Source organism: Cebus imitator, unplaced genomic scaffold, assembly GCF_001604975.1.
Source record: "Cebus imitator isolate Cc_AM_T3 unplaced genomic scaffold, Cebus_imitator-1.0 Scaffold92, whole genome shotgun sequence".
Lineage (NCBI taxonomy): Eukaryota > Metazoa > Chordata > Mammalia > Primates > Cebidae > Cebus > Cebus imitator.
This window is the reverse complement of record NW_016107407.1, coordinates 5,004,587-5,056,495: the sequence shown is the minus strand read 5'-3', so window position 1 is coordinate 5,056,495 and position 51,909 is coordinate 5,004,587. Positions and strand designations below refer to the sequence as shown.

Genomic DNA, 51,909 nt, shown 5'->3' with positions numbered 1-51,909 from the left:
AAAAAAAAAGTTCTTGGTGTGCCAAGAAGGAAAGCCCCTGGTGAGCACTCAAACTGTCAGTCGAGGCTTTGGAAAAGCTACCCCTAGGAGTAAGAAAAAAAACAACTGCAAGAAGTAACCAGCTTTTTATCAGATGAAGGTGATCAGCCAACACCCTACCAACCTGTTAAATCCTCTCTGAAAGAAGATAACATCATTCAAAGGCTCTATGATTTTTTTATGCACGATGTCCAGCATTCAATTTGCAAATTACCAGACATGGCAGGGGATGGCAAAAAATGGGGAAAAGGAGGAGGTAGAAAGAGATAAAATAGAAAGCAACTGAGGTGCTGTAGATATTAGAGTTAATTGACACGAAATTTTAAATAACTATGATCAGCAGTTCAAGAAAATAAGAAGAAAAGATAAACAATTTCACCAGAGAATTGGAATCTATAAGAAATAATCAAATGGAACTCCTTGAACTAAAAAATACAATGACAGAAATTAAGAATTCAACAGGTTTCTTTAAACACTGATAATATGCTGCAGAAGGCAGATACAGTGGCTTAAAAGAGATAAAAAATATCCAGACTAAAGCAGCACAGGAGAGAAGAAAGGCTCAGCAAACACACAGCAAACAGTAAAATTATCTGAAATAGGTGAAATTGAAGTTCTAGATGGACAGACAAGACAAAGCTGAGAAAAAGCAGTATTCCAAGAAATAGGTGCTGAGAATTTTTCAAAACCGACAGATTGAAGAAGCTTGGGTAACCACATTAGCAGAGGCCTGCAGACTTGCTTGCAGAGTCCTTCATCACCTTATAATAGCAGTCACTCAGCTTTTAAGACACCCCTTGGGGAAGCATTTAGGTCCACACAAGTTATCTCATTACTCACCTCATCCTTACAAGGTAAGAATACCATCACTGGATGAGGACACTGAGGCCAGTCAGGTGCCAGGCCCTGAGCCATACACTGAGAAGACAGAGGAGAGTAAGAGGCAGCTGTGCCTCAGAGCCTCAGGGAAGAGAAGAGTTCTACCAGGTGGGCTTTGAGGCCAGGGCACCCAGGTGAGGAGTCTGGGGAGGAAAGGAGGCTGACACTGTAAGAGGGAAGCCAGATTTTCAAGGCTCAAGAACTGATGAATCAGTTTTCTTATGGCTCAGGGCCCCATTCCTTCTCCACTTTATCTTTCTGCCTACATACTGAGAAGGAATACAGGGCAGTATTTCAGAGCTGGGGTAAGGGGAAGCAGGGCTGAGCTGATTCTAGTTTCTCAACCAGGAATTTGAGCTTTGATCTCACACTTACCAGCTTGGGCCAGCCTTTTCTAAGTCTCAGTTTCCTCATCTATAAAATGAAGACAATTTTATAGTCAGTTTTGCTACAGTGTGACATATGTATTCCTAAATGGGGTTAGGGTATGAAATCCAAAACCTTGGTTAATGACACATAAAATAACAAGACACCTAATAAAAATGGTAGTATTTTGTCTTAGTCAGTTTGAGCTGGTATAACAAAAATACCACAGACTTGGGGGCTTAAACAACAGACATTTATTTCTCATAGTTCTGGAGACTGGGAAGTCCAAGATTCAGGTGCAGCCAATTTGGTTCCTGGTTTGCAGAAAGCCATCTTCTTCTTGTGTCCTCATATGGCAGGGAGCAGGGGCAGTGTGGGTAACCCCCCATATAGGCACCGAGGAATGAGAGCTAAGCAGAACCCTGGCACAGTTAGGGCTTGAGGAACATCTCACTTTATAGTGTTACTACTCAGCTATTTCCTTTTATATAATCCTTTACATAATCATATATGAGTTTATAGAATTAGGGCTTGAAGAATCCCTTTATATAATCCTCTATATATAATCATATAATAGTTGATAGTATGAGTGCCTAAAGAATATTTCCCTACATATATACCTATAATTATATCTTAGTTCATAATCGGAGGAATGCCTAGAGTGGACACAGTACAGAGCATGATTTAAGGGAAAACAGTTATACCAGGACAAGAATCCATGGCCCAGGTGGCAGTGTTCAGTATTGTAGATACCCGCTGTATGGCAGGCTTGGGGCAAGAGCCACTCCTCCTGATAAAGGAGTTGTAGGACCTTGCTCCAGTTCTTGTGAAAGTCTGCCCTCAGACTGGCAATCCACTTTGGTGACTGTGAACTTTATCAGCTCTTGCTACTGTGCTGCTTGAAAAGCATCTTCCCATAGAACTCATTGGAAGCTGCCAGAAGGTGGTGGTAACCTTGACAGCTCTGTCACTGCTATGTGACTTAAAGCATCCTCCTATAAATTTTCTTAGTAGTTTCCCATAGATAGAAGTATTGCACACTGCATCCTCTTCACTGTGCACGGCCCACCTTCAAGCCTCGGTGACCTAACGGGGGTGGACCCTTTACTGCATACGGCCCTTGCCTTCGTGGGAATGGGTCCCTTGCTGTGCACTGTCCACCTCCTGGCCTAGGTGACCTAATGGGGGTGGACTCCATGTTTTATTGCTCACGACCCTATCACTATCCTTAAAGATGATTTCACTCACTGCCCTGCCCCCTAACCTATACACAATAAATACTCATGCTTCTGGACATTCGGGGCCTCACCTAACTCTGCTTACAGGTGGCGTGGCCCCCCGAGCCCAGCTGTGTTTTCATTGTACGTCAATGTCCTGTCTCTTTATGTCTCAGATCCTGTGCCTCAGCACAGCATAAGGCTCACCCCACGACCCTGTGGGGCCATCAGCCCTGCAGGACAGGAAGCAAGCTCTCTTGTGTCTCTTCTTATAAGAATGCTCATCTCCTCATAAGGGTTCTACCCTCATGACCTAAACCTCCATTTACTCCCAAAGGCCCCATCTCCAAATATATCACATTTGGGATTAAAGTTTCAACATACGAATTTATGGGGCAACAGTGGGGACACAGACATTCAGTCCATAGCATACTGTTTTAGACATGTTAACTGGTTTAAATACATAACTACCACAAATGAGTATGGTGCTTTACCTTGAACAAGACCTAAAGTTTGCTTGTAGAAGTGGTGTCAGGTAAGTTGAAGCTTGTGAGTTATTCAGAAGCATTGGAAAAAGGATTATCTGAAACTGTATGGAAAGAGGTAACACTGGATGTGAATGGGTGCAGCTCTGGGTACATGGTAACTGAGGTAGCTGATAGATGTTTAAGGCATGTATCTATGTTCATTTTGTATATCCCTATGCAGTTCCGTTCAGCTGAATGCAGTCTTCTGTATTCAATTAGTTGTGTGTAGACAAAATTATACATAAGCAAATGCAACATTTGCATATGATTACATTGTTTCCTATGTCAATTGTATTGAACAAATCTTCATTTTTAAAATGAGTGCCATAGCAGAACTAGCTGTACTAACTGCCTCTTGGGATGTCATGAGGATTAAGTGAGATAATTCATATAAGTGTTGAATCCAGGGCCTGATATATATCCATTTGAGATATATCCATTACACTAGCAACATTATTCACCACTGATAAGTGGTGAATAATGGATATATATCAAATTATTATATTTTAAACTAATCAAAGAATGAATCAATGAACACAAGAATGCCTAATTGTGAGTGAGAAGCAGTCATGTAGAAAGTGTGTGTGGTGGGAGGAGGAAGGCTGATGATTTATCTTGCTAAAAAGAACTTTCTTGAGGAGTAAATGATTTCAGAGACCAGCAGCAGGCTATGCTATGCTGTATAACCAGGAGGACAAACTACATACCCTCCTTGCACCTATTAGCATGAATATGATCACAGAGATATATCTGTCCCACTACTATGCAGGTCTCACTGTCTGAGACTTACTATATTTTATAGATCAGAAATTTTGGCAGGGTTCAGCTGGGTGATTCTTCTGTTCTTCATGGTATAATCAGAGGTCACTTAGTGTTATTCAGCTAGCAGGTAGGCTGGTGTGGAGGGTCCAAAATAAATTCTTTCACATATCTGTTGCCTTGGGATGACTAGAAGGCCAAGCCCAGCCAGGACTGCCAACTGGAGCACCTATATGTCACCTCTCCAGGATAGTCCTGGTTCCAAGAGCCAGGAAGAAGATGCTGCAAGTCTTCTTACCTTGCCTTGGTAGTTCTAGAAAAATAGTTCTGGAACTCTCTACCAATTAAGAAGGTTACTAACCAATTCAATGGCAGAAGAGTTAGTCTAGGTTTCCATAAGTGGGGAAAGCAAAGACTCTGGGGCCATCTTTAATCTACCACAGTGCTCTTGAAAACTCAGCTCCAACAACATCTCCAGAAAATAGAAGTGAAGCTCTCTGCTGTAGATGACCCTCCTTGGATATTCTACTATAAACTGTGCATATTTCAGGTATGATATGTGGCCTATCCTGTGCTGTATGCGTTGGTTTATCAAATGCTGCCCATGGGCTGCAAGCTCCAATGGGGTAGCGACTACGTGTCATTTAATTTAGGATTTGTAGTGCCTTTGTATAGTCTCTGGCACTTGGAAGGCCCTTAATAAATCTTGAATAAGTGGGTAAATGAATAAACCAATAAATTAGAAAGAATGACCTTCACCTCTTCTGTTGAAGGATGATGCCTCAAGAGCAGGAGCCATGCCTGTGCCCCTTGTTCCCCAACACAGAATAACACAGCGATTAAGTGTCACTGCCTGACACTTAGTCAATACTTAATCAATGTATTAAGTGACTTAGTCAATACTTAATCAATGTTTTTGAAAACCCAAATACATATGCTCGCATACTCAGACTCTGCTAACCAGCTGTGGCTGAGGGTCCTCACACAGCTAAGTTTTCAGCTGTAGGCTGAAACTGAGGCAGATTGAGTTGAAATCAAGACCTGAGTGTGGGGACTTCTGGTTCTAGTGATGGGGCCAGGAATTAGAGCAAGTTGCCACTGTGAACACCAAGAGAAAGGGACAAATGGAAACTGGACTGACAGGTGGAGGCAAAGAGGAACTAGAAGTCAGCTTTCCCGTTACTGTATCTTTTCAGTAGAGAGCACTTTCATTCACACGTGCATCAGGTGGGCAGGGTGACTCATTGCCAATATTTATCAAAGTTCTCCACAAAGACCTGCCTGTTAATATATACCAATACACACATGCACACACACACAAAGCAGCTTTAGGTTCAGGTCAAGTGGGAGAACTTTGGAAAGAAGGAAAATGAGTATTTGCCACAGAAAATGAGTATTTACTGATGTAGGTGCTGTTAGTTACCATTTGCAGTGAACCAGGTGTCAACTATGTCACTATTTTCAGTCTAATTTAATTTAGCATTGGACTAGATGTGGGCTATTTATAAGGAATGATACTGACTGTGGCTTTGGTTTTGGAGCAGGTGGGAGCCAGTTTAGCCTATGGGGGCCGTGGCCTGCACAGTTCCCAGTTTGGGCACTGTAAGCAGATGCCCAGTCCAGGCACTGCCTCAATTAGACAGGCCAAGTGCTCAGGAGCCATCAGCCCACAGATAATGGCTCTGCAGGAGCTCACTGAAGAGAGTCAGTCCCTGTCTTTGCTGAGGCCTCTGTGGTTAGGATGCTCAGGACAAGGAATCTGCTAGAAACCCAGGACTTTGTCCTGCCTGGTCTAACCCTTCAGGAAAGATGCAATGAAATGGTTTGTTCCCGGGTAGGTTACCCCTTTCCTCATATGGGGCCTTTGGTATCTTCCACTGGACACAAAGAAAGGGCCTTCACAAGTCTCCCTGAATGGGAGCAGTAGCTGAGTTGAACTCTGAGACATATCCTGGCATTCTTGGACTTCCCACACAGGCCCAGGGTGCCTGTGGGGACTTTTCCCAGAACAAATTGAAGGTATACACTCTGACCTGAGAGGTGGCCACTGTGACCAAAGCCGAGCATAGCAAAGTCACATGCCTGACTGGAGGAGGGGCAAGGACTGCGAAATCCCAGCAGGCAGCCAGCGGTGAGCAGGCCAGCAGCAGCCTCAACTGAGGACGATTTCTTCAAACACAACTGCATGACTAACAAATCAGGGTGGGGCATGCAAACCACACAGCTCTGCTGGAGGCCGAGGTAGAAGCTGGGTGGAGATGAAGATTCCCTCCAAGCCCTCCTCAGTGACGCAGCAAATCTAGGGGTTGGTTGAGAGTGCTTATCCTTACCCCCATTCTGCAGTTCCAGACCTCGAATACTGATCTGATGGACACAGGCACCTTCAAAGGGAGCTCAGCACCACACCCAATATTCAGGCTGTAAATAAAGCCAGCACAAGCGTCTGGAATACACTGTGCCCAGTCTCCTACCTGGCAGGCAGCATATCATTTCCCGAGCCTCCCTGGCCCAGTGCCCACCCTTCAGTTCCCTGTGCCTCCCAGCCCGGGCACAGGGGCGGTAACACATTTTAAATTAGACCTGTTCCTTTTCCATTCATGAGCTGTCAGACTGCTCACAAGGGGTCCAACCTGGCATTCCATCTGGGGTACAGTGACGAGGGTGGCCAGACTCCAGGCCCAGGTGGGCACATATTCATGAGTTGGGTCTGAGAAGGTTCTGATCCACTTTAGAGTTGTCCTAGGGAAGGCGTGATAGGGAAGAGGAATTTGAAGCTTTTCTGATGCTCAGGAAGAAGGCACGCCACTGAAGTCTGTTTTTCCCTTGTCATCTTTAATTCATTACCTGGCACAAAGGAAAGCAGAGACATATTTCTGACGGGTTTTTTTATTAGTCATTACAGCGTGGTGAGTGTGTCATCTTTCTGTGTGCTCACATGCAATGCCATGTCACTGTGCAGCCTGGTTCCCAACGTGGCCCCTTGGTGTCCCAGTTTTCGCTCCCTGAGGGCCAGGGACATGCCCTTTCTGTTTGGAAATGTCAGCCTGGTCTCGTTGGCTTCCCTTCTTTCCCCATTCTTCCAGAAAAGTAGACCTGGGAGGAAAGACTGGGTTTTCCAGCGCCTGCTGACTTTCTTGGAAATGATGGGCATAGTGCCCAATTTGCTATTGCCCTAGTTTCCAATGGCTACTTCTAAAGAGGAAAGCGATCCTCTCCTTTCTTGCAGGCTGAAACAAGGAGGAGGTGAGGAGGTGGGGAGGGCTGGGGGACGCACATCTAAACCTGCTATTTCCTTTCCTCAGAGGTGGGGAATAGTCATCCTCCCAGCTAACATTTACCTCCAGGGAGAATGTCACTTCCATTTGGCTTGCATCTTTTCTCTTTTTATCGTGTGTGGCAATATTTTTCTATCGCGTGTGATGCACACACCTTACTCTCAGGGAGATTTATGGAGATCAATGGCTTGTCCTTTCTTTCCCTCAGTGGAAATTGCAGGCCCCAAAGCTGTCTGGGTTGTTTCTATAAAACTGTCCAGGCATATTCTGAACAATGATCCTGGATATTTGCAGGCCCTACTCCCCCCTTAGCTCCCATCTTTCTTCCCCCAAAGAAAGGCTCTTTTCTTCCTTTCTCTCATCTTTTGAGACTATACCTCAGGGGGGCTGTAACTGGGACCCCAGGCCTGAGACAGATCAATGGCAATTGATTAATTCAGAGTGAGAGAGTGGAGTGTATGTGTGTGAGAGAAGGAGAAATAGAGACAGACACAGAGACAGAGGCAGAGATAGACTGAAAGAGAGACAGAGAGACACAGAGACTGTTTGCATGCATCCTGCAATCGTGTCCTGCTATTTTAGACTAAGCTTCACTCTTGATCATCTATTAAAAAAAAAAAAGCTAGAATAATAGATCATGATAATATTGTTATAATAGCAATCTAATGATAATGAATGCAACATGGGCCATTAAGAAATGTCTTCAGGCCAAAAATTGCTAACACAATAAAGCTCACTATGTGCCAGTAACTGTTCTGAGCACTTCACATACATGAACTCATACCAACTAAATAACCTCGCCACAGTCCTATGATATGCCACCTATGAGGTTAGTACTGTTACCAGTTACCCTATTTTATATTAAGGAAACCCCACTACATTGAGGCAAAAATAGCAGAGGAAGCCTTCCAAGTTTCTAAGAAGCTGTAGCCATTCAGGATCTTTTGGGGCAATTCAGCACGGCAGGGTTATGACATCTGGGTTGTCTGGGGTGACTCGCCATGTGCTTAATTGATGTCTTCATTTTTCCAAAGATCTGGCACTTACTGAAGCTCTTGGAACATTGATGCATATTGTGTATGACCAGAGGGAAGACAGTAAATGAATGATTAAGTGACGCTTACCAAAGGCCTCACTTCAAAGTGGGGTGGCCATAGGAAAAAGGGTTCTGTGGTCAGTGAAACTAGGAAATAATAAGTTAAATAGACTAGAAGTTTCCTTATTCACCGGACTTCTCAGAGCTTTTAATGTGGTAACATGCACTGTGACCCTTCCCAAAGAAAACAGAGAATGAAGCCTTTCATCGCAGATTAGACTTCTTTGTGAGAGACGCTCATGGGGCTGGAGTTCCGTGGACTATATAGTAGCCTCGGTTATCCACACTTTTGCTGTCCTTGGTTTGTTACCCATTGTCAACCATGGTCTGAAAATACTAACTAGAAAAGTCCAAAAGAAAACAATCCATATGTTTTAAATTGCACGCTTCTGAGTAGTGCAACGACATCCCACTTACACTGTCCCACTCCTGGCCTCCCTGGGATGTGAATTCTCCATTTGTCTGGCATCTCCACACTGTCTACGCCACTGAGTGCTTGTGTCCAAGTAACCCTAATTTACTTAATAATGGCCCCAAAGCGCAGGAGTAGTGATGCTGGCACTATGGATATGCCAAAGAGAAGCTGTACTGTGCTTCTTTTAAGTGAAAAGGTAAAAGTTCTCTTTCCTCTTAAGGAGAAAAGAAAAAAATTACACCCTGAAGTTGCTATGATCTCTAGTAAAAATAATCTATCTGTAAAATCGTAAAGAAGGAAAAGGTAATTTGGACTAGTTTTGCTGTCTCACCTCCCTCTGCCAAAGTTACAGCCATAGTTCATGATAAATGCTTAATTAAGGTGAAAAGGGCATTAAATTTGTGGGTGGAACAAGTGAATAGAGACATATTGCAATGAACAACTATTTGTGGTTTCAGGCATCCACTAGGGGTCTTCAAATGTACCACCACAGTTGGAAGGCAGTGGGTGGGAGACTACTGTACTTTGGGAAACAGTGTCTGACATAACCAACCTTTTCACTGTCAAGGTGAGTATTGACCTGATATGACCTAGAACTTGAGACATGTCTCTGGTTGTCTGAAAAGACCTGAACATTTGGAGACACAGAAAGAAGAATTTGGATATGCCATTTGGGAGTCATAAAGCACAGTGGAACCCCAACACCTGCTGTCTCTGATGCACTCTCCTCCCCACATCTTTACCTTTGGGCCAGTATACCTAGAGGGGACATTCTGGATATCAATGACATCCCAGAAGGAAAGCGTCCAGCTCTTCTCTTTCTCTGTGCAGGGTTCTCTCACCACCATCAGCAAATGGATGGCAAACTTATTGATGTCCTTAAAATAGGGGCTCCCATGAGTCAAGAACTTCATATGTGATTCCATGAAGCTTTGTGAACACCAGCTATGCTTTACCACCACTAAGCAGTACTACTGAGGAGATCGAGGGCCAAGAACTTCAAAGTAATTTGCTAGAGGACTTTTTATAGATGCAGATGTACAAAAGTATGAGGCCAAAAGCACCCCATTGAAAGACACATAACTTCTGAGCTGGAAGGAAGAAAACTTGGCAGAAAAGAGTTCCTACTGTCAGCAACTAAAGAAAACAGTCATATATGCAACAACCATATTTTGAAGCCCTCCCCAGTAACCAGTAATTGACTATCCTACAGAAGCTTCCTTTGGAATGCTTTCATACCCTACCTATTCTTATTGCTTCTTCCAGGTATACAATCTTCAGTGTTCCCTTCTGACTAAAGTAACTGTTCTCCTTGCTTCTACTCTCACCCGCCTCCTGGACACACTGCTAGATTAATCTTCCTGAAAGGCCAGCAATCTGAAAACACCAATGGGGTTAGTTTAAAAAAAAAAAAAAAAAAAAAGACTTTTAAAAAATCCTGCTTTCCCTAGCCAAAGACAAATGGTAGCCTAGCAAGATGGAAAATTTTTAGACAATAACAATCTCACCCCCAGCCAAACATCAAGAAAAAAAATATGCAGTTGCACTGACATCCCCAACAGCAAACACAGAATGAGGAGATAGGTTTCCACTTTGCTAGGCTGTAATGAGGCACCCTTCCCTCTACTGCCCACCAGAGTGATGTCAAAGAAGACTGACAGGATACTTGCATAGCTATCCAGAAGTTATAATCTCACCTCACCAGTACCAGTGGAGACTATATGAGGATCCTGGACTTCTGCCTTCACCCAAGGCTAACAAGGTACCTCTTTCTCCTCTACACTAGTTACAGAGAAAGGTGAATGGGAAACCACAATTACCACTACCATCCAGTGGTAAGAGGCCTGCCCTACCCTGGCTCATGTGGAGTCAGTGGAATCTTGCTAGAAGAGAACATCTAAATAAAATCCATAGTCCATAGCAATACACAGGCCCAGGATGCAAACAAAAAGTCATTCACCACACCAAGAACCAGAGAAACTGCAAAATAAGTAAGAAAAGACATTCAATAAACACCAACACCAAGATGATGCAGACATGAGAATTATCTGACAAGGAATTTAAAGCAGCCATTATAAAAATGTTTCAATGAACAATGGCAAACAGATTTGTAAAAAAATCTCAACCAATAAATAGAGAATGTAAAGGAGCACTAAATGAAAATTTTAGACCCGAAAAATATATGATAACTAAAATTTTAAAAATCTAGAGAATGGGCTCAGGAACAGAATAAGGAGAACAAAGGAAAGGATAAATAAACTTGAAGATAAAACAATAGAAATTATTCAATCTGAACACGAGATAGAAAATAGACTTAAAAAAAAGAGCAGAGCCTTAGGAAGCTATAGAACTGTAGCAAATGACCTAACATTCATGCTTTCAGAGTCCTGAAAAGAGAAGAGAAGGGAAAAAAAAATTAGAAGAAATGTGGCTAAAAATTTTCAAAATTTAACAAAATATATAAATTTACAGGTTCAAGAAGCTGAACAAACTCCAGTCAGGATAGGCTCAAAGAAATTTACGCCAACACATATCAGAGTCAAACTTCTAAAACCTAAAGACAAATAAAAAATCTGAAAACAGGGAGAGATAAACAATACCTTACCTATGGGTTGGGGGAGGGGAGTGGTAAACCAATTCAAATGACAGCAGATTTCTCATCACAAACCATGGATGCCAGAAGGAAATGGCATGACATTTTCCAGATGCGGAAAGCAAATAACTGTCAACTCAGTTATTTTTGCTGGTGCAGGGTTTTAACTACATGTTGATGGCTACTGTCTGATTAGGATGGTGGTTGCTGAAGGTTGGGGTGGCCGTGGCAATTTCTGAAAATAATAAAGGCAACACTGAAGTTGGTTACATCAACTGACTTCCTTTCATAAAAGATTTCTTTGTAGCATGTGATGCTGTTTGATAGCATTTTACCCATAGTAAAACTTCTTTAAAACTTGGAGTCAATTCTCTTGAGCTCTGCCACTGCTTTATCAACTAAGTTTATGGAATGTTCAAAACTCTTTGTTTTCATTTCAATGATGTCCATATCATCTTTACCAGGAGTAGACTCCATCTCAAGAAACCACTTTCTTTGCTCAATGATAGGAAATCATTTCTCATCTATGCAAGTTTTGCCATCAGATTGCAGCAATTCAGTCACATCTTCAGTCTCCACTTTTTATTCTAGTGCCATGGTTATTTCCACCACATCTGCAGTCTCTTCCTCCACTGAAGTCTTGAACCCTTCAAAGCCATCCATGAGAGTTGGAATCAACTTCTTCCAATCTCCTGTTGTGTTGATATTTTGACCTCCTCCCATAAATCACACGTTTATAATATCATCTAGAATTGTGAGTCCTTTCCAGAAGGTTTTCAATTCACTTCGCTCAGATCTATCAGAAAAATCACTATCTATGGCAGCCATAGCCTTACAAAATGTAGTTCTCAAATAATAAGACTTGAAAGTTGAAATTACTCCTTGATCCATGGGCTGCAGAATGAACATTTTGTTATAGTCATGAAAACAACATTAATCTCCTTTTACATCTCTATCAGAGCTCTTCGGTGACCAAGTGTATTGTCAATGAGCAGCAATACTTTGAGAAAAGTGTTTTTTTCCCTGAGAAATAGGTCCAAACAGTGGGCTTAACAGATTCAGTAAACCAGGCTGTAAACAGATGTTCTGTCATCTAGGCTCTTTTGTCCCATTTTTAGAGCACAGAAAGAGTAGATTTAGCATAATCCTTAAGGGCCCTAGAATTTTTTAATAGCCAATGGGCATTGACTTCAACTTAAAGTCACCAGTTGCACTAGCCCCTAACAAGAGTCAGCCCGTCCTTTGAAGTTTTGAAGCCAGGCATTGGTTCCTCTGTAGCTTTGAAAGTCCAAAATGGCATCTTCTTCCAATAGAATGCTGTTTTCATCTCCATTCAGACATCTGGGCCGCACACTGGCTCATGCCTATAATGCCAGCACTATGCCTATAATGCCAGCACTTTAGGAAGCCAAGGCAGGCAAATTGCTTGAGCTCAGAAGTTTAAGACCAGCCTGGGAAACACAGCAAAACCCTGTCTCCACTAAAAATACAAAAACTAGCCAGGCATGGTGGCAGGCACCTGTAGTCGCAGCTGCTTGGGAGGCCAAGGTAGAAGAATAACTTGAACCCAGGAGGTAGAGATTGCAGTGAGACTTAATCGCACCACAGCACTCCAGCCCAGGTGACAAAGTGAGACTGTCTCAAAAAAAAAAAATCTGATGCTTGTTATATCTATTTTCAAATTGTCTCAGCTTCTAGATAACTTGCTGAAGCTTCTCCATCAGGACTTGCTACTTCATCTTGCACTTTTATGTTACAGACATGGTTCTTTTCCTTAAACCTCATGAACCAACGTCTTCTAGCTTCAGACTTTTTTTTCTTCCTCACCCTTCTCAGCCTTCACAGAATTGGAGAGAGTAAGACCTTTCTCTGGATTAAGCTTTGGCTTAAGGGAATGTTATAGCTCCTTTGATCTTCTATTCAAACCACTCAAGCTTTCTCTATATCAGCAATAGGGCTGTTTCTGTTACTTATCGCTTGTGTGTTCACTGAAGTAACAAATTTCCTTCAAAAAGTTTTCCTTTGCCATCATAACTTGGCTGTTTGGTGCAAGAAGCCTAGCTTACAGACTATCTCAGCTTTTGACACTACTTCCTCACTAAGCTTAATCATTTCTAGCTTCTGATTTAAAGCAAAAGATGTGCCAAGGCCCTTTAAGAGCCCGCCTCTGGCATCAGTATGGGCTGGATGTGAGACAGGGCCTCAATGGAGATTATTCTGGAGCTTTAAGATTTAATGACTGCCTTGCTGGGTTTCGGCTTGCATGGAGCCTGTAGCCCCTTTGTTTTGGCCAATTTCTCCCTTTTGGAATGGGAGTATTTACCCAATGTCTACACCCCCATTGTATCTTGGAAATAACTAACTTGTTTTGATTTTATAGGCTTAGGGGCAGAAGGGACTAGCCTTGTCTCAGATGAGACTTTGGGCTGTAGACTTTTGAGTTAACACTAGCTAAGACTTTGCGGGACTGTTGGGAAGGCATGATTGTATTTTGAAATGTGAGAAGGACATGACATTTGGGAGGGGCCAGGGCAGAATAAGATGTTTTGGGTCTATGTCCCCACCCAAATCTCACATCAAATTATAATTCCCATGTTGACAGTGAGGCCTGGCGGGAGGTGACTGGATCATTGGGGTAGTTTCTAATAGTTTAGCACCCTCTCCCTAGTGCTGTCTGTGATAGAGTTCTCCCAAGAACTGCTAGTTTGAGTGTGTATCACGCCTGTAATCCCAGCACTGTGGGAGGCCGAGGCGGGTGGATCATGAGGTCAAGAGATCGAGACCATCCTGGTCAACATGGTGAAACCCCGTCTCTACTAAAAATACAAAAAATTAGCTGGGCACGGTGGTACATGCCTGTAATCCCAGCTACTCAGAAGGCTGAGGCAGGAGAATTGCCTGAACCCAGGAGGTGGAGGTTGTAGTGAGCCAAGACAGCGCCATTGCACTCCAGCCTGGGTAACAAGAGCGAAATTCTGTCTAAAAAAAAAAAAAAAAAAAAAAAAGAGTGTGTATCATCTCCCTGCTGATCCTGGTCCACCATGTGAAGGTGTGTGTGCTTCCCTTTCACCTTCTGCAGTAATTGTAAGTTTCCTAAGGCCTCCCTAGCCATGCTTCTTGAACAGCCTATAGAACTGTGAGTCAATTAAACCTTCTTTCTTTATAAATTACCCAGTCTCAGGTAGTTCTTTATAGCAATGTGAGAATGGACTGATACAATGTGTAGCTCTCCTTTTCACTTGAACACTTACAGGCCATTGCAGGGTTATTAACTGGCCTAATTTCCATATTGTTGTGTCTCAGGGAACAGAGAGGCCTTAGAAGAAAGAGGGAGATGGGGAACAGCTGGTAAGTAGAGTAGTCGAACAGGTCATCAGTTAAGTTCACCACCTTATATGGGTGCCGTTCATGAGACCACAAAACAATTACAGTAGTAACACTATATATTGCTGATCGCAGATCACCATCACAAATATAATAGTAATAAAAAAGTTTAAAGTATTCCCAAATTAGCCAAATGTGGCACAGAGAGGCAAAGTGAGCACATGCTGTTGGAAAAATAGTACAGATACACTTGCTCTATGCAGGGTTGCCACAAATCTTCAATTTGCAAAAATAATAATAATAACATGAGAAACATAAGAAAGCAAAGTACAGTAAAATGAAATACACCTATATTTAAGAGAAAAGAAAGCTAATTCTGTGCAAAGATGTGTACATATATGTTTATTGCAGCTTTATTTGTAGCAGCCAAACAAAAAACAAGAAAAAATCTTTTTGGGGAAAGCATTGGCTTCCCCAAAATACAACTGTTGAAGCACTAATTTTGGTACTTATTTTGGCAAGATTTTATTGCCAGGAAGAAAAAAAGTCTAATTTTTTGAATGCATTCTTCATTGAGCATGCTCATGAAGGATCTGAGTAATCCTCTCACTGAAGATGAGCAGCTTTCTCCTCCACCAAGTTTCCCTTTGCTCCTCAGGAGAAATAAAGGAGCAAAAGTTAGAATAAGGAGGGGAAATGGAGCTGGCCTTTCACTTCAAGTGTGATTACTTTTCTCCTGAGGTATGTGAAACCAAACACAATTCACCACCGGAAGCAGTACTTCCCTTCCAAAAATCAACCCACTTAATCTGTATGAGAAAGCTGTGCTCTTCAGATTAACATGAAGGAGCCGTTTTTCTGCAAAATAACCACACTGTTCTTACCATGCCCATGCTAAGGTTTCCTAAGCCCCTTTCTGCTCCAGGTGACTTCCACAGCTTCCTCATTTTGCACAACAGTGAACAGTGGCAGTCAATCTGGCTTCTCTCCATTGCACGGGGTTTCTCCCATGACAGACTGAGGATTAGGTGGAGGCAGATGGTGAGACTGGGGCAGGAGTGTGCAGAGAGAAGTTTCAGTTCACTCTGCCACAAATACACTATTTCCTCATTTAGACTGAATCCCAGCTCACCACATATTGGCTGTGTGACCTCGGGCAAATTCCTTAACTACTCTGAGCCTCAGTTTCTCCATCAGTAAAATGAGTTTAATAACGTTGGCCCCGGTAAAGCCAACATTATTTATAATCCTTGGAACAGGATTGTTGGAAGGGTTGTAAGTAATCTGTGGATCAGTCCTTCCCTGGGATCTGGAGCTCATTTACTATCATTATTGTTATTACCCTTACATTGATGTATGCCCATACAAATGCATATATTTACATGACAAATCAACCTGTTAAATGAATAAAAGCAGCAATCCTACTTTGTTTTTAATTAATTTGCTGTGCCAGAGAGGCAATAAAAGGAATGAAATCAGCATTTTTTTCTCAATGTGCCTATCATCAATTAAGCATCTCAGTAAGGGCCTCTTTCCAAGGCTACAAATATTCCTGTCCCAACGCTTGTGGTTGAGCAGGGCCAGATGGAGAGGGTAGCGTGTTACTTCTCTGCTGTTCGGCCCTTACGCCCTTTGCAGAGAGGAGCCTGCTCAGGGCATTTTCCTGTGAATTGTGTGATTATGACTCCAACCTTGCAGAACCTTGACAGGGAGCAAAGCGTCCTGGGTTTTCATCAGGTGCTGCCAGTGGGTCTTTTCCATCTGACATATTAATTCCTGCCTCTTCCTGTAAAGATAATTCATGCTTCTTGGTGGCATTGTGCAGCGCACAATGCGGGTGCCAGGAATCTCCTGCAAACTTCAGCAGGGCTGCATTGTAATGTGCCACTAGATTAACCCAGCCATCTAAAATGCATTTTTAAAAAGCCAAAGGTCCTTCCCATGAATAACATGGTAAGTATTTGAGCTTCATTATAATTTCCCTCTAATGGAGTTTGGGGAAATGAAATGGGAGTTATTAGCCAGATTTATAAGGCTGTTGCCTGAGAAAAAAGGGATGAAGAGGGGCTGACTTAGCAGACAAGGTGCATTGGCTATTTGGCCACATTGGCCCACAGTTTGCAAAGATGGAAAATATCTTTACCTAGCAAGCACTATTCCTGTGCTTTCAACTGAAGGCTAGCTGTGCTTTCCTAATCTGAGGAAGCAGTGCACATACATCTGCCAGCGGCCCCCTCTCTGTGTCTGAGTCTTGGATTCAACACCCCACTCTCAGAGCGAGTGCCTCATATCAGTGATTCAAATGACTATGCATGAAAACTCTACCGCTGGTCTTTGGAGGGTGGAAAACCACTTCATTCAAGTGCAGACACACAAAACTCACCCATGGGTCTTTGGAGGGCAGAAAACACCTTCATTCAAGTGCAGACACACATGTTGTATTGGAAATGGCTGGCCAAGGTTCCCGAAGGAGGAGGAAGCATATGCCCTCCAAATGAAGTCAAGAAAGGATCTGTTGCCTGGAAGAGACAGGCCTGGTGAGGTGAGAGCCTGGGTGCTCTAAGCAGCCAGAGGACATCCCGCAGCCACCGGGTAACCCGTGAAGGCGAAGAGAGCTTCTAGTGGTGGGCAGGAACTGCCAGGCCTGCAGTGCGGCTGTGTTCCACATGTCCAGGGTATACCAGCTGCCTCTGCGCTGCCTTTAGATGAGCAACCGTGATGCTGATGTTCTTGTTAAGGAACTGCATTGTTTTGCTAGGGCTTCCACAGCAAAGCGCCACAGGCTGGGGGGGTGGCTTACCCAACGGAAGTCTGCTTTCCCACCATTCGGGAAGCTGGAAGTCCAAGATCAAGGTGTGGGCAGGGTTGGTTTCTCCTGGGGCCTCTCTCCTTGGCTGGGAGGTGGCCGCCTTCTTGATGTGTCCTCACGCGGCCTTTCCCCGTGCAAGCTCATCCCTGGTGTCTCTTCTTCCTGTTACAACGCAGTGGTATTGGATGACGACCCACCCCAATAACCTCATTTTAACTCAATGACCATTTTAAAGATGCTGTCTCCAAAACAGTCACATTCTGAGGTCCTGAGGGTTGGGACTTCAACAGATGTATTTGTAGGAACCAGATTCAGCCCATAGCAGGGACTTTTAGACTTTTTATTTATTTATTTATTCATTTATTTTTATTTATTTTTTTAATTTTTATTTTTTGAGACAGAATTTTGCTCTTGTTGCCCAGGCTAGAGTGCAGTGGCACGACCTCAGCTCACTGCAACTTCCGCCTCCCGGGTTTAAGTGATTCTCCTGCCTCAACCTCCTGAGTAGCTGGGATTATAGATGTCAGCCACCATGCCTGGCTAATTTTTTGTATTTTTAGTAGAGATAGGGTTTCATCATGTTGGCCAGGCTAGTCTCGAACTCCTGACCTCAGGTGATCCACCCACCTTGGCCTCCCAAAGTACAGGGATTACAGGCATGAGCCACCATGCCTGGCCAGACTTTTATGATAACAATGTTCATTTAAAGCCATAATTGTCACTGAGTGCCGGGTATTTATTGGACGTCACCTGCATCCTCAAAACTGACATGCGAGGCAGATAGCATTATTGTTCACACTTCAGATATTAAGAAACTGAGGCACACTGCCATGAAGCACCTCATCTGGTTGGTGGCAGGACTGTACCCATCCCGTAGGCTACCCGAGCCTGTACTTTCGATCATTCTGTCTCATCATTCTGCCTCTTCTCCTGTGTTTGTGGCAGAAAAATGTGCACACTCTAGAAGAGAAGAAGGAAAAGAAAACCCATCCACAACTCCACTCATCTGGTCTTTGTACATAGATGTGGATTGTGTGACATACTCCGTTTTCCTGTCCTCATTCCTCCTTCACACCAGCTAACATCTTTGACACAGCATTATTGGTGGCAAGACTGAAAGAGAGCTGTGGGGATTTAAAAACTGTGTCTGCAGCCAGGCGCAATGGTGGCTCACACCTGTAATCCCAGCACTTCGGGAGGCCGAGGCGGGCCGATTACTTGAGGCCAGGAGTTTGAGACTAGCCTGGCCAACATGGTGAAATACCATCTCTACCAAAAATACAAAAATTTGCCAGACGTAATGGTGCAAGCCTGTAATCCCAGTTACTCAGGAGGCAGAGGCAGGAGAATTACTTGAACCTGAGAGGCAGAGGTTGTAGTGAGCGGAGATCAGGCCACTGCACTCCACCCTAGGTAACAGGGAGACTTCATAAAAAATGAAAAAAAAAACTGAGTCTGCAAAAAATAAAAGCATGGGACAGTGTTTAAGGATACAGGGTTGGGTGTAAGAAGCAGGTTCCTTCGCAATGTGTGCAGTACGAGCCCAATTTAAAACAAAACAAAACAAAAATTATCACCAGAATTCTAGGTAGATCTCTGGCTACTGGGCCTACGGGCAGTATTCATTTTCCTTCTATATCACCTATATGTGTTTCCCATATTTTTCAAAAATGCTATAATGAGCATGTAGACACAATGACCTCTGAGAGCAGAAATGAAAACAATAAACGTCATAAGAGAAAAATTAAACCGTGCTGGCTTACAGCACCACAGGTCCGATTCACTGATGCAGTCTCCATTCTGGAAGATTTCTCTGTTTGTGCCCAGAAGGGAAAACAAAGGCAGCAGACGGAGTCGGTGAGGAAATCTATTGGAAACAACATCCTGAGTGAGGAAAGCGACAAAAGAGCCACCTCCCTAAAAGCAGCCCAAAGTGGCCATTCAAATAGTAAAAATGACGCAGGCATTTGGAAACAAAGTCCCAGCTTGCAGTCGGAGCTTCCTGAGCCAGTGAAAACAGCGAGTGCGGAAGAGGAAGCTCAGGCTGCCCCGTGTCCCCAGGGCCCACGGCTGCCACCTTTGCCAGGACCCCTGGGGGCTCAGAGAAAGCTCCATTCTTCTCCTCCCAGTGGAGGGTTAGCCCCATGCCCCAGGTGCCCAGCAGCCTGGTGGGCATGCCGAGATTCGCCTGTGGGGAGCAAGGCCGCCCTTGGAGGGGAACCCAGAAGTGGCCCTGGCCGGGCTGGGCATGTATTTTACCTCAGGCCACCTGCTTCCTGCTGGGCGGCATGGTCAGGAGCCAGCGAGGCAGACACAATGGGCAAGACCCACGTCACTTTCTTAGGGGAAGAAAATTACTCTTTGTGGACCAAGAGATCAGGACAGGATATCTATAAGTGTTTAAAGAAAAGCCCAGTCTGCAGTCCCCTCCCTCCCCAAGCACTTCCGAAATGTCCCGCAACACGCCTGGCTCTTTAAATATCCAAACCCAGAATAAATGTGCACGCAGCATTTCCCCCAGCAACAGGTCCACGCGGCTGCCAGCTGAGTCACAGATGTCAGAGCTGGGCTGGGCCTCTGAGATCACCAAGTTCAGGCTAAGAGCAGAATGACCAGCTCTCGGTGCCTCTTCCCTGTGAAGACACCTACTGGCTGTGTCACTGCTAGACACCTGTCCTCTCCCAGCGTCTTCTTGGCCTGTGCCCTTAGTAACCATTCAACCACCCAGCCTAGGCTGCTAGGGCCACTGGATGCTTTTCAATGAGATTCTGAGTCTAGAGAGGCAAAAGGACTCGCCGCATTGCACAGCTTGTTCCTGATGGAGCTGGAGCCGAAACCTGGTGTGACTCGCCTCCTCCAGCTCTTTCCTGGACTCTAATGGATCTCTTGGGTCTGATGATTGTTTTGTAGGGCCATCCTGTGATGGTGTGGGTGATTGCTATAGATTAGAAGCTGTTGAATGTACTTTCTGTAAGATCCCTCCAGATAGGTTTAGACAGGCATTTCTCTTAAGTTTTGGATTTTTATCAACTTGGACTATATCTGTGGTTTGGTTTAGTTTTTCATAAAAATTCTTTTTGGCCTCTGGCAAAGATAACTCCTACCAGACCTCAAGACGTGAAACAGATACAAGTAGAGCTGATCTGGCTGGAGCGGGAGCAAAAGCCCAAAGCTCCCTCTTCCACAGCCTCCTTCTGCTGGACACCCCCATGTGTCCTGGGACTCGGAGCTCTGAGCAATTGTTTGCAAAGCACTGGGCCAGTCAGTATCTGATGGAGTTGCTCATATCTGAGAATCTCTGACTTGTGATTATGTGATGTGGATAATGAAGGAAATGTCCCCAGGTTCCTACCCTATACTCTACCAAACTTGGCAGCATAGAGTAGCAAATAAGGATGACCTGACAGGTGTGCTGAATTTAAATGGACCGAGGGGTCATCAGTGAAATGTACGCCCAGGGGTCATCAGTGAAATGTACGCCCAGGGGTCATCAGTGAAATGTCCAAGCCCAAAATAAATCATTTATTCTTTCATTCTGCCAACAAAAATGGACTGCTAAGCACACCAGATTATATGCAGGAAAGTAATCACAGCCTTTATTCTTAAGGAGGTTTGGGTTTTATGTAAGAAAATCTGACATATAAATACAAAGAAAATTTAAATACTTCCAATACAATGTTTTTCAGATTTTCATGATCAAGAGCCACCCTTTCCAGCAAGAATCACCACCAATGGCTTCATGGAAGAAGTGGCATTTGAAGAATAGTATGATTTTGACAAGTGGAGCTGGGAGAGGAGGACACTTCTGAATAAGGAAGCAGCATGTTCAAAGGCCAGGGGGCCACTTGGTTGCACAGGCTGAACCATATTCACCTCTAGGAAGCCATTCAGGTAACCGTGTGGAATTGGCCACATGGCAGCCCTGCTGGAAAGCACAGGTGTGTTCAAGAAAGTCTGAGCTTGGGGAGACCGTGGGAGGGATCTGAAAGGGGAATGAGAGAGATCAGGTAGGGATCAGGGGACGGAGGGCCTGGAACACTAGGCAAAGGCACCATGGCTCTACTCTGCACACAGTGGGAGGTTGCTAAGCATTTCTGAGCGGGTAAATTACAACAGTGTCAAGCTTTACGAAGCTGGACCTAGCCATGGTATGAGGGTGAAATGGGAGGAGGGATGGAAGGCCAGGACATGGTTGAAAATACTGCTGCAGTAAAGGGGACAGGGAAGGGACCAACGGTTGTGAGGAGGTGGTTGGTACACCTGGAAAAGAAGGGATCAGTGCAAAAAAAAATTTTTTTAAGTCCCAGGAAAATCAACCAGACTTCACAAATAACTGACTTGGAGATCAGAGGAGTGGAACAGTCAGAGGGACTAGTCAGCCTGTTCTGGGAACCTGGGGAAAGAGTGGGGATCTTTTGCACTTTTAGGGGAGAGCACAGGGGTTTGTGGCTGGTGAGGCAAATGAGAAGTTCGATTTTAGGCCTGGGATGCCTGAGATGTTGGAGAGAGAGCCAGTTCATTGTGCCAGTCTTTATGTCACCCCACACACCCATGTGCACAAACTCCTCTTAGTGTTGACAGTGAAACAGTCTGACTTGGAAGGAGGGTTATCAATTCCAACAGGTCCCATACTACATTTCCTTCATCTGATTTTCTCCCCTTCTTCTCTCCTCCCTAGGGAACACAGAGCTCAACGTGAGAGAAAGCCAAAAATGCAACTTCCCTGTGGCAAATATGGGCAACAATTAGAAGTGCAAGGAAGGGGAATTCCCCCGGTCCCATATTTTCCAGCTGAGCTGTGATAGTCAGGGTAAACAGTGACAAAAATAATCACAGTTGCTTGCTACTTGGAATATTATTATCTGAACAGTTGGTGGATAGGAACTGTTTTTAAAACAGTTATCAAAACAAACCCAGGGAGAACATCTGTGGGGCCACGGGCCTGTGAGCCAGCTGAGGAAGGAGGCCATAACCCAGCAGCCTCTCTATCAAGTGTCCTTGCAGGGCAGGCAAGGGGACATCCCAAAGATGGTCAGGGTGGGGTGGGATGGCCCAGGGCGAGAGGAGGCAAAAACAGGAAAGCAAGGGTCTGGCATGCAAACCAACTCTGAGCAACATACAGAAATGCAACTTCTAGAAACAAGGAGGCATAGGTAACGCGGGACCTCGAGCAGTGATGGGAGGGCGGGGTGGCTGCGGGCTCCCCTGCAATCGCTTTAGGGCTGGTGAAATCTGCAGTGAAAACATCACATGCTATTTACAGCCATAAGTTGACAGCCGTGTTATTTAGTATGACGTTTATAAAAAATAAATGGTAGGCAGTCTTTTCCTTCCTTGCTTCTCCGGCCATGGAAGAAAGGTTTTTAGGTGCATACTTCTCTGCTTTGTTTCGCTTATTTTCCTTTTTAAAAAATGTAACGAATGAGGGCAAGGATAACAACTGTTTATTATCTAAAAGCTCGAATGAGGCCCAGGCTGAGGGACCTGAACTTCCTGGAGAGAAAAGACAGGGAACTAGAGGGTGGGCGCCACCGTGGGAGAGCGTGTCCCGAAGCCCGGATCCCTCCTTTCCTTCTCGTTGACCTGGGGCAGGGAACAGCTTTCAAAACAAAATTCTTACAGGGGTTTTGTTTGAGGTCTTTGTGTGTGGTGAGTTCTTTTTTAAGTAGAGAAAGGATTTCCACTGGCAGAATTGCTTCCCCCCCTCTATTCTGGTCCCCTAATCCCTTCAATAAACCTTATAAATGCTCCCCGACTTTCTCTCTTCGGTCTCCCCATTGTGTAGGGCGCTTGCGTAACAACTAATTGCACGCTATGGTTGAAGAATAAGGGGCGGGTTTGACGTTTGGGAGGACAAGTTCAATTAAAGAAGGGAATGGAGATTATTTGAATGCCCTCTGGGCTGCAGATCTAAGGCCAATTTTATTAGTAATTCTCCACTCAGTTTTATTAGTCACAAATACGATATTTTTATCTTAAAAACAAAAGCAACTGATGGCCGATGGGCTCGTGTGCCAACTGCAGCCTGGAGGTATAACGAGGGGGAGAGTGATTGGAGATCTGGCAAGAAGCCTGTCATCTTCGATGCAGAGGCTCCGGAACCGTCTTCCTCCTCTGTCCTGTCTGTGTGGGGTCCAGCACAGAGAGCCCTGCAAGCCTCCCTGAGCCACGTTCTCTCTCTCACCTCCCAGCCATGAGAAACCATGGCTTTGGGGATCCCATGGCCCCGACAAGAATGAGGAGCTCTCTAGCCAGAGCTGAAGGGATGTCTTGGAGAGGTGCGAGGCCAGGCAGCATCTCGGGAGGGCTGGGAGGCAGGAGGGCCAGGAGGGTTTCCTAAGAACCTATCATTGTTGAGGGCCTTCCTTGCCCAGCATAAGGAAAGCCTCATCTTTCAGCAATCTAAGGCTCTCCAGCTGAGTCCTTGAAAAGACCAGAGTGGAAGCAGCTTTGGAACTGGGTAATGGGTAGATGCTGAAACTGTTTTGAAGCGAATGCTGAGAAAAGCCTGTATTGCTTTGAACAGAGCATTAAGGATGATTCTGGTGAGGGCTCAAAACAAGAGAATAGATGTAGAGAAAGACTAAAACATCTTAGAGATTACCTGTGTGGTTGTGAGCAAAATGCTGGTGGGAATATGGGCAGGAAAGGCCATTCTGATGAGGTCTCAGATGGAAATGAGAGGCAAGGTATTAGAAATTGGAGGAAAGGCCATGCTTTTTATGAAGTGGCAAAGAACTCAGCTGAATTGTGTTCATGCCTGAGAGCTTTATGGAAGGCTGATATGGTTTGGCTCTGTGTCCCCACCCAAATCTCATGTCAAGTTGTAATTCCCAGTGTTGGAGGAGGGACCTGGTGGGAGGTGATTGGATCATGGGGGCGGATTTCCCCCTTGCTGTTCTCATAATGGTGAGTGAGTTCTCCTGAGATCTGGTTGTTTAAAAGTATGTAGCACTTCCCTTTCACTCCTTCTCTCCTTCTCCACCATGCGAAGAAAGTGCTTGTTTCCCCTTCACCCTCTGCCATGACCATTAAGTTTCCCCAGACCTCCCCAGCCATGCCTCCTGCACAGCCTGTGCAACTGAGTTGATTAAACCTCTTTTCTTTATAAATTACCCAGTCTCAGGTAGGTTTTTTTTTTGAGATGAAGTCTCACTCTGTCACCCAGGCTAAAGTGCAGTGGCATGATCTTGGTTCACAGCAACCTCTGCCTCCCGGGTTCAAGTGATTCTTCTGCCTCAACCTCCTGAGTAGCTGAGATTACGGGCATGTGCCACCAGCCTGGCTAATTTTTGTATTTGTAGTAGAGATGGGGTTTTACCATGTTGGTCAGGCTGGTCTCGAACTCCTGACCTTTGTGATCCACTCGCCTCAGCCTCCCAAAGTGTTGGGATTACAGTCGTGAGCTACCACGCCTGGCCTCAGGTAGTTCTTTACAGCAGTGTGAGAATGGACTCATACAGAAAATTGGTACCAGAGGAGTGGGGCATTGCTATTAAGATACCTGAAAATGTGGATGTGACTTTGGAACTGGGAAATGGGCAGAGGTTGGAACAGTTTGGAGGGCTCAAAAGAAGACAGAAAGATGAGGGAAAGTTTGGAACTTCCTAAAGACTTATTGAATGGTTGTGACCAAGATGCTGAAAGTGGTATGGACAGTAAAATCCAGGCTGAGGTGGTCTCAGATAGAGATGAGAAACTTATTAGGAACTGGAGTGAAGGTCACTCTTGCCATGCTTTAGCAAAGAGACTGGCAGGCATTGTGCCCCTGCGCCGAAGATTTGTGGAATGTTGAGAGAGATGATTTAGGGTATCTGGCAGAAGAAAACTCTAAGCAGCAACGTATTCAAGATGTGGCCTGGCAGCTCTAACAGCCTATGTTTATTTGCATAAACAAAGAAGTGACCTGAAACTAGAACTTATATGTAAAAGAGAAGCAGAGCATAAACGTTTAGAAAATTTTCAGCCTGAACATGCAGTAATAAAGAAAAACCCATTTTCTGGGGAGGAATTCAAGGCTGCAGAAATTTGCATAAGTGAAGAAAAGCCGAATGATAGTAGCCAAGACAAAGGGAAAAATCCCTCCAGGGGATTTCAGAGACCTTAGCAGCAGCCCCTCCCATCACAAGCCTGGAGGGCCAGGAGAGAAAAATGGTTTCATGGGCCAGGCCCAGGGCCCTACTGCTCTGTGCAGCCTTGAGACATGGCGTCCTGCATCCCAGCCACTCCAACTCCACCCATGGCTAAAAGGAGCCAAGGTACAGCTCGGACCACTGCTTCAGAAGGTACAAGTCCCAAGTCTTGGCAGCTTTCATGTCGTGTTGGGCCTGTGGGTACACAGAAGGCAAGAGATGGGGTTTGGGAGCCTCTGCCTAGATTTCAGAGGATGTATAGAAATGCCAGGATGTGCAGGCAGAAGTCTGCTGCAGGGGCAGGGCTCTCATGGAGAACTTTTACTAGGGCAGTGCAGAGGGGAAATGTGGGGTTGAATCCCTCACACAGTGTCCCTACTGGGGCACTGCCTGTTGGAGCTGTAAGAGGGCCACTGTCCTCCAGACCCCAGAAGAGTAGATCCACCAACAACTTGCATCATGTGCCTGGAAAAGCCACAGACATTCAATGTCAGCCATGAAAGCAGCTATGGAGACTGTACCCTGCAGAGCCACAGAGGTAAAGCTAAGACCTTGGGATCCCACCGCTTTCATCAGTGTGACCTGGATGTGAGACATGGAGTTAAAGGAGATTATTTTGGAGCTTTAAGATGTAATGACTGCCCTGTTGGGTTTTGGACTTGCAAGGGACCTGTAGTCCCTTTGTTTTGACCAACTTCTTCCTTTTGGGTTGGGGGCATTTACCCAATGCCTGTTCTCCCATTGTATCTTGGAAGTAAATAACTTGATTTTACAAGCCCATAGGCAGAAAGAACTTGCCTTGTCTCAGATGAGACTTTGAACATCAACTTTTGAGTTAATGCTGGAATGAGTAAAGACTTTGGGGGTCTATTGGAAAGGTATTAATGTGTTTTGAAATGTAAAAAGAACATGAGATTTGGGAGGGGCCAGGGGTGGAATGATATTGTTTGGCTCTGTGTCCCTACAGAAATCTCTTGTCAAATTATAATTCCCAGTGTTGGAGGAGGGACCTAGTGGGAGGTGACTGGATTACAGAGGCAGATTTCCCCTTGCTGTTCTTGTGAGAATAGTGAGGGAGTTCTCACGAGAGCTGGCTGTTTAAAAGTATGTGGCACTTCCCTTTTGCTCTCTGTCTTCCGCTCTGCCATGTGAAGAAGGTGCTTGCTTCCACTTCACCTTCCCCCATGATCCTAAGTTTCCTGAGGCCTCCTCAGCCATGCTTCCTATACACTCTGCAGAACTGTGAGCCATTTAAACCTATTTTCTTTGCAAATTACCCAGTCTCAGGTATTTTTTTATAGCAGTCTGAGAACAGACTAATACAAAGGCAGAACTTAAAGGCAATGAACTATGATATCTGGTGGAAGACATATCTAAGCAGCAAAGCATTCATGGTGCTGTGTGGCTTCTTTGAGCTGCATATAGTAAAATTCAAGGGAAGATAAATGATGTAAAGATGAAATTTATCATTTAAAGGGAAGCAGAATAGAAATATTGGGAAAACTCTGAGACTGGTCATTAAAGAATAAAAAGTGTGTTTGGGAGAGAATACTAAGAGTGTGACCAAGCTGCTATTTGTTCCTCTTTTTATAAAAGCGAGAGTGAAAGACGATGAGAGGGGAGTGGTGAAGGGTGAGGAGGAATGCGGTAAAAATGAGGCCAAGATAACAGAAAGGTATGGGGTAAAGGGAAGGAAATGGGGCTGAAAAAAAATGAGGAAGAAAGGCAACGCACATTTATACCACCTTTCCTGGGGGCCAGAAGAATGCTAGGCATCTCCCAGGACAGAGGGCCCCATACAAAGGTAATTTCATTCATGAAAGGAGGCTCCATTTATTCATTAGTTCATCAGATGTATTTCGAAGCACTTCCTGTGCACCAGATACTGTGGTGACCATTGGTCACATGACAGAATGAAACCAAGGACAACGCCTGCTCTCACGGGGTCATGTGCACTGGGGCAGTGTGGAGTGCCATGGATGTTAGCTCACTCAATTCTCACAGCAACTCCAACAGACTAACAGAAGGTTATCGAGTTGCTCAAGGTCCCATGGCCCATCAGTGATCAAGAGGGCCTTTCGATGAGGATTTCCTTGGCTTTAAGTCAAAACCCACTGAGCAAAGGAAAGCCTTATGCTTTGAGAGGTCCCAGCATGAAGTACCCAACATTTTATGGGAATGGTACCAAAAAAATGCAGGCATCTGTGACAAAGCTGCCCTAGAATGGCCTCCGCTGGTACCTGGGGGCACCTTATATGGGCATTGAGAACATTAATTCCTCCTAAATTCAGGAGCTGAAGCTCAGGCAAGGGCTGGGGAGCTGGCGTTGGGGTTTGAGTGTGGGGGAAGATGTCAAGGAACCCATGTCCCTCTCCTTACCCCAATCTGGTCCCCAAGCCTCTGCCTTCCACGCTGCCAACCCCCACCAGCTCCTGAGTCTTGTCTCTCCAAACCCAAGCCAAGAGGCAGAAGGGATATGTGGCGATAGTCATGAGGTCTGTCCTGCCTCTCTAGTGTCCTGTGCTTGCTTCCCCTTCACCTTCCCCCCATGATTGTAAGTTTCCTGAGGCCTCCCCTGCCCCTCTGCTCCCCATTCCAGCTCTCTGGTTGGCCACCTGTTTTCCTGCTGAGCCCTAGGCACTCATCTCTTCCATCTCTGCTTCCTTCCTGGGCTTCCTCTTGTTTGTGGAGGACATTTCCCTGTCTCCGGGGTTCTACTTGCCCATCCGTGGGTTTGCAAAGCCTGACAGCCCCGCAGGATGGGCTTGGTCTTGCGGTCCCTCTGGAAGCTCAAATTCACAACAAAGAACTCACTTTCTTTCCCTGGATGAGCTGCTCCCAAGTTCAACACCTCAGTAAGTGCTCCAACATCCTTCCTGCCACTCCAGCAGGGGCCTCCTCCCCTTCCCCACACCACCCCCAAGCACAAAGAGGGTGTCCCCATCTCTGCCACTCCTACTTAGTCCTAGATTCTCATGCCTTCTGCCCACCTCGCACTCCCAAGCCCTTCCCCAGATGGTATCCAGGATGAGCACTTGAAGATACAGACCTGATTATCTCATTCTAACCAACCCACTCTTGCAGAGCTTGAGATTTTTAAAGCTTCTTTTTAGGCTTCCCTTTGCTAGCAGACTTTTCTCATTCGGATTCCAGCCTGTCTTTTCAAGCTTCAGGTCCTATACCTCTCCACAGGCCTCCGCTACACACATACACACACATGCACACACGCACATACATACACACCATACCCTGGCCATGCCCATCTAGTTACTCACACGTGCAGCCCCTGACAGAGTGCCGATATTTGCACTTAGGACATGACACTGATGCTTGTTACGTTTCTTAAACATACCGCAAGTATATGTTTTCTGTGCTTTTCCTCCTATTATTCCCTCTGTTGGGAACGTTGTCCTCCCTTTCAGCCTAACATAGTCCTATCCCTTCTCTTCAGGACCTGGCCCAACAGCGCCTCCTCCATGAAACCTGCTTCCCTGATGCGGCTCTTACATTTCCACCATGCAAAAACTGACAGTTCGTGCAGGAGGGAGCCATGCCGCTCTCATCCCCTGCCTCTGCCCCTGGTGCAGGGGACAGGTCCATTTGCTGCATGAGTGAATGAACCAACGTCTCAGCAGTTCCTGGTCACTCTTAAGGCTGGTCTCTCCCCGAGGAAGCCCAGGCCCCCAGCGTCACCGAGCTGTGCACACAGAGAGATACTCATCTTGGTGTCTGTCTGGCCCCAGCAGTTGGATGGTGTCACTAAGAAAGCCAGAGCTGCTTTGCCTGCTATCATTGCTGCTGAAATTCGCAACTCAAGCGTTAACATAACCAAGGAAACCTGGCTTCCCCCAAACACCCCCCACACTTAGTTTGAGAAATGGAGATGGAGCCAAAGTTAAGTCAAGACTCACCTGAGGAAGCCCCTGGCCCACCATCGAGGTCATGCCTGCCACTCCCAGGCCGCCCCTCCCAGGGAACGGGCTCATGCAGGGTTAAGGGGTAGCTGACTCCCAGTGGGTAACTGGACTTCTCTGGGGAGGGGGACAAAATCCAAGCATGGGCCGTTCTCACTTCAGACCAGGGGGACTGCACACTCTCCCTCCTTCCTTCTTGGAGGGAACATCTGCAGTTCAGGGACTTTGCAAAAATTTCACACTCAGGGCTAAGAGAAATTCTATTTCTTGGAGGATTCTAGTTTGGCTTAGAGGAGGTTTTTAACCCCCCTCCAGTTAAATGGACCAAGTATCTTGGAAATTACCTCACAGAGTCATGCCACCAACACCAAATGAGAGCCATCTGTACAGATGAAACAGTTAGGAGCTTTTGTGTCACCGCGGACGCAAATGTGTAGCCCATTCATTGTGAGAGGAGGCACTTTATTCCTGAGTTTCTCTTTTTTTTTCCTAACACAGAAGACGCTTCAGTCAGTGGGTAGGAAACAGGAAGGAACCCGTTGTTTTAAATAGCAGACAGCAGAGAATTGACTCATTATGGTCTGCTTGCTCAGAGAGTGTCAGCCAGAAGGCAGCCAGCCCAGCCCCCACAGCCCCCGAGACATGGGTCAGGGGGCATGGCTGGGATTTTCTCACAAGGAGTCTGAGAGAATCCTGTTCAAACCTCTTTCAGAGGGAACTGGTGAAGCCCTAGGTTTCTATCTTACTAAAGACTTCACCACACATGGCTGTCAAAAAAAAAAAAAAGAAGAAAAGACAAAAACAAAAGCCCCCGTAAAAACCTACAAGAATACCTGGAAGTCAGACAACATCCTGTGTTTCCCTTTCCTTCCCGAATGACTTGAGTAGGACAAACACAGTTGCAAGCCTCCTTTCTTATCCTGCCAGTTGCCTCTTTGCACTCTTCTGGGGTTTACAACAGTTGGCCCAGGGGTGTGAGGGAACAGACGGGAGCGGCATCTGCCGGGACAGAGGGCCCTACACAAACGTAATTTCATGCAGGGAAAATGCACCGCGCCTCCGCCTCCCCCGGGCTGCAGGGCCCAGGAGCCCAAGGGTTAATCTGTGTCAAATCCATCACTGTGACAGCCAAGCACACAAATTAGTCCTGCCCAAGCTGTCCCGACCTCTGAATTTAATTTTTTAAAAGTGCTTTGTATTGTTTCTGATGTTCAGATCGGAGGCCAGGTGTCGTGATGGCACCCGGGGGAGATGACAGGGTCAGGCCCTCGTGTACCGCGTCTCACATCGCCCTCCAACGTCCTGAGCCTTCTTTGTCAAAGCAGACTAAGAGCGACCTCATTTCCAACACGCAGGCCCAGGAACCTCGAAACTGACCTGCTGGAGTCTCCTGGCAAGCCTCACCAGCGGTGCTCCTGTGTCCTCCACACCATGCTTCTCCTGCACTTTGCAGACAACTGCTGATCCCCAAGGGCGGCAGGCGTGGCTGTAACCCCATCCATGGACGGACTACACACAGCCATGGGGGCTCATAGTTTTGAGGGAACGTGTTCCCTTTCCGGGTCCATGAGGGGGACATACCTTTAAGGGCAAGAATTTCCCGGGCGCCATGCCCCCCTCCCATCTCTCTCCATCCGGGAGATTCAGCGGTTTATGTTTGAATTTCGCCGGAACCGGAAGAAACTAAAAGTCACTCCAGCGGAAGTTCTAAGGAGCGCCTTTCATTGGCTCCCGCCCTTGGAGAAGGTGGGAGTTTCTCCCAGGATAAAAGTGCGTGCTCCCTCACCTGCGCCAGATTTTCCAGGTCTCTGGAGTCCCCTTCCACACTGTGGGAGCTCCCTCTGGGATTTTCCCCTCTGGAATCCCATTCCACACTCTTCGTGGAAGCCTTTCTCTTCTCCTTTCCTTCTCTTTTCTCTACCTAAATAAAATCACCTTTCTGCAACACTCTTTTGGGTCTGATACTCACTTTGCGAGCATAGGTGCAGCGAAAGCGGCCCCACCGCTTATTCTTTTAGTGGTTGGAGGCCAAGAACCCACAACGATCACCAGCATCCAAGAAAAACCCGGTTACAGTTTGACCTGAAACTGATGGTGACTCCCGTCCACCAACAGGAGTGGTCAAAACATCCTCTTTGGAGTATTAAGTGTTTGTAGAACCCTGGACATTTATGGCAGCAGAGTGGGTAGCAGCCTCAAGGAGAAATCTTGCCCTGCCATTGCCCATTTCTAAAATCACACCAAACAATTACGCTTCCCAGTAGAGTCCCCAGGCAATCCCAGAGACTGAGGAAGGCGAGTGCCTTCCACATTTCCATTTCTCCCAAGCCATTTTATATGCCTACAGGTGTCAGTATAAACCAAAGAATGTGCCTTGTCTCAGATGAAAAGTTAGAGTAACTGTATAATTTACTGTCTAAATCTGGACACTGTTGAGAGTGAAAAGGAGAGATATTAATAACGATGCCAGAATGACAGGTGTAGACGGTGACTGTCCCAGGCAAACTAGGACATATGGTCATGCTATGACTGTGAGCTCTAAATTGGTGCAGATTCCAGTGCTGGCCGTCCATTAGGTTTATTTATAATATAATACACAAGTGACCCTAGGTCCACAGGGTAGAGGGGGTTGAGGAGGGTAAGGAAGGTCAGCAACCATGCCTGTCTGAAGGCCATGTGAAAGTAGGGAATGGGGAGAAAGGGGATCAATTTAATCCAGAAAAAGCTGACTCTGCTATAGACGAGGAAATCCAGTTTCTTTTTCTTGTCTGAGTTCCTACTTGCTCTCAGCAAAAAAAATGAGTTCTGCCAACTCCCACTCCAGCTGCAAAACAGCAGAGTTCTGGGTCCTGAGGTTGGAATTCCAGGCCTACTATCCCCATTAGCTTCTCTGAGTCCATCAGAAAATAAGACCTCAGGTCTGCAACATTTACGTATCCTTGGTTTTCAGTCAAAAGGTCCAAGCAGATGATATTATCCTTCATTCCTTCTTACAGACAGTGACAGATCCACTGCTCAAAATCTTTTCACCACCCTGAGCAAGGCTATAGCAGGAGCCATCTTCTTCAAGGCCCTACCTGTTTAACCCAGCCAGCCAGAGATTTATAAAAGACAACTTCCTCTATTTCCACAGGTGAAAAAAAATCTAAAGTGGTCTATTTTAAATATTCTCCCCTCAGACCTCAAAGAATAAAAAACGTTTTTAACTTTTGGATGGAAATTTTTTTTATTCACTTAAAAAAGATTATCCCCTTCTAGAACAGAAACACTCAACTGGCCTACAAAATGGTATTCTATAACATGTCTTATCTTTATACTCAATCTGTAAGCAAAAATTATATTGAAATCAAATTGAAATGATCCAAAGTGGCTACAAAGATAAAATTATTCTTCCAGAAACACAGTACTATGAATAGAGAATTCAAGAAAACTCCTTTAGATATCATCTATATCACAACATATCACTTGAAAAAGAAAAAAATCCTTTAACCATAAAAATAAGAAACATATATTTTGCATTCTCATATAAATTCAATTGAATAATAGATTAGAGCTTAAAATCAGTTTTTGTCAGAGTCAGTTCTCTCATTATCACTCTTTCCTTTTTCCTGAATGAGGCTATTGTTAGTAGACTCATAATTTACTAGACTGCGATCTCCCAAAAGACAAAAGACTTTTCCTTTGTTCATATTTTTGCTTTTAGAAAGTATGTAATAAATATTTGGTAAGTATGTAAATAAAAAGTCATACTAAGCATCAAATTATAGCAATAAATATAAATGGCTTATATTTCTCCAAAGTCTCAGATTGAACTGAAAAAGTAAACTTCAATAATTTTCTGCATACAAGAGTTATATCTAAAACAGGCCCAGTGCAGTGGCTCACATCTGTAATCCCAGCACTTTGGGAGGCTGAGGCAGGCAGATCACTTGAGGTCAGGAGTTCAAGACCAGCCTGTCCAACATGGTGAAACCCCGCCTCTATTAAAAATACAAAAATAGCTGGGCATGGTGGCACATGCTTATAATTCCAGCTACTTGGGAGGCTGAGGCAGGATAATCAGAATTGCTTGAACCTGGGGGGTGGAGGTTGCAGTGAGCCAAGATCATGCCACTGCACTCCAGCCTGGGCAATAGAGCAAGACTCCGTTTTTTAAAAAAAAGTTATATTTAAAACAAAATGGCCCAAACATGCTAAATATAAAAGGATTGTGGTAGCCAAAAATAAGAAGAAACATGAACAAAGAGAAAAGAAAATTGGCAATATTAATGTGGCAGAAGTAGAATTTAAAGCAAATCATTAAATCAAAAAATCAAAAGAACATTTTTATATTTTCAAAGGTCAAATCAACTGGATTTGCCATGTAATTATTTATTTTGTAGGCTTTTGTTTGTTTGTTTAGGGGTGTGCAAAAAAGCCATTTGGGGATTTATGTATTCAATCTATTGTTTTGTGAGCAAAATAATCTGAAATATTCACCAAATATGATAGCAATACATAAAGTATGAAATCTAGAAAGACATAAATTATTGACCAAAAAAAAACAAAAACAAAAACAAAAAAAAACAATTGCCATGAGATGCTTTAATGGATCTGTGATGTATCCACAGCAGATAAAGTACATTCAAAGATAAAAGATTTGGGTGGTATTGATAATGAATTATATTATGTTGAGCTTTCCTTCTGGTTAGGATATACAAAATTCCAAGAAATCCTCGCTCTCACCTTAGCAACCAAAACAACCTGGATAAGCTAAACAATAGTTTTTCTGAACCCTAAAGAGAACTGAGCATGCAAAGTAACCTAAATGAATTCAAATCCCAAAAATAACAAGCTATTTGTAGGAGACAAGATTTCTAACCCTGTACTGCTAAAGTGTCAGGAGGAGGAAGACTCTCTGATAATGAGGATAAGGAGAAATCAACTGAATCTCTAAAAAACTTTTAACAACTGTGTATGGACTGGCATTCTATAGATTAGAGTTCCAGACAGAGAATTGGGCTGTTCCCCTCCAGTAATGCTTTCCACAAATTTCAACAGCTTATTGGGAGCAGTGTGCCAAAAGCTGAAAGGCAAGGCAGGAGAAATGAGAGAGATACTGCCTGAGATGTGTGAGTTCTCCATCAAGACAGCCAACCTATGAAGGTAGGGGAGTGGAGTAGGAAAGTCAAGAAAAATCAACATGAGGCACTCTGGACTTTTGGCTACCAAGAAAAGAAGGCAGAGAAGGACAGCTGAGAGAAATTGCTCCAAAAATTTCAGGCAGACAGAGATCTTCCCAGGTACAAAAAGCCTGGGACAAGACCAGAAAGCAAAGAGAATGCCTACAATTTCAAAATGCTGGTAAGTAAGGTGGTCAAGCTGTAAAGCTCAAAACGCTGGAAGCTCAGCTATAAAATTCTCCAGAAACTTACCAGTACTCAGACTGCCAAGGCCCAGAGAAAGTCCTGATTATCCTCTTAAAATATTGGCATCTATTGGTGAACCAAATCAAAATCAAGCTGTAATAAAATCCAGACCCAACCACACAAATTTTAACTCAGTTCCCCACTCTAGTAACCCTTCCTGGAGGTAATTATTATTTACTTCACTCTTTATTGTTCTTTTATACAAAATAGCTGGCATTAATCAAAAATAACAAGAAACATAAAGAGTGATGAAAATGTAATTTAGGATCAAGAGTAGAAACTGTCAATAAATGTAGACAGATTGTCTCTGATCCATATTTTGGAATTGTCAAAGATTTTTAAATAGCTATAGTAGGAATGCTAAGGAATCAAGTAGGAATGTGGAAAACATACGTGAAGAGACAGGGAATTTATAGAGACATGGCAACTATAAAATAATAAAATGCTAGAAATGAATTCAACTGATAGACTTAATAAGAGACTGGTCTTGCAAAGGAAGAAATCAGTAAACTTACAGACAGGTCAATAGAATTTTGTTAGTTTGAAACAAAGAGAAAAAACAAGGGAAAACAACAGAACAAAGAACTCGGGATCTGTGAGACAATCTCAAATATTATGCAGTTCCATGTATGTGTGACGGGAGTCTCAGAAGAGGGCAGAAAGAAGAGGGAAGAAACATATTTGAAGAGATAATGGTCAATGTTTTCTCCAAATCAATTCAAGGAACTCAGAAAATCCTAAGCAAGATGAATGAGAAGAAAACCACACCAAGGTACGTCATGGCCAACTACAGAAAATCAACATAGAGAGCAAATCTTCAGAGCAACTACCTGGAATTGCAGCCCTCTGGGAGGCCAAGGTAAGTGAATCACTTGAGCCCAGGAGTTGGAGATCAGCCTGGGCAACATGGCAAAAACCCATCTCTACAAAAAATACAAAAATTAGCCAGGCATGGTGGCACACATTTGTAGTCCCAGCTACTAGCAGGGGTAAGGTGGGAGGATCACCTGAGCCCTGGAGGTTGAGGCTGTAGTGAGCCATGATAGCACCACTGCACTCCAGTCTGGGCGATGAAATGAGATCCTGTCTCAAAAAAAAAAAGAGCAACCAGAGAAAAGGTACGTATTGTTTCATACTGGAAATAGCAGGGGCAAAAGACAATGGAATGATACCTTTTTTAAAGTGCTAAAAGAAGAAAATGTTAATCTGGAATTCTATATCCAACACAAATTTGCTTCAAAAATGAAGGTAAAACGAAGATCTTTCAAACACACAAAAACTTTAATAATGTATTTCTAGAATACTTGAATTGTAAGAAATACGAAAAGAAGATTTTTCACGGTGAAAGCGTTGTATCATTCTTAGAGGAGATAGCACACCAGACAGGATAGACAGACCCCCAGATTTGCAGGAAGGAATGAAGAACAGAGAAGTCAAACATAAGGGCAATAGTTTTTGCAAAAGCTGTCATCTTTGCAGTAGTAGTAGTGGCAGTAGTAGCAGTAGTAGTGTGTGTTCCTACGTACAATTTTATAAAAGACTATTGACAGTTTAAAGTAATATTTTAGGCTGGTCACAGTGGCTCACACCAGAATCCCAGCACTTTGAGAGGGTGGATCACTTGAGGTTGGGAGTTCAAGACCAGCCTGGCCAACATGGTGAAACCCCATCTCTACTAAAAATACAAAAATTAGCCAGGTGCAGTGGCACGTGCCTGTAATCCTAGGTTCTTCAGAAGCTGAGGCATGAGAATCACCTAAACCCAGGAGGCAGAGGTTGCAGTACGCCAAGATTGCACCACTGCACTCCAGCCTGGGTGACAGAGTAAGACTCCATCTCAAAATAAATAAATAAACAAATAAAGTGATACTCTTAAAATAGTTTTTAAAAATATTATTGACCATTTAAACCAAAAATAATGACTATATGTTGTGGGCTCTATAGCATAAAACAAGATTACAAAACATGGGAAGGAATAAATGGAATGCTTCTACAGTGTGCAATTTCCAGATGTCATTTTAAAAAGAGGCTATCCCCTTTTTCCCCTTTTGTCCTTCCTGCTGGCTGGAATGCAGACATGATGGCTGAAGCTGAAGCAGCCATCTTGTACCATGAGGTAAACTTGGGAAATAGAGCCCAACACAGTAGAGCAATAAGATCAAGGGGCCCAAGGAGAGGTGATTAAACTTAAATCAAGCACAGCTCCTCCAAAGACTGCAAATCTGAGGCACCCAAGAGGAGAAGAGACTGGAAAGTGAAGGCCTAGCACTAGCACTGGCATCAGTGGGAGGGAGACCTTAGCAGCCCAGAGGTATTCAGGCTTCTCTTTGCTAAGGTTTCTCCCAGCAAAGGCTGGGATGAGACACTGACTCCTCTAAGGTAGCAACGTCCGCTGTCATCTGCTCTGCATAACCAAATGCCATTCTGCTTTGTGTCATGGGAAGCTCCCACCCGCTTTCAACTATGTAGAGGGATGCCAGGGAAATGAGGTTGGTGTTAAGCCAGGTAGAATTAACACTTGTTCTTACCTTTATCCTAGATTAGTTTAATAACTGTCTCCGTAGGTCTTATTCAGAGCTTCTCATAGTTGCTAGCGAATGATTCATTTGGCCCTACATGCAAGAAAATAAATACAGCAGACCCCAGGGTTCCCTGTGGGAATTGCCAGTATAGTCCAGATGTGCCCTAAAATTCCATTCAGACAAGGAGCCCTGTACATAAGAAACATGCCAGTGTAGGGACCCCCATCTGACACGCTCAGGAGTACATCCGCCCAGCCCTAACTGCTGGCCTCCACCCTCTCTCTCCAAGATCCCTCTAGGCAGAACCTCCTGCTGTTCATTCCAGGGCTGGGAAAGGAGAACAGCACTGCAGCCTTGTTCCCATGCTGTGGCTGGCTGGTTTGAGGAGGACCCTGCAGCCACACAGACCTTGGTGGGCTCCGGGGAGCAGAGGCAAGAAGAATCCAGGGAAGGTGAAGAGAGATGGGGAGAAGACAGGCCAATTTTACCATATACCCTGGAGACCCTCAGAGTCTTCTCTGGGAATTCTCCTGACCCAGTATTAATGTTCAGTAGGCAGCACAGTATAGTTATAACCACTATGTCAGCTAAATCTTCTGGCCACTCAAAATCTAGGTAAGATCGGCCCAGACTTCTTTTCCATGACCTTTGTGGATCCAAAGCATTCCTGGAGATTGTCCATTTTCATTTGAAGTGTTAAGGTGTTGTGGGCATCCCTGCCTCCACCCATGATAGCTTGGATTCCTATTATGCTGATTGAGATATGAAAGTCACACCATCCTTGATCTGCACATACCCAGGGTGATATTAGAAATGCTCACCTATCTTTGGCCAGGCATGGTGGCTCACACCTGTAATCCCAACACTTTGGGAGACTGAGGCTGATCACTTGAGGTCAGGAGTTCAAGACCAGCCTGTCCAACATGGCAAAACCCATCTCCACCAAAAATACAAAACAAAAAACAAACAAACAAAAAAAATTAGCTGGGTGTGGTGGCATGTGCCTGTAATCCCAGCTATTAGGGGTGCTGAGGTGAAAGGATTGTTTGGACCCAGCAGGCACAGGTTACAGTGAACCAAGATCGAGCCACTGCACTCCAGCTTGAGCAGCAGAATGAGGCTCTGTCTCAACAACAACAACAAAAAAAAAAGAGAAAGAGAGAAACATTTTGTGCTCACCTATCCTGGTACAGACACTGAAGATCGAACAGACACACAGTGGGGGTGAGCCCGCCCAGGGCACCAGCTTGATAGGAGCTCTGCACACGAACCCACACAGACACATGTACACATTGTGTCAGTGAGGAGGGTCCACTCGACAAATTGCTGAGGAGAGGTCCTTTGTGTGCCATACATATTATTATACTATCATTGGACATTCTTACTCTGAAAGTATTTTGGCTGTGCTGCCATCAAAGGCTCCTCTTCACTTGGTCTTCACTCACGCCAGACACCATGAGAACCTAACAGCCACCTCCTGCTTTTCTTTGCTATTGAAATCTCATTTTTATCCAAGCATAGGGTTCTGCTCTACAGAGATGAGCCTTCCCACAGATACCAGGGGATGAACCATGATGGACCCAAGCGACGCTGACAATTCTGTTGCCCTTTTGCCAGGGAGGAGATAAGAGATAGGCACAGACATCAGAGAAATCAGATCCAGCCAGCAGTCTGAAGGAAAATCTCCTAGAAGCTTCTGGAAAAGATTTTCCTTCTTGGTAAAAATAAAAAGATACAAAGGAAAAGCCTCTCTCTGCTGGGCATGGTGGCTCATCCCTATAATCCCAATACTTTGTGAGGTCAAGGTGGGAGGACCACTTGAGGCCAGGATTTCAAGAGGATTGCTCGAGCCCAGGAGTTCAAGGCTGCAGTGAGTCACATTTTTGCCACTGAACTCCAGCCTGAGCAACAGAGTGAGATCTTGTCTCCAAAAAAAGAAAGAAAACCTCTCTCCTCTCCTGCTTTCAGCCCTAGCTTTGGTGCAGCTGCATGAGGATATGTCATCCAGAGTTACGTAGACTTTGCTCAACCAGGAGGAGGCTCAACGAGCTGAGGACAGCAGGCAGAGAAGAAGCCTGGGTGCCTAGCTGGGACTTCTCCTTATCAATAAGACACTTTAATTTCCTGTCGGTTCCACCATTTTTAGAAAGAGATTTCACTTCTTGTGAAATATCTCACAAACTTGACGACACATGGGCTCCCCTTTCTTCTGTCTCTGTTCCTCTCAAGCGGAGATAAAAATCCTCCTCAAATTCTCATGCAGGGCAGTTGCAACAGCTGTTTCTATTTGCTTGGATTTCTGCCAAAACTATGCCTTTCATAGTCCCATCTTGTATCCCAAAGAGGTTTTTCAAGATATTTTCCCAAACAACAAGAAAAAAAAATCCCTTCCCTGAGAAGAACTGTGGTGCTGGCCATAAGCAGATTTTTGGTAAAAACAAACGAAAACCTGATTCAGGGCAGATTCTATTCAGGGATCTCCAAGAGATAACAATATCTATGAATGGTGGGATGCCCTGGCTGTCCTCTGTTGCTTTCACTGTAGATTTCTCATCTTAATCATTGTAGAACCCCAGAGAAACATCCCCTATGGTTTAGTCTCAGGAAACACCCCCGCCAACGCTAGGATGACCTCTTCTGAACCTTGGTTCCTTGGAAGACTTTGGCCTTGAAATGGAGGCTTCCACTCTGATCCCAGCCTTTCTTTCCAGCTGGGGCCTCCCAGGGACATACCATCTAGTCCAAGAAAACCAAACTTCCTTCCCCCTTACTTCCACAACGCTTATCTTTCTCACTTTCTCAATAATGCCTCCCTTCTTTTCTCTCCCTCCTTTTCCTCTAATTCCTTAATGTCCAACATAGACCTGTCTTTGTCCATCCCCATCCCAAGAACCTGTCTGACATGCAACAAACACTCCTGTGTGCCAGGTGCTGGACCAGGCTGGAAAGTCAAGGGAGACCGGGGTTTAAGCTCATGAAGCTTATATTTGGGCAGGGAAAACAAACGTGAAAGAGATGATTACATGGATAATTGAGCTCAACTGAGACAAGTGCATTTCCGCATCCATTGGAGAGACGGAGTGGAAAAATGGCCCTCCTCCCAACCCCTTGCCATGGAGAGGGGCGTGGGGTGAGATACAGAAAGGAATGCACACAGCAGGAGGAACTGGGCTTCAAACTCTGGCTCTGGCTCTGGCTCTTTCATTTGTGGAGCCACGAGCAAGTCATGAAATCTCTCAAAGCCTCAGTTTCTTCATCTGTAAATTGGAGATAATAACATAGGCTCGCAGGATGGCTGTGAAGACTAAGGTATCTCAAACACCTAGCATAGCACGTTGTTAGGACTATTGTTGTAACAGAATGTTAAATTGGAAGCTTCGTCATGCTGCAATAAATGTCGTAGTATATAAGGGAGATCTTAGATCATTTGCAGAATTTCAAAGCAGATAGCTGAAAATCAATGACACACCCTTGAATCCCTCATTCACATCAAGGAAATAAGAGTTGAGAGAGAGTAAAGATAAAGAGCCAATTTTGTAAGGAGGATTTTTGAGAGTTATTGGGAGCTGTGGGTCCCACCTTCATCCCAAAGGTAGTTGTGATGGGGAGGGAAGATCTATGCCCTCCGCCTTGGGCCTAGTGGGAGGGGCTTTGACGGAACTTTCAGAAAGCTTGATGTATGTCCCATAAAGTTAGGGCCCAAGACTGGTGCCCAAGTCCTGTCTGAGCAAGCCCAAGAAGCCTGTGTCGTTGAGTTGGAGGGCACCATTGAAGTAATGACTTGAAAGGCCCATGAAATTCATCTTGGGAGTTCCCACCCAGGGAAGGAAGGGGAAGCATTCATACAACGGCTCCTCATGGCCTGCAGGTCAAAATTGCTCTGCAGGCATTAATGCTCCCACACTTTCAGATTGGGAGCAGCTTCTTGCAACTGGCTCATGGCAGGCCTTCGGAAAAGCCACACTGCAGGAATCTAGCTGCCATGGGAAATCTGGAGGCCAGGGTGAATGTGGAGGCCAGGGGCAATCTGGAGGCCAAGGGGAATCTGGAGGCCAGGGGGAATCTGGAGGCCAAGGGGAATCTGGAGGCCCATAAGCACCTGCACTTAGCTGAAAGCAATGGTGGAAGAAGAAGCAGGGCCAAGGGGACTGAAGAGGTGCCGAGGGTGTACCACAGAAGCAAGAAGCCTATCTCCAGAATCACCCTTCACAGCATCCATCCAGGGAATAATCCAACTATGGAATGGTATGTGTGCTTAACTACACCTAAGAAACAGCGAGAAAGAGATGGAGTGGGAAAAGGGAGGGAATGAGAAGGAAAGAAAAATGTCTTTGTTTACTTAATTAATCTTTCTTAGCCAAGTACAGATTCTTCACTGCTCCCAAGGAAAGAAGTCACGGCTAAATGCAAAGAGAAATACAAGTAGTTAACTCTCAGCATTTCAGCTTCCAGTAGCCTTGGTGGATTGACTGCTTGATGGAACTGCTTTACGTAATTTTTTTTTTCAAAAATTTTAGGCCAAATGTGGTAGTTCATGTCTTTAATCTCAATAGTTTGGGAGGTCGAGGCAGGAGGATCACTTGAGGCCAGGGGTTTGAGATCAGCCTAGGCAACATGGTAAGGTGCCATCTCTACAAAAAATAAAAAATTGAGCCGTGTGTGGTGACATGCATCTGTAGCCCTAGCTACTTGAAAGGCTGAGACAGAAGGACTGTTGAACCTAGGCTAGGAGTACATCACTGCACTCTAGCCTGGGTGATAGAACAAGACCCTGCCTCAAAAAAATTATTTTAAGTATATTCAATTTTTGCTTTATGCTTTGATTTTAAAGCCCAGCCCCAGTATAAGATGCAATTCCATTACACAAAAATTTATGTACCAAGATATTAATTGAATCAACACACTTAATAGTTAAAAAAAATTAGAAAAAGGTGTAACCTAGTTGTCCAAAAAAGAATGTCTTGATTAAGTAAATGAGGGGACATTCTTACAAGGGAGCATTATACAGCCATTAAAAATGATGTTTACTGTCTGGTAGAGAACTTTTGGCCCCGTTCCCCAGCCATGCGGAAAGGGCCTAATTCCCGATAAGGAAGGCCCTTCCTCCCCCACAGGGAGGGTCCCTTATCTCACTCTATCCTGGCCCGGCCCAAGACCAGCAACCTTCCCGCCCAGCGGCCCACTGAACCAATCACCATCCGCCCCACCAGCTCTCCCGTAACCTCCCGTCCCACAAGCTCCTGCCCGGCAGGCTTCCTGCCCAGCAATCAACCTAGCCAATTACTACCTGCCAGGTCAGCTCTCCTACCGCCCCAGGCCCTCTGTCCCTATAAAGTCAACCGAACAAAGAAAGCGCGCGCAATTCCTCCCTTCCTGCCCGGAGATCCCAATAAAGTCGGTACCGGTCACCGCGCGTCCTGCCTCGAGTCTATTGAGTGCCTGCCTCCGTGGGTCGGGGTCCCACAGCCGGGGTCGCACATTTACAAAGAGTTTTTAATGATTTGGGAAAACACTTAAAATATAATGTTGAGAGAGAAAAAAAAGCGAGCGACAAAATTACATATACAGTGTGATCTAAATCACGTAAAAATATGTAAGGAAAAAAGCTGAAGCAAAACATGTTAAAATCTGCATGAATTGTAGGAATTTCCTCCCTTATGCTCATCTATATTTTCACTTGCAAAAATGAATAAATAATCTGGGAAAGAAAAGCACTGGGGGTGTTGTTGGGGGGCAGTGGGAAACCTTCTTTGGGTTCCACCTTGAGGATGGTGTAGACGCTACCTTCCCATGCATGTTTTGATCCGGAGGCTCTGCTGCACCCACGTCGTTCCATGAGGCTTTGGTTCTCTACCACTTTCCCCTTCTACGGAGCTTCAGTGTGATAAGCACAGGAAGCCAGGATGTACAGGCTGTAAGGCCGGTTGCCTCGCGGGGAGCTCGGACACGCCCATCCCTCCCTGCGCCTGGAAACCACGTCACCACTCCGCGCTGGGCACCAAGCCCGCCATTGAAAAACCCCGCCAAAATGTAAAAGAAGCCCCGCCAAAACCTGCCCAATAGCATTAGGCCCTACTTCCCCTGGGCAGCCCGCACTCCGGAAATCCCGCCTACCGGAGGTCCCGCCTGCCCGCCTATAGCCCGGACGTCCCCAACCAGCCCGCCTACCAAAAGTCCCGCCCGCCTACCGATAGCCGCCGCTTCATCCACATCCTGTTTCCCTGTAGCCAACAAAATTGCCTTCGCGTTGTTTCCCAGTAACCAATCCATCGTCTCCACTCCCTATAAAACCCCACGCCCTGGGAAGTCGAGCGCGATTTCCCTGGCCCCTTTCCCCAGATCTTAGAACCTCGCCCAAAAGTTAAATAAATTAGCATTTACTCTTCTTATGCTAGTCCCAGTTTCCTCGTACTAAACTCAGCAATAACCGTGCTTTCAACCATGGTGTACAAGAACGGCATCACACCGTTCAGGGTAAAAGCCCTCGCAAGCCGCCTTGTTAAATTAAGACCAGTGACTCACTCAACATTCGTTCAATAAGGTTTATGAAACTCAGACCAGCCCCTCTCTTCATAAATTAGACAGTGTAGAAGACTATAGTTAGGGAGGAGGAAGCGGCTCAGAGGTTATCTGGCATTTCCCTGGGTCACTATCCTTGAGGGAAGAGCACTGGGAATGGGCTTTGGAATCAGATGGGCACTCACTGGTTTCATAACTGTGGTAGGTAGTGTAAAGGCCCCCCAGAGATGTTCACATCCTAATCCCAGAATCTGTGAATATGTTACCTTACATGGCAAAACAGACTTTGCATGCTTCAGTTAAGAATCTTGAGATGGGGAGATTATCCTGGGTTATTCAGGTGAGCCCAAGTGTTCCTCTGTTTTTGTTTGTTGTTGTTTGTTTGTTTTGGTGGAGTCTAGCTCTGTCGCCCAGGCTGGAGTGCAGTGGCACAATCGACTTACTGCAGCCTCCACCTCCCAGGTTCAAGCGATTCTCCTGCCTCAGCCTCTGGAATGGCTGGGATTATAGGTGCCCGCCACCATGCCCAGCTAATTTGTGTATTTTTAGTAGAGATATAGTTTCACCACCATGTTGGCCAGGCTGGTCTCAAACTCCTGACCTCAAGTGATCCTCCTGCTTTGACCTCTCAAAGTGCTGGGATCACAGACGTAAGTGACCACACCCAGCCCCAAGTGTTCTTCTGAAAGAAAGGCAGAAGGGCCATGAAACTGCCTTTGCAAAGATAATGACAGTGACAGAAGTCTAGTGTGGCTGACTCCATCTTGCCTCTAGCCTCACAGGCTGGCTGTCCTTGCTCATTCCTGGGCATAGGCCAATCTAACCATAGGGGGAATTTGTAGTTTCAACCTTGAAGGAAAGAAGAAAAGAGTCCCTCCCTAAAACTAAGTCCCTCTTTGCTCAGGGGCGAAAGCCTCCTTCGTAAAACTAATAAAAGGCCATGAGATTAGGATTACAGAAGGAACCTAAATTCTGCTAAAATGTAAGTGTGGTTTTTATAAGCCCTTATTGCTCATGAGTTATGTGACCAGAAGTCACAGATTTGTGACTTCCCCAATTGCTTCTATAGATGACCTCATTATTATAGAACCTAAGATTGGTCTTTTGAGAATTTGTTTCAGATTTTTGGATTCTGGCAACAGACCAAGCCCACCCAAACTCGTGACTCAACCAGTCCTGTGGCTTCTACCCAGACAGAGACTGACTCAGCACACAAGCACTGTTTTCTACACCACTATGATTTCATCTTCAATTACTCAGCATCATGCATTCCATGGCCCTCTGCTCACTAAATTATCCATCAAAACACCAGCCTCTAAATCCTTGGGGAGGCTGATTGGAGTAATAAACTCCCTTCTTCCATTTGACTAGCTCTGCATTAATTAAATTCTTTCTCTAATGCAATACTGCAATCTCAGTGAATTGTTTTATCTGTGCAATGGGCAAGAAAAACCTGTTGGGCAATTATAATCAGTCAGAGGCGGTGATGTGACCATAGAAGCAAACGCTGGCTTTGAAGACGGAAGAGAAGGGGTCCTAGCCAAAGATGCCAGGAGTCTCTAGAAGCTAGAAATGTCAAGGAAATGGAGCCTCCAAAAGGAACACAGCCCCGTTAACACCTTTATTTTTTGAGCCTTAAGGGAATGTGCTTATGGGGCTTGAGTCATGTGACAGACAGCTGTAACATAGGCAGCTATAAGCTTTGTTTCTCTGATTATAGACTAGCTTTCTTCCCTACCTACATTGTTTTGTAAAATGTTGCAAATGACTAAAGGACACCAGGGAAGATCCCTTCCCCCTTCCCTGTTGATCTTAATTGCAAATTAACTTCCCTCTTAGCTTTCTCACACAAAGACCTCATAGCTATCACATTGCCTGAAGATGGAAGGTTGAATACACTCTTTTAAATTGGACAGAAAATGAAAACCAGCTGTAAAGAAAAGAAAACAAGCCATCGGAAAACAAATTGTAGCTAATTAAATTGTTATAGCTCATAAGCCAGCCTTATACAGGAAGTGTTATAATCCTACTCAATGTCTCTGTTTTCTGCATGTATTCAAGAACTTAACTTTTAACTTTGGAGCACTGATTCCATCTCTCTGCAGTCCTTTTCTCCCAGATGGGCCATTCCCAGCTTTTTGCTTGAATACTCTTTAAACTGGATTCTGATCCTTTCAATTATTTCAGAACAGTAGTCATTTGTTATAGCAGGAATAGGCAACTAGTGCAACAACCATGGACAAGTGCACGTCCTCATCTGTAAAGAAAGGATAATCATGTGTATCTCACAGCATTGTTGTAAGCAGCAAACCCAATATTGTACTGTATACACAATGCTCATTAGAGTATTCAATAATTGGTACCTATTCTCTCTCATTGTTTAGCACATCACCTTATACCTGTGTAGCACTTTTCAGAGCACTTAGGAAACAGGCAGACCAGCCTGGGCAACATAGCAAGACCCTGTCTCCACATTAAAAAAAAAAAAAAAAAAAAAAAAAAAAAAAAAAAAAAACAAGCTGGGAGTAGTGGTGCATACCTTTAGTCCCAACTCAGTCCCAACTCAGAAGGCTGAGACAGGATGATCCCTTGAGTCCAGGCATTCAAGGCTGCAGTGAGCTGTGATTGCACCACTGCATTGCAGCCTCAAGTCCAAACTTGCCTCCTATTTTATTCCTAAATAAAATAACTACAAAGATTTAAAAAAAAAAAAAAAAAAGCTACATACCTCCCTCAAAATTTGCCCACAAAGAAATTCCTTCTGGGCTTCAAGATCTTTACTCTGAAACAGTTCTCTTGAATTTCACCTTGGCAATCTAAACTGATGGCTTATCTTCACAGGTGCAGGACGAAGGACAGAACTCAAAGTCATCCCTCTGCCCACAAATGCATATCTGATTGTTTCCTCTGCCCCAGTGTTTATGTAAAAATGCAGCCTCACTGAGCCAGACTAAGGCATAAGTGGCTATTCCTTTTCCTCCCCTCACACGTAAATTGTATATTCAGTGAAAGGCTGATCAACGACTCAAAAGAATGCAATTGTCTGTCTCTTATCCACCTATGACCTGGAAGATCCTGCATTGAGTTGTCCTACCTTTCAAGACTGAACCAATATACATCTTACACATATTGATTGATGTCTCGTGTCTCTCTGAAATATATAAAATCAAGCTGTGCCCTGACCACCTTGGGCACATGGCATCAGGACCTCTTGAGTCTGTGTCCTTAGCCTTGGCAAAATAAACTTTGTAAATTGATCGAGACTAGTTTCAGATATTTCTGGGTTCACGATATTTTGTCTGATTTCTTAAGCACTGCCACACTGGAGGATGCCAAAGAGCTATACGACCATTACTTACATTCTTACTGACCTTGACTTCAGACAATGTGATTTTTTTCAGACTTTTCCCAGAAGGATCAAGAGTCATAGTTCAATAGTTCAACTCTATTATCATTTTCTGAACACAATCCATGTCCCATTCATGGAGAAAACCATTTCATTGGTCCCTTTACAACAACCCTTCCACTCTTCAGATAATAGTGCATCCCCAAGTTCAAAATTCTTGGGTTTTAATTTGTGGAGCATATGGGAAACAAGGGAAGTTACTGCCATTTGGCTCTATCCGGCCTTCGTCATTTTCTGGTAAACTTTGGAACACAGATCATAAGTGAATGGGATAACTGCTGTTTCTGTTACCAAATGCTACCTCTAGTACTGGACAGCTACTTTTAAATCTTGGCTGTCTCAAATCATCCCATATGACACTGAATGTGGACAAGCTTTGGAGGCAGGATTTATCATCTCACTAACCCCCCATAGGGCGTCAGGAAAGTCTAGTCTAGTCTAATAATCACGCAGCCAAGTATAACATGAAGCTGAGCTGATGTTCTCTCTTGCTCTGGTACGGATGGGTAGGACCCAAGCTTAAGACAGAGGAATTAAGTACTCAGTCTTCTAAAGAGAACTGTGAGCTTTATGCCTGCCCCACAGAGACCCTCTTCACCAATCTGAGCAATGGGAGAAGTTGCGGACATCATCAGACTTGAAAACAGGATCACTCACAGAGTCACTATCCTCTACCACTGAGCTCCAATCACTTCTGTCTTTGCTGCTCCCTCCTGTCTGTTCCCTGCCAGTTTTAGTAGAAAGACCAAGCTAATGGCTTGGAATGAATCTGTTCTGGACAGAACCACATGTATCAAGGGGCAACTCCAGATGGGGATCAACTTTCCCGGCATTCCAGAGCTTAAAGAAATTGTTGCTAGCCCGAAGAAGAAAAATGTAAAAATCAATCCAAAACTTGAAGATAGCTATCTCTAAAGATTTTCCTGGTGGGAGTCAGGCTTGGGTCACATTCAGGATCCCTTGGTATCTCTTAATCTTCTCTTAGTGGCCTTCAACAACTAGGATTATCTTCCTCATCAGAATTTCTCTGCATGCTCTGCAATCCACCATGATGCAGATTAAAATGAATGTCTTATTTGTCAGAGAGTTTAGTTCCTATATTAGTCTGTTTCAGGCTGCTGATAAAGACACACCTGAGACTGGATAATTTACAAAAGAAAGAGGTTTAATTGACTTGCAGTTGCACGTGGCTGGGGAGGCCTCACAATCATGATGGAAGGTGAAAGGGATGTCTCACACAGTGGCAGACAAGAGAAGAGAGCTTGTGCAGAGAAACTCCTCTTTTTAAAAACATCAGATCTCGTGAGATTTATTCACTATTGTGAGAACAACACTGGAAAGACTTGCCCCCGTGATTCTATTACTTCCCACTGGGTCTCTCTCATAACGTGGGAATTCAAGATGAGCTTTGGGTGGGGACATAGCTAAACCATGTCGTTCCACCCCTGGTCCCTCCCAAATCTCACATCTTCACATTTCAAAACTAGTCATACCTTCCAACAGTCCTCAGCTTCAGCATTAACTCAAAAGTCCACTCCTCAAAGTCTTATCCAAGACAAGGCAAGTCCCTTCCACCTATGAGCCTGTAAAATCAAAGGCAAGTTAGTTACTTCCTAGATACAATGGGGGCACAGGCATTAGGTAATAAATACAGCCATTCCAAATGTGAGAAATCAGCCAAAACAAAGGGGTTACAGGCTCCATGCAAGTTCAAAATCCAGCTGGGCAGTCAAATCTTAAAGCTCCAAAATCATCTCTTTCGACTCCATGTCTCACATCCAGGACATGCAGATTCAAGAGGTGGATTCCCATGGTCTTGGGCAGCTCCGCCCCTGTGGCTTTGCAGGGTACAGCCTCCCTCCTGGCTGCTTTCACAGGCTGGTGTTGAGTGTCTGCACCTTTTCCAGGCACACAGTGCAAGCTGTCAGTGGATCTATCATTCTGGGCTCTGGAGGATGGTGGCCCTCTTCTCACAGGTCCACTAGGCAGTGCCCCAGCAGGGACTCTGTATGGAGGCTCTGACCCCACATTTCCCTTCCTCACTTCCCTAGTAGAGGTTCTCCATGAGAGCCCTTCCCCTGCAGCAAACCTTTGCCTGACATCCAAGCATTTCCATACATCCTCTGAAATGTAGGCAGAGGTTCCCAAACCTCAATTCTTGATTTCTGTGAACTCTCAGGCTCAACACCACATGGAAGCTGACACTGCTTGAGGCTTGCATCCTCTGAAGCCACAACCAGAGCTCCACATTGGCTCCTTTTAGCCACAGCTGGAGCAGCTGGGACACAGGGCACCAAGTTCCTAGACTGCACACGCAGGCTGCCTCAGCCTGGACTTTAGTGTCCATATCGCTGTCAGCATTTAGGGCAAAGTCATTCAACAAATCCCTAGGTGGTTTCAAACTTTCCCACATTGTCTGTCTTCTTCCGAGCCCTCCAAACTGTTCCAACCTCTGCCTGTTACCCAGCTCCAAAGCTACTTCCACGTTTTCAGGTATCTTTTCAGCAGTGCCCCACTCTACTGGTACCCGTTTACTGAATTAGTCTGTTTTCATGCTGCTGAAAAAGACATACCTGAGACGTGGCAATTTACAAAAGAAAGAGGCTTAATTGACTTACAGTTCCATGTGACTGAGGAGACTTCACAACCATGATGGAAGATGAAAAACACATCTCACATAGTGGCAGACAAGAGAACAGAGCAGCTTGTGCAGAGAAACTCCCCTGTTTAAAACCATCAGATCTTGTGAGACTTATTCACTATCACAGGAACAGCACAGAAAACACTTGCTCCCATGATTCAATTACCTCTCAGTAGGTCCCTCCCACAACACAGGAGAAGTCTTGGAGTTACCATTTGAGATGAGATTTGAGTGGGGACACAACCAAGCCATATCAGTTGCCTTACCTCAGCAGCAGTTTTCAGGGAGCCTAAAGAAGACCCAGCTCCCCAAAAGCCTTAACAACAACAGGATTTTTCATTGTTGGGAATTTTTTTACATCCATATGAGCCCTTGAGACCTTGGCTGAAACCACTGCAGTAACTGTTTCCGAGCAATGTTTTTCTTTCTTAGGGAGATGAAAGACTGTTTCCTTTTCCTACCCTAACTTAAGTAACTTCTGTACCTAAAGAAAGTTGAAAGATTGAGTGGTGTGCTGAATATTCCCCATATAAAACAAAGCTACAGCTTTGTTTTATACATTTTAGGAGGACATAGGACATCAATCAATACATATAAGATGTACATTAGTTCCTCAAGATCCATTCGGGATGACCCAGGAGACGGAGTCATTCAGACTGTATCAACAGGTTCCCTCGTTCTGTTGCTTCTTGTTAGATTCAACCACTGGGACTCACTGACAGGCAACTGAAAGGCAGAAAAAGAGTGAGGCTAGGGGTATTCATTTGCTCTGTAGAGCTGAGGATTTGGCCTGTAGAGCTGAAGATTGGCAGTAACAGCATTCCCCTTCCCAAGGCCAGAGGTTCTCTTCTCTGGCCCTCTTCCTACAGCTATAACTCTCTCTCCAGGCTCTGGTAACCACTCAGACCTACATAAAACAACCCAGCTCTTTCCTGTCCAAGAGTCCTAAGCCATACCCTATTGATTTCCCTAAGCCTGCTCACAACTTGGAAATGTCTCTTTGTTGAACACTCTTTAATTACCCTATTTCAGTGTGCCATCCCTTTCCCACTGAAACCCTGACTGACAAAGTAATTGGGGCCAGGAATAGCCCCAGAGGAAAATAAAGCTCAAATGAAATTCTAGGATAGGATTGCTTACATATCAGAGGGATATAGAATGTAGATAATCTATAAAATATGATTGTACCACAGTTACTCAAATTGTCACCGGTAGTGGAACTGGAAAAATATAGATGGATAGCAAGATGTTTTCAGACTAAGTGACTTGGCTATGCTGGTAATAAATAATACTGGTCTGTGGTGTGGAATAGCTCTTCTGACAGCCCTAGAGACCACACGTAAACACATTGAAGGTCCTGCATGCCTAACTCAGAGCATGGGTGAAGAACCAAAATCCTTGATGGTAGATTTACAGAAGTTCCTTATCTCCTATAGGACAGATACAACTAAGGACCAAGCCCAGGGACTGACTGTAAAGGTGACAGACATGCAGTACCAATTAAATTTTCAACGCCACCTGATTTCTTATGCTTTCCTCTGGTTGAGAATGGTAAGTTGACGAAAAGGGTCAAACTCTGGAAAATATTTGAAGACATCTATTCTGAGCCAAGTATGAGTGAACAATTGCTAAGACACAGCCCTCAGGAGATCCTGAGAACATGTGCCCAACCGAGATTGTAGGGCTACAGCTTTGTTTTATGCATTTTAAGAAGACATAAGACATCAACCAATACATATAACATGTACATTAGTTCAGCCCGGAAAGGTGGGATAACAAAGCGGGGGCTCCCAGGTCATAGGTAGATTCAAAGATTTTCTGATTGACAATTGGTTGAAAGAGTTTGGCTATTATTTAAAGAACTAGAATCAATAGAAGAGAATGTTTTTTATTAGACTTAAAGTTTGTTCTGTCAGTCTTAAGGTACATGTTTTAATATTAATGCTGGCCAACTGTGCTTGAATGCCAAAGGGAGGAGAGTACAATCAGTCATGTTTGACCTTCAGTTCGTATTATGACCTGAATTAGTTTTTCTTTTTTTTTTTCTTTTTTTTTTGAGACGGAGTTT

General features: G+C 44.7%; 1 long non-coding RNA gene across 1 annotated transcript; it reads left to right on the top strand.

Annotated features, from left to right (window-relative positions):
• Positions 1-6,853: 6,853 nt before the first annotated feature.
• On the top strand, positions 6,854-30,731 carry LOC119472266. The gene is made up of 4 exons (XR_005201391.1): positions 6,854-7,038; positions 9,405-9,577; positions 20,986-21,237; positions 30,701-30,731. It is a non-coding gene; the product is annotated as an uncharacterized LOC119472266 (long non-coding RNA).
• Positions 30,732-51,909: the final 21,178 nt, after the last annotated feature.